We start from the raw sequence: 72089 nt of genomic DNA, 5'->3' as shown, positions 1-72089 counted from the left end.
AACCTATAATGTCTAACACGCCCCGGGTTGACTTCGATACAACCACGCTCCCTGAGCCAGTTGTAGTGTACAATGCCATTCGCCGTTTCTGCTAGTACCACAATCTCACCGTTGGGATAGTCAACAAGTTTTTGTGCCACATACCGCTGTTAACCACAGATCGCCAGATAGGGAAAGGGGTCGTTGTTGTTCTTCTGGATAACGACCATCCCGTTGTCCTTTTGAGGATCTTCGAAGTATGGCACGGTGCGTTGCTGTAATGTTTCTACTTGATCTTGGAGCTCCTCAAGTTCGTTCCCCAACCCTACCAGTTGCTTGTCTCTATCGTCTAGATCATCCCCGAGGAGAGCCAGGGAAATATCTTGCCCCTCAAGCTCATCCCATAGTTTCTCGACACTTTTTGATTTTGACAGATTTGATTAGCTCTGCAGTCCTAGGTTTCCTGGAGCGGTGCACAATCTCCAAGGCTCCGTCCAATGTGACAAATACATCATGTTGGTTTTTCGCCTTACCAAGGGGGCCCATGGGATGGGCCCACTTGAGCCCTACTATTTCCAACCTGATAGATAGGAACATTGAAGGTATCATCATATTTTTAATTTTTGCAATCCCTAAAAACCTCCCTAGGTCAGCGCGTTTGAAAAGAGGTTGATTTTGTTCATCGAACAGGGTCTCGATGACTCCTGTTGGTATTGCGTTAAACATTTCTAATATACCAAGGTTCACCCAGAGGTTTTCACCCCTAAGTGGTAATTATAATACTCACAAGATATATCAATATCAAACATGCCATCGAATAGCTTTGTCTTCATTGTCAGGTAACGTTAAATGGTTGTGGTAAAAATTATCAATGCCAAGAGTATCGTGCCGGAATCGACACCAGGCATGCACGGCAGTTGGATCGTCGCATTCCGGGTTACTCGCAGTCATGTCTGGGTACATCGCTATTAACGTATTTATTCTTGTGCTGAGTTGCTTACGCTGGTATCGGATCATGTAGCGCTTATGCCCGCCTTTTTTCCATGGTCGTGAGGATCGTTTTTATCAACAACACATAGCACGGTGTCATAATGATACCGGTGTGGGACATGTTTCTGCCGTAGTTCCGAGTTGTCTTGACTAAGAACATTAAGTTGTTCATTCCTGGCATCAAGATCGTCCTCCAGGATGGCGATGGCCACGTCCTTTTCTTCGATGACTATATCTCGCTTCTCAAGCTTTTCGAGCTAGCCATTTTGTCAAAGCTACAGCCTTGTTTTTTTTGATTTGACAACATTCTCCAGGGCGCCATCTAATGTGACGAAGATATCTTGTGGTTTTTTGCTTTTCCCAAACATAGGGTAGCACCCCTACCATTGTTTGGGGCCGGAGAAGATAGTTCTGTGGGGTTCCCTAACAACGCCTAGCATTTTTCTTAAAATCCCTTTTTTATTATATTTTTGGTATAGTGGAAAGGAATTCAACAAAAACCCACGCGCCGCCGTGATTGTTGACCAAAGACCCCGTACAGACTGGGCAGTACGTGGTCTTGTATATGAGGGGTAGAGGATCAAACGATAGCTTACCATTTAGATATCGCAGTACCTTGCGATATCTCTTAGCAAGCCGTACCTTTTCTTGCGAGACAGGTGTCGATTGGTGTTTTCAAAAGTTTTATATATCTCGGTACAATGTCGTGGGAAAACAAAGTGTATAAACGTAGGTAATTTTCGTCCTGTTGGACCTTTTTTGTATCTACCTTTGCAGAGGGTCGTAAAATGCCCAGAAATTTCTTACCTCCAAGGACATAAGCGAAGGTAAAACTGAGAACCTGTCTCCACCATTTTTGGTTCCCAATTTGTACCAAACCCTTACCCCTATCGCCAGCAAGGCAAGCGTACCCCCGCCGTAAGGGTAGACATTGCCCATCGACTTGTGAGAACCTGATCCAGGTTCCTGATCATCTGATGAAGAAATTTTACCCACGTTCTTCTGTAAGTTTTCCTTGTTCTTGCGATTCCATTCCACAAGTCTCTTGCCAGCAGCAATCCGACCTTCGTTCTTCTTGACTATGATTTGGTTAGACTCTTCCATTTATCTTATAGCTATGAAGGGCTATAAGATAAATTTTAATGTAGGCCTTGATCCTCAAGGATCTTTCTCGTTGGTCTCCGCCCCATCCTTTTTTTTGGATATATGCCGCGCCGTGTGTCCCACAACGAAGATAGGCGTTAAACACCTCCCAATTGTGCAGTACACAAGAATCCCGAGATCTGCCATGGCATCTCGGATAATGGGGTCTTCCGCGATATCTTTTCGGAGATCGTCAACGCTATCAATGTCCATGAAATTTCTAAACATGTTTGCATACAGGTTGACCACGTGAGTAGTTAACGCTTTGGCCGTCTTCTCCTCCTTCTCTTGAAGCTCTCGTTGAACATAGTCGGCATGTACCTTTTCGATAGCCGCATCGGGGGCCTTGTCAATAAAGCCTTCTGTGTATTTTTTAGGTTAGACCTTGCCCTTACGGAGGGCTTCCTTCAGGACCTGGAATTTATCCGTGGGTTTTTCAACATGTTCAAAAGATTCCGCTGAGTCGAATACTTGTGCAAGCGCTGACATCTTTATTAGTAACTTTTTGTAACGAAAAAACAAAACGCGATGAGGGCATAAGGTAAAATTACAGCGATATACCAACACACTTCCATTTAGTTATTCTCAGGCGTCTACCCGATGGTAGTGTCCACGGGTTAGCGTCGTAATTTGGTCCTGCTGCACGTGCCTTTTGTCATCTGCCCTGTTAAGCGCCAATTTGTTCACCTTTTGGGTGTATATTTGATGGTTCTTGTGTTGAATTAAAACCTGACTTTTGTATACATCGACGCCTTCCTCCAGGCATCGTCTATAATCGTCAAAAGTGATGGGCTTCTTGGTAACACATCTCTTTACGCCTTTCGCTTTCCTGTCACCACCCTCCTTCGTAAGGCTTTTATAGGCATATAGCTTTGCTCTCAGTGTTATTCCGTCATAATTTTCCCACTTAATTCGTCCTTCATTATACCAACGACTTTTTTGTTCTTCCCCATAGGAAGAAGCCTGTTATCCTCCGCACAGTAGGCGCTCGTATTAAACGTTTCTCAACGTCCTGCGCGATATCGCAGTAAAAGTCTTTCGTGCGAATATGGTATACAAAGGAGTCCTTATCCATGTAACAGAGCTGCAGCTTGCTACTATATTTTGGCTGCATATAGTCATAGTGGAACTTGTACATGATTAACTTTGAAATAAATTTGGGCTTCATCACCAGCTTCATATATACATCCTCGTTGGTGACAAGTTTGAAATTCCGATGGTTCCGGATATTTTTCATGATTTTGCCAAATACCGAGAGGTTCATGAGCTTGTAAAAATCCTTCTTGAAGTAATTTCTGGCAGCAGTTCTCAACCTCGTGTTGTGATCTATATATCCTTTAAGACATGGTTTCTGGCTAAATTGAATGACCCTATACACCTTCTTCAGTTCAAGCCCGTGCTTTATAGCTTCGTGGAGGGCTTTGATAAGCAATACGTACCCACGCTTGTTTTTTAAATATGGTATCAGTTTTTCGACCATTTTAATCACCATGCGTTCGGGCATAAACGGTAACTCGTTATGTGTGTCGTGTAATCTCTCGGGGGTAGTCGATATAAACCTCGAGCAGGTATCTATACTTATTCTTTTTGACAAGTTTCGCAATTCGCTTTTCGGTAAATTCCTCAACGTTGGAGATCCATTTGAAGCCATCCGTTGGTAGATCTTGACACATGGCCCATCCGTACAGGTTGTTCGCCTCGAGATACTGCACGTATGAGGATTCCTCATTTGAGCTATACGGTTCTCCCACGTAGGAGTTGTTGGCCTTGGTATAGCGATGTACCGCCTGGGTTATACCTCCTCGGATGCCTTTTTTAAACATGAGAAGAATGTTGAGATCTGCAAGGAGCTCTAGCTTAATTCCGGTATACTTAAGTGCTGCCTTCCATGCTAGGCCGGGTGCGGAGTAAAAGAGCGCGGGATCAAGCTTGTAGTATGTCAAGCATACGTCTCTAAACGTTTCGAAAACGTTGGCTAACAGCAGAGCGTAAGTGGTGAGGTAAATAATGTGGTAGTCACCTATGGTGACGAGGTCACCCTTTGGGATAATGTAATTTCATACTTTTTTCGCGTGTTCGTAATCCTCATCACTAATCCCCTTCATGTTTAGCCTGATGTAAAATGATTCCTTGGGATGTAGTACCAGCTCCTCAAATCGTTGCAATCCATGCATATACTCGTACGGGTATACGCCCTTCCTGCGCATGAGTTGAAACATATCATCCTTGTTGAAAAGCCAGTGGAGATTTTTACACTCTTTATTGGTAAGATTGCTTGCCAATTTCTCCAGCCTTTATGCCATAAATCTGCAACTATCGATGAACCTAATCTCTATCCTCTTATAACCCTCACCATCGCCATACCCCATACCTGCAAGCGGTACCTTGATTTTAACATTGAAGTTGATATACTTTTCCGAGTATGCCCTGTCCTGTGTGTTATAAGTTTCGCCCAATTCCCGGATGAAGAGATGTGCGTCGTACCCGCTTAGACTGTGGAAGATGATAGGTATATGACTAGGTATCTTGTATTTGAGGTTACAGTTGTTATGCGCCGCGTCTCTATATAGCCTCGTATAGTGGCAACTGTCCCGAACCTTGCAGTTGCTCGCGTCGTTAAAGGGCTTCAAACATATATGACAACCTCTGTCAGTTCTAACATTGGTCGTTGCGGGAATTTCCCATATAGCCGCTTCACCTCATCCTCCAGGTGGTTCACGAACCGCGTGACACAATCCTTTCCACGATAAACTGTTAACGGATCTGGTACATTTCCATATGCGAATGTACTATATGTACACCAGCCAGATGGCACATGTTTGTTCAGCTTTTTTGTCTTCGTCCCCATGATATATTCTACCGGGATGAGTAATCTTTCTGGTCTGCATATATTGCAAAAGGTACCTTGAATTGCATCTGGCCATCCCTGTAGTTCAACCATTTTTCACCTTCTTTGGGAATTGTGATTTTTACCGCCTCGTGATCCCTACAGTAGCCATAATGCTTGTCCCTCGATCCAACTGTGTCGAAGGCCTGCAGGCAGTTTAGGCAGAAATGCATTGATTTTGTTTTCCTCGATGTCTCCTTACCTAGGAGTCGCGATAGACTCTTCACGGCTGTGTAGTGGGTCTTTTTATCATCCGTGATAAGCAGTAGGTGTTCGGATCGTCGCAGGATGTTTATCCTCTTACCCATTACATACAAAACGTTCACCGCAATGTCCGTGTTTTTCTTCGTAAACTTGGAAATATCTTTGGTTGTTGTCGGGAACTCCATATCCTGCCAATTGTAGAGATCCACGTAGGGCCTCAGCTTAGATATCCTTTGCATGCCTTTTCCGATCTCTGCATGGTGTAGGGATACTATGACACTCCACCTGAAACATGCTTTATCCTCATTTTTTGGGTTGATGATGGCCTTTTTCGAGGCTATCCATTTAGGTAGTTCTATATACGATGAACCCCTTGTTAGCCGCTGTTTATGAAAAAGTCCCGAAAGGACAGAAACATACATGGAGGAGGTTTAATTGAGTATGTTGGGGAAGGGGTCATTTGTAACCAGTTACACAATATTGGAATTGTAGAGAATGAAATTATCTGTTCTGAAATTACTATTAGAAATAAAAAATGGATTATAATTAGTATTTATCAGGCCACCTTCATATTCGAACTTAACACAATTATTCTATGAATTGGAAAAAATTCTAAACAATGCTCTTTCTAAATGTGACAATATTATTGTTCTGGGTGATATTAATATAGATTTTTATAATCCAAGTGATAGTGGCTATGGGCAGATGCAGTCACTTTGTGATATTTTCAATCTCAAAAACCTCATTAAAGATAAAACATGCTTTGCAGGAACAGAAGGCTCTTCAATTGATGTCTTATTGACAAACAGATATAGGTCTTTTCAAAATAGTTCAGCGTTTGAAACAGGATTAAGTGACCATCATCTAATGATAACTACATTTTTAAAAATGCATCTAGCCCGTTTACAGCCAAAGAAAATATTCTATAGAAACTATAAAAATTTCGATGAAAAGACGTTTTTGGCTGATGTAAAAGCTGCTGACTTTTGTTGTGACACTGCCGATCCTGATTTGAACTATGAAAATCTTCAAGTAATTTTTAGAAATATAGTAGATAAACATGCTCCTTTGATACAGAAAACATTGCGTGGAAACGATGCTCCCTTCATGAATAAAGAATTAAGAAAGGCTATATACTCTAGGTCAAGGTTTAAAAATAAATATAACAATGATAAAACTGAGGAAAACAATGCCAATTATAAAAGACAAAGAAAAAAATGCGTAAAATTACGAAACATAGCTGTTAAGGAATATTTTAAAAAAAATAACCCAGGCCGGAGCAGTCGAAAATAAAAATTTTTGGAAAGTTATGAAACCTTTTGTAACCAATAAAAATTGCTTAAGTAATGCAAATATTACGATAATCCAAAACGATAATTTGATTACAGATGAAAATGAAGTGGCAACAACATTGAATAGCCACTTCATAAATATTGTTGAATATAGCAGTGGTATTAAACCTACCTCTATTGATTTTAAATCATTTACAGATAAGAAAAAGTTGATTGAGAAAATTTTAAAAACCTATAAAAATCATCCAAGTATCCTAAAGATAAAAGAAAATATTGAAAATGTGTCTGAAAATTTTCAATTTAAGGAAATAGGTGATGAAGAAATCAAAAAAGTATTTAAAGAAATAAACACTAAAGCGTCTGCAGGCGAAGATAAGATACCGCCAAAACTTGCAAAACTAGCTAGTGAGCACTTAATATTGCCCCTCAAAAATGCCTTAAATAGTAGCATCCGTGCCAGTTTTTTCCCAATTAAAGCTAAGCGTGCGGTTGTTACACCAATTGACAAGGGAAGCAAGGAAAAGTACAGTCCCAATAATTTTAGACCTATTAGTGTATTAAATATTTTCTCTAAGTTTTAAATAATAATCAAAGATTAAATAATGTCTTTCATGGAAAAAAAACTTTCTGTGTACTTATCTGCTTACAGGAAAAACTATAGCACCAATCACGTATTGATACGCCTATTAGAGGATTGGAAAAAAAACTGGATCTGAATTATGTGGTTGGTTCAATATTAATGGACTTATCAAAAGCTTTTGACTGTGTCCCCCACGATCTACTTATAGCCAAACTTCATGCTTACGGTTTTGATGTAAAATCACTTGAGTATATTCTATCGTATCTTACAAACAGAGAACAATCCACACGAGTAAATGCGGAGTATAGTATATTTGAATTAATTTTTTCAGGTGTGCCTCAGGGTTCTGTGTTGGGCCCAATTATTTTTAATATATTTATGAATGATTTATTTTATTTTCTTGTAAATAGTGACCTACATAATTACGCAGACGACAATACGATATCAGCTTATTCAAACACTATTAAAAATCTCATTAAGACTTAGGGAATCCGAAATTGCCCTTTCTTGGTTAAATAATAACAAAATGATAGCAAATCCAAACAAATTTCATTCGATCCTTCTATCAAGAGCCAAAATTGATAACTCGAAGCTTGAAATAAACATTGGCGATGAGTCATACAATCAGTAAGGTCCGTAAAACTTTTAGGAGTAACAATTGATGATAAATTAAATTTCAACTTGCACATTAGTAATCTTTGTCGAAAAGCCTCAGCCCAGCTGAATGCATTATTTAGATTTAAAAATGTACTATCTTTGCAAACAAGATCTATTTTAGCACAAAGCTTCGTGTATGCAAATTTTAATTATTGTCCCTTAGTTTGGCATTTCTCTTCTTCGAAATCTATTTTGAAAATTGAAAAACTCCACAACAGGGCTTTAAGTTTTATTCATGATGACCAAAGACCAGTTGATTGCCTCCCAAATAAACATTATATGGAATTACTAAGGCACAGATATTTATGCATAGAAATATTTAAAAATTCGGAGAAACATCAGTCCTTCTTTCATGAAAGATATTTTCCTTTTTGAGGAAACTGATAGGCCAGTAAGAAGTCAAAACATGAACAACCTAAAAACCATCAGTGTAAATACAAGCACCTTTGGTCCAAACAGTTTGCGATGTTTAGCCCCAAAAGTATGGAATAAACTTCCTTTTCATACGAAGAGTTGCGAAGATCTAGTTAAATTTAAGCAAATGATTAAAAAATGGAATGGCTCTCACTGTTCATGCACAGAGTGTCGGCAATTGATTCCATAACTTGCGTAATCAATACGAAAATGGGAGAGGGGGAATGTTTATATTTTATTTATTATTTATTCATTATTTATTTATTTATTTATTATAGTTTTCATCTAAATTGTAAATATATAAAAATATTTGGTCGGTTTTGATTAGTTTTTTGCAAAATATTATTTTTTAAAGAACTATTGTATATAATAACCGACGGTAAATAAATTAAATCAATCAATCAATCTATGGAAATCTACATCTTGGTGTAGAATTCTATCAATGGTAAATCCACTCCGGGGCAATGCCGGATGTTCTACGTGTGTTTTGATTGATGCAAACATTTTACAGTACATCATCCACGTCGCTACCTTGGAAAATTTCCGTTATATTGCTATTGAAGGGTTTATCTACCCTGATATACTCATCATCGGCCTCCTCCGGGTTTGGCAGGATTTTCTACTTCCACATGATCCACAGGGATGGCTGTACCTTTGCCGAGTCCATATCTCTTACCTGCTCCTCAACCAAAATTTTCACGCTAGGTCTCACCATCTCTATATACCCGTCGACTTCGGCCTTTTCTATACCAGGGATGCGAAAACTTCGAAATGTCTTGTGCAGCGCGTGCTCATGTTCCCAAGGCGTATGGCTGCTGATCATATATATTTTGAATATCTTCGAGGTAGTCTTCCTGTGCCTCCTGTTCGACCTCGTCGTGAAGCGTAGGTCTCGCGATGATGTTAGTCGCACCATAGAGATTCACAACTTTACGTTTGAAGTAGGCGTAGGTTCTCATGACTCCCTCTTTTATAGGTCTGGGAACAGCGTCCACTATCCAGTTGTACCATCCTCGCATCTTAGTTTTCACGATCGAACGATTTTTTGACATCTCCTGTTTTTCAAATACATCCATGGCCTCCGGTATGTATAAAAAATACATAAAACATCAGAAGACATAAAAAACAACCAAAAACTTCTAGAGTGCCTTAAAACATTTGCTTATGATTGGGACAGATTCCACCAGCTTAAACTTTAGTATGCGGGAGTTAAAACCAGGGACAGAGAAACAGATTTGAGTAAAAAACTTGCTAGTATTGATATCAAAGAATGTTTGTTCAAGTTCATGCAAAACGGACTCTCTGACTCATCTCCAACTTTCACAAACATACTTAAGGAAATCGTTCTTATCTTTGACAACGAGCTGCCTTTCACTCTGACTCCGGGAAAATTAAGAAAAATGGTTAAATTAATGCCTTAATTTAAATAAAAAACAACCAACATTTCGGATTTTTAAACTTGCACGAGTTTGTATTTACCCCTGGAATCCTTGAGTTAATATTTCTAGTTAGTGACAAAAAGGAACATATGACCGAAACAACGAACAGCCACGCAGACGAGATAATCACATATAGGGCAGGACTTGGTGGAAGGAAATCAATTGTGTCTGAGTTGCCGGAAATAATAAATGAAGTGACAGAATTCATCAAACAAAATGGTTACGCCGCACAAAGTCGAAGAAGAACTTAGGTTGGGTATTCCTCAGGTGTCACAAACTAAGACATACAAAGTCACCTTTATAAGACCTCTGCGACATTAAAGGAACACAGAATGTCATTAACCACCATTAGACGTCTATTTTAAGCTCCAAATAAACATTTAACAGCTTCTGACAGGTATACATCGTTAATAAACGCACGTGTCTGCACTAAACAGAACACATATAGAGAATTTCATCCCGATGCTCATTTTCAAGGAATAAGATGCGACGTGAACTGGCACACTATTTCCATCAAAGATTGCAATACTCTCTGTAGATGATATGGCAAAAATTAAAGTTGGTGCCCCTGCTGTCAACAGATATCACCACGTAAAGTGATTCTTTGCTGTAAATGATAGTCCAAATTTATGTGACCATGACTTTCCTGTCCCTGGTTACCTATTAAATGTATCTGGTCATACGTTTTTGAAAAATCGTTCGAATGCTCCCTCCAATATGGATAAAACTACGGCATATGGGTATGATGCAGATTCTTCCAAGCCAAAGTTTGAAAACAAGCTTGTGAAGACACATCGCGGTAATATTTACGACATTATCAGTAGACAATGTGATCATGATGAGATAACAAGACAGCAAGCTGTGATGATGAAACTGGTCTAATGACCCTTCAAGTTAAAATTGTAAAGGTTACACCCTCTAAAGATCGAAACGCAGTGCAAGATCTCCCTTTTTGCAAGGATAGCCTGCAGATTCAAGGTAATTGAACCAAACAACCCTCTCTACACAATACAACACGTACAACTAACGGTCGCTACACAAAAACCGACAACATAAAAACAGAAGACAAACATTACGACAACATTACAACAAAGAATTTACTATAAAAAATAAATAAATAAATATCTATATAATAATACGCCAGTTCCGTGTGTCTGTAACAGGCAAAGTGGATATGTTCATTTTCCTTTAATCTTACCGAAATTTTCTTTGATGTTGCCGAAAAATGCATGTCTAATATGTTAAATTTTCTGACGTTACGACGCGACGAAAATAACACTACTTTAACATCAATATCCTATATTAAATTAATGAAGCCATTACAGTGCACCTAAAACTTTGAGGCCAAATAACTTGGAAACGAGGTGGTGACGTCAATGATTTTTCACCGCGTGGGTAACTAGGGACCACCTAGGACCAATTTGGGTAATTTTCCCAAACCTGGGTCCCCGAATCCGTTTCGGAAAGGACGGGTTGATGACGTCATTAAAAAACCTTTAAACCCTAATATCTCTGCAACCGTTTGTCAAAAGTACATGATCCTATACATTTTCTTGCTCAGCGTTTCAAGATCTATACGATGAAGGCAACAGGCATACACATTTCTGAAAAAAAACATTTTGTGTTCTGACATGTCTCTGCTGACGTCATCAAAATTTAAATGACGGTTGTTTTTCTCTGTTATCCTGCCTAAGTGGATTTTTCCACGGGCCTTATCGACTAGTCTATATAATAATACGCTAAGTGTGTCTGTGTGTCTGTGACAGGCAAAGTGGATGCCTTCATTTTCCTTTGATGTTGCCGAAAAATGCATGTCTAATATGTTAAATTTTCTGACGTTACGACCCGACGAAAATAACACTACTTTAACGTCAATATCCTATATTTAATTAATGAAGCCATTACAGTGCACCTAAAACTTTGAGGCCAAATAACTTGGAAACGAGGTGGTGACGTCAATGATTTTTCACCGCGTGGGTAACTAGGGACCACCTAGGACCAATTTGGGTAATTTTCCCAAACCTGGGTCCCCGAATCCGTTTCGGAATGGACGGGTTGATGACGTCATTAAAAAACCAAAAGTACATGATCCTATACATTTTCTTGCTCAGCGTTTCAAGATCTATACGATGAAGGCAACAGGCATACACATTTTTGAAAAAAAACATTTTGTGTTCTGACATGTCTCTGCTGACGTCATCAAAATTTAAATGACGGTTGTTTTTCTCTGTTATCCTGCCTAAGTGGATTTTTCCACGGGCCTTATCGACTAGTATCTTATATTAAATTAATGAAGCCATTGCAATGCACTTAATATTTTGAGGCCAATTAACTTGGAAACAAGGTGGTGACGTCAGTCATTTTTCACCGCGTGGGTGGGACCCCCTGAGATCAATTTGGGTAAGTTTCCCAAACCTGGGTCCCCGAATCCATTTCGGAAAATAGACGGGCTAATGACGTCGTCAAAAAACATTTAAACCCTTATATCTCTGCAACCATTTGTCAAAGATACATGATCCAATACATTTTCTTGATCGGTGTTTCAAGACCTATACGATAATGGCAACAGGAAAACAAATTTTTAAAAAAATTTTTGGTGTGTTTTGGCGGGTGTCTGCTGACGTCAGCAAAATTTTTAAAACCTTATATCTTGGGCGTTCGTCGAAAACATGTATACATTATTTTGATCAGCGTTTTAACCTCTACATTACAGGCAACAAATAAAGTAAATTTCGCCAATGTTTCTTCGTATCTGTACCGCTGCTGTCAGCAAAACTCCTTAAACAAGCTATTCTCTTCTGCCTGAGTGGATTCTTCCACGGGCCTTTAGTTATTGTAATATTTTTATAGAGATAAACTTTTATGGAAGAGGTTCATATAAAAGCAAAATGACCGATTTTTTCATTTTTGAGATTTTATTTTGATTTGGTTCAAACTCTAAGCCTTCAAACTCCTCAATTCCAACTTCACTTTTTTACTACTTCTTCACTTGGACTTTTTTCTTTTTAAATATGCTTTTTGGAACGGCTTTTTTTACTTTTTGCTCTTTTCTCAAGATCGAAAGTTAGCCATTAAATTTAATTCAGCAAATCAAATTGAGTCGTTTTCATCACGTGATGTAAACCCGCTAGCCCCCCACATTTTGGTAGCAGTAACATTAATCACCCTTTTGTGCAGTTTATACAAACCCCAAGGCGGTGAGTATTGTTATACAAATGCGTCTGGTGTATTAAAACCGGAGAAAGTATTACACGGGAATGTGTTTTTTCGTACTATAGCTATAGGTTTGTCCGAAAAGAAAATTGAATATTTTAAATACCTGCCTACCTTGAAACTGAATAAAAAAACAAGGCAAAAATAGCTCATGTATTCCACCAGAAAAAATTGATGACTCAAAAAAGATGAAGATGATTCTAATGACGGATTTTATTCCGTACTTTGAGAAAGTTCATCGAGACAAGAGTGAGATATCGGGGGGTAGATCCCCAACAGACGAAGAAATTGATGCTAGACTGTACGAAATAGTCGAAACCAATTAAACTTAAATCATAAAAATAAATAATCCATTTATGTATTCGTCGATTTGCTTGCAGCTGTGGACTAACTCTCATCGTCAAATTTAATTAACAGTGAAAATTTGGTGATACAATATCTTCCTAAACAGCACACAATAAAAACGTATGTAGAATTTGCAGCTGGATGCTTTAGGGATCGAATTGTGATCATAGGACGGCAGGACATTTTGTTTGGAAAAGGTTGGGATCAGGTGAGTTATAAAGTAATATCAGAAAATCGCTTAATGTACGCGTTGACCCGACAACCAGCGTATAACTCCAATTATTTCAATACCATCGGTAATTCTGCTAATTGTAAAACATTTGCGTATTTGGGTAATCATGATGTATTTGCATATCACGTTAAAGACATATTTAGGAAAGATGTATTAAAAATTCTTGACGTAGAAGAGAATAAATATGGGATGGAAAACTACTTTATATGGGTGTTTCAAAGCAAGTTAAAAATTAAAGTGTTAAATCCTTGTAGTATATTAATTTTGTAGAGAGAAATATAATCATTTTTCGTGTTATGGTTTGCATTAATTTCGTTAGGTATTGCTCCATAAGTATTGCCTACGATGGAGGGCAAATGTCCAAATTTAATAACACGGGTCCAGACCCCTAAGTATGTAAAGTAAAAGCATCACGATTGAAGCGGAGCTGATTTATAAGAAACCAACACATCGGAAATTAGCGTAAATTTTTTCACCCTGTTTGTTTTTAATTTTGATCACTGTCAATATGGTGTCTGCATTAATATCAAGAGTTTTTATGTAAGTTTTTTTCAATTATATTTTATTCCTTAGACAACCCATCAAATGGCTACCCAAATACCCAAATGGCTACCCAAATGGCAACCCATCAAATGGCTGCCTAATACGGAGAGTGCGTCTGTTTGTGTGTCTGTAACAGGCAAAGTTGATATCGTCATTTTCCTTTGATGTTGCCGAAAAAAATATGTCTTCTTTGTCGTGAAAAGCCGCGAGTTTTGTGTGGTTTGTTAAATGAAGTTCTAGCACAAAGTAACGGAAATTGTGTTTGCAAAAAAGATGGCTGTCCTTTTTAAGCATTTGTCTTCTCTTGCCTTCAAAATAAATCTTTACAAAAGCATTTAAAAAGGGGCATGGTATATAAATGAAGTATAGAAAGGTTTCAGTAAGGTTTGTTTATGTTTTTTAAAGTTTTGATGATATTATTGATGCGAAACATGTTTGTTAGCTAGCATCAACCACACCAACAACAACTAGCTATAGGTAGCTAGGAATTTATAAATATGTAGCCATGTTCTTTATACCTAGCTAAGTCTCCAGTTTATATTTAAGTGACCAGCTATTAGCTGCTGTAGCTACCTTATGTTAGCTTCAGTTTTATGTTGCTTTTTACATGTAAGCTAATCTTAGTGGTCTTTGCTAAGAATGTGACTGTAGCTAACTTATTTTAATTGACATTTTAAGCCTTTTTTTTTAAGCATTTTAACAAGCCACAACAACTTTTAAAAAAGTATTACATAATATTTAAGAAGAGTTTAAGGACTATTTTAAGCAAATAATGTATTTTTCACAATTTGTGTATGCAAATAATGTATTTTTTACATTTTGTGTAACTAAACTTAGCTATATATACATCGGTTACATGCAATATGACGAAACGATTTTTATGTAGTAATTCTGGTACCTTAAGTGTAGTGATTTTTGTTGTTCTAGATGTTCTGACTAAAATGTTTTTGTTTATGGCATTTTGTCTCAATTAAGAAAAGTTTCAACTTTTTTGAGGGAGTACAACGCCGAAAAAACTTGTGTTTTTTTTATATTTTGTATAAATTCTTACCGGGCAGGACTCTGTACAACATACCGAAATGACTGATCCCTCTCTATTTATAAATTTGATGCGTTCCAAATTACAGTTTTTTGAAATTTTGGGTAATATTTAATGAGTACAAGATGCAAATATTGATTTTTGTTGATTCAGAAGTATTTCCTACAACCATTCTTTTTTTACACTTTTGTGGAGAAAAAGTGTATGCAATATCATCAGAATAACTGATTTTGTTGCAAACTGTTTTTCTTTTTCACATTTTGGATTGAAATGTTGTTATAAGGGGCATATATCGATAGACATATATATACCAAAATAATTAAATTCTGCAAACTTTGATTTTGTCGTTCACCTCTCATCTTTTATATTTTGATTAAACTTTTGAGGAAAACCATAGGAATTATTTAGAATTTGTATTTTGTGTTGCAAATTTAGTGCAAAAATTTAACTGTTGTGAGGGAGGACCATATGCAATTATATATACTAAAAATAATAATTTGATATTCTACAAGTTGTATTTTTGTATGCACTTAAATGACTGCTTTTTCTGAGTTGAATTTGATGGGTTTCATATCAATTTTGTGGAAGATTTTATGGCTGAAGACAATATAGAACATGCCAATTGAACTGATTTTTGTTCATATTTTGATTTGCTCCTCATAAACCTTTGTGTTCTACATTTATTGTAAACTTTTGTGAGGAAGGACCATATATATATATACAATGTTTCAAAATAATGATTTTTGTTGATTTGAAATTTACTCCTTGCTCATTGCTTTTTCGACATTTCAGGTTAAAATGTAAAGTCAGTACGGACCATTAGACAAAAAATTGTTTTGTTAACCGGTTAATTTTTACATTTTGTGCATATTTTTGCGGGAGAGAATGGTACAGTGCCGATCGCGAGTAAAGCTACACATTTTCGAGAGTAAGAGTACAAAAATAAAACAGTGAGAGTGCGAGTAATTCACTCCCGAGTACAACGCGAGTACAACTAAAATGATATTACTCGCATTTTTGTTAATCATACTCTCAATGATTAATTATATTTTTACTCGCAAGTGTACTCACATAAGTACAGTTTTTAAAGTCAAAGTAATACGCGCGTGAACACATTTAATTTTTTTGCGAGAGATATTAAATTGTAAACGTTAAAAAAATCAAGTTAAAAAAATTAAACTTTTTTTGCGAGAGATAATAAATTGTAAACTTTAAAAAAATTAGGTTAAAAAAATTAAACTTTTTTTGCGAGAGATATTAAATTGTAAACTTTAAAAAAAATTAAGTTAAAAAAATTAAACTTTTCTTGCGAGAGATATTATATTGTAAACTTTAAAAAAATTAAGTTAAAAAAATTAAACTTTAATTTTAAATAGTGAAAAAGACTGTGTTGTTTAGAAAGTAAAACAAATTTATTGTGGCATAAAAAAACTGAGAGTAAGAGATTACATGTTTTTTTTTAATTTTTTTTTTGCCTATTAATAAAAAGTCTGTGCCCAGAACTACGTTTCAATATCATCAAAAACATTGAGGATAAAAAGAGAAAAAACAAACAACAACAAAAGTATAGTAAAAAATGTATTAGTTGTTAAAATGAAAGTATATATACAAATAACTTTTACCGTTCAGTTTGAATGTTCAGTTTTATTACATAAAGTAGTTTTTTAAAAACCAGATGCCTTTCCGTTTCTTTCAATGACTTTCGGAATTACCTTGCGTAAGTGTGAAATATACTTTCGGCATTTTTCTGGCGTCACAGCCGACCATATTTCCGAAATTGCATTTACCAATTCTTCTTTCGTGTGCGGTTTATAATCATTTCGAATTTTTTCCTTCATTTCATGCCAAAAGTTTTCTATAGGGTTCATGTCTGGTGATTCAGGCGGGGTTTTCCACCAGTTTATTTGATTTTCCTGCATCACTTGCGACGCTTTCAAACTGGTGTGTTTGGGGTCGTTATCTTGCATAAACCTATGCCCATCTGGAAATACATCGGAAATAAACGGTTTCAACGTATTTTTTAAAATTTCTTCAGAGTAGAACTCTTTGTCCATTATGCCGTGAAAAATTAAAATTGGAGATGCGCCACGTTTTGATATGCATCCCCAAACGTTAAGTTTAAAAGGATGTTTTGGTTTTCCTTTTAATTTTGCTGGCTCCCACCAGCGATGAAAAGATACCTTTCCGTTCCAGTCCATTTGAATGCAACTCTCGTCTGTCCATAAAACATTGCCGAAATCACCGACCGAATTCTGGCCGATAGCCAATGAAGTGAGACAAGGGGCGACATCTTTCAAAAACTTTAGCTATCTGTTGCTGGCTAAATTATTTGACCACAAGGAGCTTGTAGGAAGAAATTGTCGAGGAGTTAAAAAACCTGCGATTGATGGCTACAAACAAGATATTGTTAAAGCTTTTTGTTGGAAGTTTTATCCAACCAACATGGCTGCACCGGGTGCATGGAGGGACTGTCAACGTGCAATTGATGAATTTATACGACGTAGCAACAGAACAAAGAAAAATTATAAATCATGCATGTTGCAGTCATAAAACTCTTTCAGTTAATAACTTTTTTGTAAATATTTTTTTAGATGTAAATATTTTTTATTTTTAGATTTTTTTAAAAAAATATATCATTAAACATTAAACTGTTTTTTTTTATAAAAAAAATCCCTCACGTTATTTTGTTGCTTCGATCTTTAAACATCCCAACAAAAACAAAAAGATAACAAGCTTAGTGACGTCCTGTTTCTACGGCGATATTTTAAAATTATACAGATTGTTGTCTGAGTTATAAAGCAATGTTTGTTGAAAAATATTCAGAAAGCAAAGTCTGCATGTGGCAATTGATCACCATAACTATAATTAGATATCATTCTGACTCTGTGTTTGCGAAAGAACATGCTGGAAGTGATTTCACATAACGAAAGTAGCGAAAGCATTTAAAGAAGAGACACAAAAGTTGAACTTAAAAATTTATTTTTTAATTATAAACTAAATTAAAAAAAAATTAAATGGTGAATTAAAATTAATGTCTTATGTTTTTCTTTAATATAACTCGCGAGTAACATGATATATTTTTTTAAAGATTTACTCGCGGGTAGTTTAATTATTGCGTACTCGCGTTATTAAAAAGATTACTCTCGTTTATTTTACTCGCACTCGCATTGTACTCTCACTCTGAACTATTTTACTCGCATTTATTTGCACTCGTACTCTCAAAGATGTGTAGCTTTACTCGCGATCGGCACTTGTTATTTCTGACATTATTATTATTGTTGTCGTAACTGTCTGGGTTGTGACTGTCAATGTTGTAACTTTCTACTAACTAGATTTTACACCTTGCACGCCGTTGTTTTTCATATTTTGTCTGAAGTTTTGTTGGGAGGATTTCATGCGATTTGACAATTGATATTTTGTGTTAGATTTTAAGAACTTTTTTGTTAAATTATGACTTATATACTTTCTTTTTATGCATTTTCAGATTATTTTTTTTAGTAAAAGGCATATTCAATATACTGAAATATTTGCTGATGTCATCAAAATTCAAATGACAGAACTTTTCAATTGTTTTTCTGCCTAAGTGGATTTTTCCACGGGCCTAATCGACTAGTAAAACTATAAATAAGAGCAGACAAACACCCATGCGCCAGGAATTGTGAACCTGGCAGTAGCTTTCCACATGTGTTACAGGATCTCAACACTCAGCCTTACACGGGTAGCTGTTGCTTTGGACCATCCGATCGTGTCGGACCAGGCGTTCGAGTCAGACCAGGCGTTCGTGTCGGACCAGCCGTGGGTCAGGACCAGCCTGAAGTCAGTGGGGTAATCTTCATGGATGTATTGTCACGGATACAAGAAAGATAAAAAGAAAACCCTTATATAGCCTAACATCAGGTATAGCAGGAGTGTTAACCCTGTAGACTAAGTGAGCCAACTTAGCCTCCCTACAGAACTGGGGTTATAAGTTACACCCAAAGACAAGGCAATTGCCAAGCCCCCTTGCTAAGCTTCTTATATTTACTTTCTAGGAAAGTGGCGAGTGAGCCAACTCGTGATTAACGGTAAGCTGTATCTGAAACACACAGCAGGGGTAATTTAAAACCGCTAGGAAAAAGAGATCCCTCCCCCATGTTTACAAATTTACAAGAGCAAGAAAAGTCACCTACTTTCTTCATGTTATGTTCCATTGTATTATTTTGTAGTGATATTGTTGTGTTGGATGCCTGTATTGTTTATTGATCTAAAAAAAAACTAAATAAAACTGAACAACATTCACAAAAAAGGCTGTTTATCACCTTATTTGAAGCAAATCATTGATATTGCGAAGAAAAAATATGGAGGTATTTTTTTTAAGTGAGCCATGAGTAGGCCATATGGGTCGGACCATGGCCTGTGAGCCATGTTTTTACCAAACCTTTAATATAGGTAGACTCTCTACACAAAACCCAATCCCGACGTTTATATGCATAGAATATCACATATATGTTTCCCATATAGTGCGCGAAAAACATATTTTGATTTCTGGCGCCATAATGTTATTATCTAGGGGAGTGTAGCATATGGCAGCACATGGGGTCGCGAGCCTAAAATAATTCGGTACTGTTGTAAAAGTTAACTTTTCGTTTTTACTTCGACGACAGCAATTTTTTAGAATGGAACTGAAAATTGAGGGTTTTTATGTTTTTATGTTGTTGTTTTTATGTTTGTGTGTTTTGTTATTATTTTGTTTATTTTTTTGTTTTTTTGCGGAGCGTAGTGAAGGGGAGCGCCAGCGAGCCGAGCGCAGCGAAGCTATTTTCCTCGTTCCCATAAATATATTAGAGCGTATCGAATTTCCGCGTTTTCTCCTAGTACATCAAATTTCAAAACGTCCGATTTTTGACCCACTTACCCAAATATTTTTTATGGTCATTTCTTCCGTGAAAATCTGGTTCGTCGAGACCATGCCGTTTCCAGTTGAGATCAGGTCGGCATACGGCTTTAGCCACGGTCACTCTTACTAATATCACGTGACATTGTCTCACATACATAGCGCTTGAAATGAAAATTGCGTTGATGGCCATATTGGCTTGTTGGACGTAATGGACGGAAGGGCATTTTCAAGAAAACGAAGAAAGGGTATGTTAGCTAGTATATCACTATTTTTTACATGTAATGAGCCCCTTTCTAGCCTCACTCACACCTAAAGCTAGCTAGTATAAAACTGCCGACTTAGCTGGGATAATATTAAAACTTAGATAGCATATATAGCTATAGCTAGCTAACTACTTTAAGAATAGTTAGCTAGATCGAGCTTACACCAGTGCGGCTCAAGTTACAGAAACGGAAATTATTTCAATAAATATGTATCGGGGAAACTTTTTCAACATGTATATACATTTGTTATTACTGAGGCGTTTTAAATTCTGACAAGCGGTTCTCATGCAATCATCAACGCCTACTGAAAATCTTCAAATATATATATATATAATTCATTTTTTGGGTTCAATCAAAACAAATTTCAGAAAAATGAAAAAATTTCCTGTTTGGAAATCTCATAATTTTTTAAACCAGAAAATAATTTCACGATAAAGAAATATTTTCCGTTTTTGTAACTTGAGCCGAACACCATTCTTGTTCCGTTTAACCTTTTTTAGCATTTTCGATACATCAGGTTCTAAAGAAAATATGTCCCTGGTGCAAGTAATATTGCGTCCGGAACACACTACGGTATATACTGCTAATGCGGAAACCCCAGGAAATGTTTCATCAAGGCGAAGATGAAACAGTTTGATCGATTACCATGGAGCACGTGGGAACTTTGTTTTTTATACGATTCGTTATACAATTCAACCGAAAGGGGCATCTAAAATTTTTCGCTTGCGAACCTAGGGGACTCAGTCCCACGCTCCGCAACACTTTCTATACTAGTTGCTTGTTTCTGTTTGTTTGAATATTGTATGGTATTATTAGTATTAGTATTTTAGCTTCGAGTCGAGCAGTAACATTTGCTGTTTTCTTACTTTTATTATTATTTTCTTTTTTTTTCTTTTTTTCTAATCCTTTTGATAATAATGTCCGATGACATAAGATGACTTGATAATTCAAGTAAATATTCTTACATGTAGGCAGACACAAATACTGAACGCCGAAAGAGGACCGTCGTAGAGAAACTTAAAAAAAAGGAATACAGACAGCAGAATAGCCAACAAAGGCATATAGTAAACATACTGAAGCATCATCTTGCAGGGAGATACTAAACCAAATTAAGTCTATGACACACTTAGTTAAAGAAGCAAATATTTTAGAAGATTTGGAAAATCAACTTCAGTCCACGTTAGATTTTGTCAATAAAAACGTTCCAAATGACAATAATATGATTATTGAGCAAAACACAAAACCAAATTCAAACCTCCTCCCGACACATCCATTTCCACAAAACTTCCCAAACCGAAAAAGTTAAAGTCTGATTTGACCGGAAGAGTTAGTGTTGCGGCAGAAAAGAGAAAATTTGCGTGGACTATACGCATCTTTGAAAAGGTTCCTGGTAAAGACAAATGTTGTATAAGAAGAACTTGCTCCCATTGATGACGCGATTTATGACATACCAATGAATAATGTGAAAACACAGCAAGATGCGCCGAAAAAACAGCATTCCTCTTGTAGTATAACACTAGAGGAACCATGCAAAAGAAAGCTAAGCATGCTATAGGAGAAAATGTGGTGTGTGACGAAGATACGGTTTATCACAAAAGAAGTTAAGGCTTATGGTCCAATCAAAAGGAGAAGAAATTTGAAATTTTCGCCTGAAGAATAAAACAACATTTTAAAATTGCGCATGCTCACATATGAATCCATCAATTTGGCAATGAATATGTTGCATAAGGAATTGAATTTCATGGGTTTACTGATAATGCTGTTGGAAAATGGTTTAAATTTGACATTGTAAAACCCAGCAAAGCCTACACTCGGTGTATGTCGCAAACACAGATATTGGTAAAAGAGTACACAATCAACACCACAACATTTTTGACAGTCTTGTTGGATGGAAAATTGGAGAGTAATGACAATAACATTCTAGCATATATTTTGTATTGATATTTTGTTCTTTAGATCCTAACATTCGTTAGTATAAATACAGAGAAATATAAATAAACATTCTGGTTTACATCTATGAATGACTTTTGTCCATGTTAGGATCTTGGCTTTAAACTAAGGTGATTGGAGTTTTTTTTATTGGATTGGTCATGACAGTTCTTACATGCCCCATTCCTGACTGTGGGTTCACGACCGACGACGAAGATGTCATTCGCGCAGGTGCGATACTGAACGTGCACTCTCACATACATGCTGTCAGCACCTCACGCCACCATGCTGCCCCGGCTCCGCGTACTCCAAGACTCGAACATCCAAGGCTTCAGATGAAAGCCACAACAGAACAATGGAATGCTTTCATTCGTCGATGGGAGACGTTTCGTACAGGCTCATCGATCCCAACTGGCCAGTTGTTAGAATGCACCAACGAGCAAATGGGGGAGATAGTACTTCGAGCCAGTCCAACTTTTACATCACACACAAAAATTCGCTGCACGGGTTCAGGAGAAGACGATACCTGCGAGTTCAAAACAACTTTCAATTGGTCATGCCCAACTGCAGCACAGCGTACCAAGGTCACGTTTACTACACTGACGAAGTGAACGGAACGGAATCGCTGACATTGACATACGCCGTGATTCTCTCAGCACCAACAACATCCAACTGAAGCCAGTCACGGATGTGATTGCATACGTGGAAAACAAAGAGATCGCATGCAACGCCAACCCGTCCACATCTACATCAGCTATGTCGTTCTATCGGCGCAACAGCTACCTGACCAATCACAGGGATGTGGCTGAAACCCTACGCAAGGACTGTTCTTCATTACCGAGTGACGCAGAAAAATCCAGGACCACCCGTTGCCCTGACTACGACAGGATAATCCCTCCTATTCTCCAAGAAATCCAGAGGGTGGAACCGGAAACCTGACATACGGTGCGAGATCTGCTGAAAGAAGAACCGGGACAACCAAAAACGCGGTGAACGTGGTGAATCAAACCTTATTAGTCACGGCAGCGATGATACTCTCGGGCAGATCTCATCAATCAGCAGCTATGCTCCGCTTTCATCCAAGAAGCACACCACCCCTCGACCGCCTGCTCAGAAACCGCTGGAGCATCAGATATTCAACAAGGGTGAATGGAGGCGCGCCCAGGTCACAGCTCACCCGAAGATCAACCTACACATGGCCTTGGCAAAACAACCTTCCGAATTCGTCAGTCTGGAAGCGATCGCTGATACAGGGGCACAGTAAATTATATGGTCCTTAGATCAGTCCCTAAAGTCTGGCTTCAAAATGTCAGACTTATCTCAAGCTTCTCTATCACTAAACGCTGCTGACAAATCACCACTCCGCACCGACGGAGTCTTCTTCGCAGAGATCCATGAAAAATGCACCAGCATGTCAATCCATGGTATATGTCAGTCGCGACGTCAGATCCATGTACCTCTCCTACGACTCGATGCTCCAGCTGGGCATCATCAACCATGATTTTCCAGTCGTCGGGAAGTTTCAGGCGGAATGAACACACACTCTTTGGGAGAGTAAATGATAATGAGGTGACAAAACAGCAAGCCGTAATGATAATACTTGTCTAAAGACAGGTGGTTATGGCTATGTGAGAATGTAACGTCATCAAATGGCTCAAAATGCGGTGCAACAAAAGATGACGGTGGCATCTGTGACTGCCCGAGGAGAACGCTTCCACCAGATCGCCCGACTGATCTCCCGCTAACTTGCAGCCCAGAGAATAATAGTAAAATGCGCACCTGGGTTCTCAAACGCTATTCGTCTTCCACATTCAACACTTGTCCACACCAATAGCTCCCACGTATGGACGGCCCTCCTGTGGAAAGACAGAACAACGTCTATAGCATGTCACAAGGCCATACCAATACCTGTTCATTGGTAAGAAAAGGTGTACGCGGACCACCATCGAGACGAAGCCCTTGGTAAGAGAACATGACGGATCACCACAAAGAACAGTCAACCTATCCACACTCAACAAACCTTGCAAGAGGGAAACGCACAACGCGAAATCACGTTTCCATCTCGCTCGTCGCATGCCACGCAACACCTGGAAAACCGTCACTGACGCACGGAATGGGTACCATTCCAAAGTAGTTCAGTACCATCAACAAATTCCCTACACCCACCACTACAATGGACATCTGAAGTTGGTTTGGTCTCGTTACTCAGGTGTCCAACTAGGCCCAGTTAAAACACTGCCCTTGCTCATCCAATGCTCCGGACTGATGCCCTGACAGATGGCGAATTACCTTAGCTGGGTCTAGAATCTTGTCGTCGGCAGACCAGCATTACGCTCCGATAAAAGGTGGGGCCCTACACATAACATGGGGTCTAGAGCAGACCAAGTTCTTCACCCTTAGATGTAGCAACTTCACCATCGCCACTGACGACAAGCACCTGACCAGGATCTTTGGAGACAAAACGGTTGACGAAATTCAAAACACAAGATTGTTTCGTATAAAGCAGAGGGCCTTACGTTGGTGCTTCGACATCATCCAACTGCCTGGAAAATCCAACCATGCCGTCGATGCTGCATCACGCTATCCTGCCCCATCATCCGACCTGTTGACAGCCAACACAGAATCACTGATGGCTGTCGCTATCCACCCAGACACTTCCGCTCTCATGTCAATCACGTGGGATAAACTTCCCGCACAAACCAATAAGGACACTGACATGCGGACCATCCTTGAGGCGATTCATCTTGGTTTACCTGACGACACCTGTCACCTAGCTTCAATCGAACAATTTTAGCAGTACCGTCACAGCCTTCAGGAATCAGACGGTGTGATTGTGCACAGCGACCGCGCTGTAATACCACCTTCCCTCCGTCTGGTACACTCAGTTTCAATGATGGGAGCTTGCGCATGGTTCATTGTGTGAATAATGCATTTTTTTGCTATATTCTTTTCTTTTAGGAATATAACCAAGAGACACAAATTAGTAGTAATTGTGAAAAAGATAGCCCTGATGTAAGAGTTGCACTTTTCAAATATTTCTGCTTTTATGTTTTTAAAAAAACTCTATGTTAACACAACTTAATCAAAATAATTTAATTCCCAATTAAAAGAAAAACTGTATGATTGCAAACTAATGGCTATTTTCTCTAAAAAAATGCAACAAAAACAAGACCAACAGAAACCGGGGAACAACCAAGATGTTTGAAGAGTGTGGAGAACCTGAAAATGTAATTACTAAATATCTCTTCAATAAGTCAAGATGCATTTTCCGATACAGATAAATAATTGGCTACAATATTTATCTGTATGTCAATTAAACAGCTATTTTTGTTCCTCAGTATCACTAAGCATAAAAGTGGTATTCCATTGCATTTTACTCTATTGAGATACTGTAGGACTTTTTTTGTTTTTTTACATGAATGAATTATCAAATACTAAGAGACCAACAGAAACCGGGGAACAACCAAGATGTTCGAAGAGTGTGGAGAACCTGAAAATGTAATTACTAAATATCTCTTCAATAAGTCAAGATGCATTTTCCGATACAGATAAATAATTGGCTACAATATTTATCTGTATGTCAATTAAACAGCTATTTTTGTTCCTCAGTATCACTAAGCATAAAAGTGGTATTCCATTGCATTTTACTCTAATGAGATACTGTAGGACTTTTCTTTGTTTTTTTACATGAATGAATTATCAAATACTAAGCAATAATTATCTCTTTACATCAAAGGCATATAACACATGGAACGTAAGATATTTCTATACATAGATTTAAACAATCTTCTGTTACAGGACCCACTTGCAATAGTTTTAAGTAAATTATTTCTTTCCCACTTAGGAAACTTCAAGTATGTCAATTAAACAGCTATTTTTGTTCCTCAGTATCACTAAGCATAAAAGTGGTATTCCATTGCATTTTACTCTAATGAGATACTGTAGGACTTTTCTTTGTTTTTTTACATGAATGAATTATCAAATACTAAGCAATAATTATCTCTTTACATCAAAGGCATATAACACATGGAACGTAAGATATCTTACGTTCCATGTGTTATATGCCTTTGATGTAAAGAGATAATTATTGCTTAGTATTTGATAATTCATTCATGTAAAAAAACAAAGAAAAGTCCTACAGTATCTCATTAGAGTAAAATGCAATGGAATACCACTTTTATGCTTAGTGATACTGAGGAACAAAAATAGCTGTTTAATTGACATACAGATAAATATTGTAGCCAATTATTTATCTGTATCGGAAAATGCATCTTGACTTATTGAAGAGATATTTAGTAATTACATTTTCAGGTTCTCCACACTCTTCGAACATCTTGTCAATTAAACAGCTATTTTTGTTCCTCAGTATCACTAAGCATAAAAGTGGTATTCCATTGCATTTTACTCTAATGAGATACTGTAGGACTTTTCTTTGTTTTTTTACATGAATGAATTATCAAATACTAAGCAATAATTATCTCTTTACATCAAAGGCATATAACACATGGAACGTAAGATATTTCTATACATAGATTTAAACAATCTTCTGTTACAGGACCCACTTGCAATAGTTTTAAGTAAATTATTTCTTTCCCACTTAGGAAACTTCAACGAAACAACAACACACGTCTAGTAAGAAGCGTAAATTGGAAGAAATTAATTTGAATGTAAAAACTTTAAATTTTATTACTATTAGTTGATATCTAAATATCAACTCTTGGTTGTTTCTGGTGAAGGGGTTTAAAGTAAAGGGCATAGAGGTATAGATATTTATTTTATCCCTGGGAGGTAATATTAATATAATCAGAAACTTCTTTAACTGATTCGGACATTAGAAGGTCAATATTAAAATCACCAAGGAGAAAGATTGGCTTATTTTCAGAAGACGCTTTCTCAAGAAGGGGCATTAAAAATTGGTTGTTGAACTCATCAACAGACATTGAGGGGTGTCTATAAATGCATACATAGTGGCTTTGTTAATGATTTAAGATTTTATAATTTAGTAAACACATACACTCTTGTTGGAAAGGATAATAGAACATTAATTACAACAGTTGAATTCGCCTTGACTAGTGTTACAGACAGGGTGCCTGTAAGCCGCATGGCCTTTAAAAAGTGCTGGTGTTTTTGGAAACTATATTCTAAAAAATTTCACAAAATTGCTAAAGGATGCCCTGTGTAGTAAGAAATACGGTTCCCCATCCCCTATTTAAAAAATTGGGTTTCTTTCCCCCAATTTAAAAAATACGATCCCTCCCATTTAAAAAATTTGCCCCCCCTCCCCCATTTAAACAATTCGGTCTAAATATTTAAAAATTTGGTGCCCCCATTTAAAAAATTCGGTGCTCCCCCAATTAAACAATTCGGTCTAACCATTTAAAAAAAATCGGTCTGCCTTTTTTCAAAAATACATACGGTTTCAATATTTAAAAAATGGCACACATTCTAACAGGCTTGAATAAATTGGGGAATAGAGCATTGAGAAGAAAGAGTGAGCAATACGCAGTAATGTCAGGTTAGAGGTAAAAATCTTCAAGGAAATTTTTTTTTTGAAGTACTGTAATTGAACAGGCAGACGTACAATATCAGGTATTTTAGGAGTACCACAACAGCCAATCAGGAGGTCACTCTGGTGAATCAACAAAGACAATCAACAAAATAAGGGAAAAGTATTATTGGTTTGGTATGATAGAGGATGTAAAAAAGAGGGTTAGTTATGCAGAAAAAGTTTATCGCTTTATTTTATGATAATAGACGACTTTTATCGTGACATTTTTTTACCTGTCGATTTGCGTAAGAGGTCTGGGGATTATAAACAACACGCGTCTTTTTCTGATTTTTTCCGCGCATGTGCAAGAATCCCGTAAAAACGTAAACATTGAAAGTCATCTATATGCTTGTGTTTGGCATTAAAAACACTGAGCTGTATAGCTACGCTTATGAAAAATCGAACATTTATTCTTACTAAAGCCGTCCAACCTCCTTCCCAGGATTATTTTCGACGCCTACAATATTCTGAAGAAGCAGCTAGGCGCAGCAGAGCTAGGACAAACAATCATCCATGTGTAAATTATTAACTGAAGACACTCGCGAATGTCTTTGACAATCACAGGGCGTTTTAGTTGATTCAAACAAGTCCATTAGCTTTGTAGCAAATTCATTATGTGAAAGTTCACCCCGAAGTTCTTGCCACCTTTCATGAACCAGTGTATCTAACTTTATGGTTTTACGAAGAATATATTTGACTGATGCATACTTTTCAACGTATTTCCTTTTTCGTCCTCGACCATTCTTTGGTTTAGATTCCTTTGGGCGATCGCTAATAAGTACTGGGGAAGCAAGGTCAAGCACATGTTCATCATCGGCCATTTTGTTTCCGAAGTGGCTATTCATACGTGACAGAACTTGACTTTTCCAGCATATGTTTTTTTCTATTTTTTTTTCTATTCTATATATTTGTTAGAACTAAATTTTTTAAACGCATATTTATTAAGTTTCAACCTTATTCTATATTAGCAAACTTTTTTCTTTAGTTGTGAACAGATACATATATCAATTGAAAGATATTGCGTTAGAACATTAATTTGTGCGCAGCGGAAAAAGAAGAACAGTGTATAAAAAGTCAATCCTTCAAATTTCGCGAAAATAAGGGGTAAATATAATATCAACTTATATCAACCTCGTCCCCAAGGCATCTTGTATCTTTTCTGACATCAGGACGGCGGATACGAACGTCTCGCCGTCCTGGTTAACGAGGTTGATGTGACACCTAACATTTTTCGCATCATTTAGGCTGGTACCCAATATTGATTTCTCTTGTCGCTCATTCTACTTCGCTATGGTATATGGAGTGAGATTTAATAGTCGCTTGTCCACTCGGATCGCCTGGAGCGACCAAATTCGCCCTAAAATTTACAGCTAAAAAGAAAAACGGCTAACAAATACTATGTCCTATCCAACCTCGTTCCCAGCGCCTGTTGTCTCTTTTTATCTCGGGACGGCGAGATCGCCGTCCGATATTAAAAAGATACAATATGCCCTGGGGACGAGGTTGTGTCATATCCAAACTCGACCTTAAGACTTGCAACCTCGTGCTCAGGGTCTTGTGGCCCCTGAGCCGTTATTACGAAGTGGACAACAATGGCTTTTCTTCGCCGCTTAACTTTATCAACAAGGCAAAATGCCCTTGGAACGAGGTTGAAAGACTTGTTAATACGACGGAAACACGGATACAAAAAAATAATGAAGTCGGTTACGTATGAATAGCCACTACGCTTTAATATGCTGAGAACGCATGATGTAACGCAAACTACAAAGATGGCAGCTCAGCTATCTCCATGTGGAGAAAAACTAGCCAGATATTTATGTGTTCTGTTTATTTTATGTATGTATATATATATTTGTTCTGAGGAAGTTATATTCTGCAAAGCTTTTTTTGAAATCTAGCTAGTTGGATAGCTAGAAGGAACAGCATTCACATAACTCTTAAACTAACACTTCTTTGCAAAGTTAACAGCATTAGTAAGTGTTACAAGGTTCACCAAGGAGATGTTTATTCTCGGATCCGGGTTAACAATATCAAATTTTGAAAAAGAAAACAAGGAATTTTTGAGAAAAATGAGTGGCATATTTGGATTTATCAGCAAAAATTATATAACATAGGAAATTTAGAATACTAAAAGATTATTAGAACAGGATTTATTGTAATTTAAAGTTTTTAAATTTTATAAGAGTTTGACAATAATATCTAACTGCAGTGAAAATTTTTCACTGCAGTTAATTTGTGTGGTCATTTCTTCATAAAACATCAAAAGTTTGGCTACTAATAGAGGCAGTTGTACTTACTGTATAAACTTGAAAATTTGCATGTTTTCATAAATTTTGGTGCTGAATTTAAATATTTTTGTCATTTTCGTTGAAAACGATCAGAAAATTTCAAGCATGTTAACCCGGATCCGAGAATACTATAGTAACATATTTGCTGCAAAAAGCAATTCAATATGAGGCGTATGGTAGAATGCTGTTGATAGGGGGTCGCTTTAGAAGCATAAGACGGACGTCACAAATATGTGGTGTTACGTCATTTTAGTCCTAAAAATAGGTCAGTCAGCGCAGTCGGCGAACAAAAATTCGAAAAGGAGTAACTTTGGAGGCGACACTGTCTTTTTCTGGTGATAATTATTGAGTGGCTGCATGGTTTTGTTGCTACATGGCTTCGTGACTGCCCACAAACCCTAACCAATGCGTTGATGTTGATGATCCTGCAGACGAGGCTGCCGCATACGCCGTAAAAAGTGCGACCGTTTTCGGCGAGTTCGTCGATTTGAAAAAAATTCAAGTATTCGCCCGAAAAAACCTGCATAGACCAGAACAATGCACGAAAAAAGCGCCTTCTTCCCTGTCGTCCGCATCGACAGGAAGGAATTGCATTTCTGGAATGCTCCAGGCGAGTTTGGGAAAGTGCGGGCGGTTTCGGGGGACAACCACCAATTTAATTCGAAAAGTCGCTGGAACTCGCCCTTATATATGCAGGCGTTTGCGGCTTATCAGCACCCTCTTTCCTGCAGCCATGCAACCGCGCAACCACGGCACAAGTTTGGTCAAGGGTTTCGAAATTTATTGCACATGTTTAATGTATAGATGATTATGGTAAGATTTGATATCAAAGAATGTAATTTTGTATATATCTGCGCAGCCGCCATGCAGCCAGGTAATTTTAGTCTTTGATTTTTGAAAAGTAAATTCTAAAGTTTAGCTAGCCTTGGAAAAAACTATCAAGCTATAAATAAGCATCATTACACCTATTCTATATTTAATGACAACTTTCACACCTTGTTTAATTTAAACTTTCCATGCACCATTTTAAACTAGTTCTCAGGACCCTTGATAGTCACAGTTGGGATTTAAAATGAAGCGGTGGTGCCGTAGATTAGTGGTTATAGCTCTCATACTCTGTGCAGGAGACCGGGGTTCGATTCCTCTTGACGGCGATTCAACATGGGCGAGTGAATGTTACCATAGCCCCAGGTTAACCCAAGCCATGTGAGGGGAATTGGGGAGATGGCACACTGTGTGGGCCGTTGGATGTTGCCGGGAGTTGTCTAGTAGAGCGCGGGCCCTAATTGGGTCTGCGTAGCTCAAAATGAGCATTAAATACTCTAGGACTCTCCATCTAAGCCATGGCCCCTCCTGGAAATAATAGACATGGTATATCCTTCGATATTTGTGAGGCTAGCCATGTAAAATATGCACATCTATCTAATATATATATACTGGCTGTAGGGAGACAATGAGTGTTGAAGATTTTTTGTCACTCTAGTTCTTCCGACTCTGAATATCAAAAATTGCGATCTGGAAATAGTGTCAGTCGGGTGTCTCTAACACCAAATATTTGTGACGTCCGCCTAAGCTTAAAACTTACGATGGCCCCTATGGCTCACTTCTCTGCATGTGGCCCCAAACTTTCTCTTTACAACTAAATTTAAAAATCAGGTCAGCAATTTTACACCCATGTTCTGTGTATTTTTTATCAACTTTTTGCACGCCCCCACACACGCGCAGATTTGTTTAGGCGTGCAATTAATCGCACATGCAAATCTTTACTTTCTTATGTCTGTGATAGCCATGAAGTCGGAAAATAATTTAAGAAGCCTTTGCAACCTTTATCGTTAACTTAATCTTTTTCATGTACGAAGAAAACCGTGTAGTTAAAAATACACAAAAATACAGTTCTTTTAATTTAAAGAGATCTAACGAAGTAAAAATAGAGAAATTAATAAATTAATAACAAGAAAGCTTTAGATCTTTTACATGTAAAGTTTTCTTGGAAAAAATGTGATTTATAAGAATATCAGGTTGGGATTTTAGGTTAAAAACAATAGTTCTTTAGCTTAGAACAATAGAAAAATAAGAATGTTAGAATTTATTCTTATATTTTCACTGTTATCTCATATATTTCGAAAAAGACAAAAATCCCAAAAATGTGAGTTATCAAAATCCAGCTTAATCAATATTCCAGACCAGAATTGGGTCTTGGGATTTTTCGAGTTCAATGAATCTCACCCCTCGAAATAATATTGGAATTTACCAAGCTGAATCAAAAAAGGGTGATGTACAATTATTTTTTTGACATTTAATAAAATTGAATTTGACAAAATGTATTGTGTATCACCAAACACCTGTTTTGGAACTGACAGTTGGTGATTACTATAAAAAATTCAGTCATGCAAGGACAGCAATCGCTCAACTACACCCAAGTGGAGTTGATTTGAATATGTGATTTCTGTGTGATATATATGATTTTATAAATGCCTGTGCCATAGGTGCGAGTGCTGACTGCTTGAAACCATACTTGCATTAAATGCACACTATGTCATGGATATCAAAACATATTACATGTATATGAAGTTTATGAACTAGACCCATGGTGTGTGTGGGTATGTAAGTGCGATTGTACATCATTTATGGCCAGGTCAGGTTGTAAATCCAAGAATAAGACCAACATTACCATGGCATGTATTCTAAATTTTATATCAGGTATACATTATTGCACCATATTTCTTTATAGATCAATAATACAAATATGTGGCCATTAATCTTAGCTGGTGTCCGAACTTATTCACCATACATTGTCTTTCCAGTTGCACTTGTTGTTGGTACGGTTGGGTATTTTACTGAAGGACACTTTTCTGATCGAAGAAGAGGAAAGATGCAAGCTCCTAGTACACTAGATGCAAGACAGAAACGCAAACTAATGGAGAAATCTTCAAGTGATGTAGATGATCTGAAAGTTCAAATTCCTTTATCAGTTTTAGACCGTAACTTGAAAAATCCAGATATTTATAAAAGTTGATTTTGTGTTCAACGTTGAATGCAACTCCATAAAAATTGGCAAAAGATCAGAAAATCTAATATCAGATTAATGTCATGTCTGTTTGCAACACAGTCATCTTTTTGTGCTTTGCAAAATTGTTTAGAAATTATAAACTTGTATATTGAATAATTCTCTGTTTTTAGAATATGAAAGTATTTTATTCTTTGTATATGTGATTATGCTGAGTGTTGACAAGTATATTCATATATAAATTTATGTTACTACAAAAAAGTGTAAAAATTTTTACGCCAAACACGAAATACGAGTCTTTTTGGATAAAATATTTTCGAACATTATTTACCCTAATATTTGGTGAATTTTGAATATTGTGATCATGAATTTTATGAAACAAGGAAAAATTAAGCAAATTATCCTAAGCTGTATTTTGAAAAACAATTTTTAAGAAATTTTTATTAATTTTAGGTCATTTCTAAAATTTAAATTTTTAAAAAAAATGAACGTCAATGTTTTTGGACGATATTTCTTTTGTTCGGAATTTCAAATCTGCATTGTATATATAGTTCACTATTTTTTAAACAATTTTATTGTATACCAATTTCACAATTTCAGAATTTTGTAAAGTATGAAACCTCTGGCTTCATTGGTTGGGCTGATCTTGTCATTTTTGTTTGGAACATTAACTTTATATTTTGTGTCAACATTTCTACCAAGTTCGAATGGGAAGTAAGTATTGTGTCATGTTGTTTAATAATTTATTCAGTTTGAATTAGTGGCAGAGTTTTAAAATTCATTTTTATTAATCAACATACACAAAGATGAAAACTCAAGTCTTGCGTATAATAAAGTGAATGCTAAAAATACAGAAAAAGCCAGCTGGGGCATATGCCTAAGTGCCCCCATTCCCAATTCTAAATGGTAATGTTGCACGTAATGTTAAAGTTATAACATAAAATTACTCGTCTTAGGTATGTGTTGTCGTTTCCAAGCAATCTAGAGAACGTGAAAAGTTTGGTTGAGTTTTTTAAAGATTACAAGAAGGAACACCAGTCAGCTGTCGTGCTGATGTTTTGTACTGCTTATCTTTATAAACAAACGTTTGCAATACTTGGGTCTGTTTTCAAGGTAAGCTAACACATATCAATTTTACATATCGTGTCATATAGAGAGGGGGCGAGTTGTTGAAAATGATATGCTTGATTATGGAAAGAAAGGGGAAGGAGTTATTGAGTATGATGGATGTTTGTGGTTTTAAGAGTTTTATTTTAATTATTTTGTTTTTATTTCATGGAATTCTATTCAGATCTTTTATGGGAAAAAGGTCATCCAGAAATATAGTCCCACACAAAAGGTTATTGCTGACTTGTTGTTATCAAACGCTCAAAAACGTAAAACTTTTTAAGAAATTGATGACCTAATATGTAAACCGTCCCATTAAAGAGATTTCACCGAAGAAATTTCCAAATATTTTTTAAATTTATCTGCTCTCAAGTTTTCTGATTTCAATGGTGCTAACATTACTCTGTCCTGGATTAATGGGCATGTATATACAACATAATATTTGATAATTTAGAATCTGTTAGCTGGTGCGTTGTTTGGACTTGAAAAATCAGTTGTAATTACGTGTTTGCTTACTGCCTGTGGTGCGTCGTTGTGTTTCATGTTATCCAAATGTTTTGAAGAAGTATTATGATATATTATTTTCCAGACCGAATTAAAACATTAGAGGAGAAGGTAATTTGTGATTCTTCAAAATTTTTAAGTTTTATTTGTATACAAGCAAGAACGTTCTAGTCTTCACATGGCTCTGTAGCAGAACATTGATGAGACAACATTTGATCGCACGTGTTATTATTTTAAAGAACATTATAAGGTAACCAACCAAGAATGTAAAGGATTTTAAAAAATTCAATGTTCATAAAAAAGCATGGAAGTTGCCATATTGTTCTTAATTTTAGAATCTCATGCCTGTATGAAATTTCAAGATTTTTTGTTTTAGGTTCATAGCAGTGAAGACGGTTTATTCTTCTTCTTGCTTTCTTTGCGATTGTTTCCAATGTCTCCCAATTGGTTTCTCAACATGGCCTCACCTATTTTGGGAATTCCGATGACATATTTTTTCCCATCAGTATGCATAGGTGAATATGTTTCCTTTATGAGTGAAATTGTTACCTTATTCGTACACACTTTGTCATGGATTACATTTGAAGATGCAGGGAAAAATAAATTTGGCGTGTATTTAATTAGGCGGAGCTTAACTTTTCATTTTACATGCATATGATCTTTTGAATTTTCTACCTAAAAACTAGAAGTCAAACTAAAGTTTTAATATGTATTCGCCGGTATTAAAGTTTATAAACACAAGTATAATAATGATAAATGTTTTGGATTTAATTTAAGATTAATAAATTAAATTTGAGGTGCATTCAATTTAGCGGTGACAAAAAATAAGATTATTGGCTTTAACTCAATTTTAGACCTACATGGTCAATGTCGCCAAATTTTCTCCGGGTTGAAATTTTCACGAAGAAGGTATTTAATTTTATGAATTGTTTTGTTAATGGTCGTGAGGAACAACCTTATTCCAGTGTGTGAATTATCGGCGAAGAAATTAACGCGTGTTTATTTTCATAGTCTGTGGAATATACCACTATAAAAGACATGTTGCTGAAATGTACTTTACTTTTCTTACCTTTTTAAGTTCACTGAACATGATAACGTATTTTTAACGCCAGTAAAACTCTAGGGCTATAAAATCTTAGACAGTTAACTCTCACGGCGCCAATTTGTTAATAATGATGTAAAAAAATTCATCACTTATGTAGATAAATTGGATTTATGTGACTTTAGTGTCAGAAAATTGTAATAACATTTTACGGAAAACCGTTCCTGTGAACTCTGAATGAACCGTGAATTTATTTCCAATTTTTTTAATGCTCAGTGTTTTATTTTTGTTGACTTTACAATTGAAAACTGATCTTAAGCTTGGTTTCCAATAAAATCCATAATTGTTGTGTAGCAGTTGTTGTGAAACTGTTGCAGATATAGAAAAAATTTTGTAGTGCAAAATCTCCTGTTTCGATTTTGTTGTACAACATGTTTTTGCAATAGAATTGTAACATTGACTCGTGCAACAAAAGTTAGGTTATTTGAAACCAAGCTTTACGCAAAACGCATTTCTTGCACAGGTAAAAAAAATCTAATTGGGTGATAGGAACACACAAATAACTTACATTAATCGGTGTGTTTTGTTTTTTAGGTTTGATGCCATACAATTTCATTTGTTGTCAAACGGGTTGCATTTTGTCTGAAGTAACATCTCTTAATGACATTCAAATGTCATGCTCAAAATGAGCCTTGTTGCTGCCTGCGCTGCATTACCTGGTGTTGTTGCCAAAATGTACAAGGAAAAAGCGAAGCGACAATAGACATAAATAAGATGTTGAAAATAGATAATGTTAAAAATAAATATTATTAGGAAATAAAAACTTTATAAAAAAAAGATTATGTACAGATTTACATACAATTTTGTTTTATCTGCGTTAATTAATTTTTGTTTGCCGAATCAATTAAAGTGATGAAGATTTGATTGTTTCATGTTTTGGAAAAGGTATTCTCCACATAATGTTCTGTTAGGACAAGGTTGGTTAGGATATTTTATTGTTTTGTTAGTTTATTAACTTTTTAGAGACATTTGGAACTTCTTATTTTTACATTTTTACGTAAAAAAGTTTTAAGAATTTATAGAAGCATTTATTATATGTATATTATAAAATTGTTTACTTTGATAAAATAAGTTATTTGTAATATGAGTTTTGAACTTTTTGACAGTACATTTATCCCCAAAATTATTCCATACTTTTTAGAAGTAGATGGAATGTCTTTTTGGCTTTAGCTTTACACTTTTTAAAATGTCTTCTTGACTTCCATTTTTCAAAATGAGATTTTCTGCGCACATAAAAATTTGCGACAGCTTAAATTCGCGAAAAGTTAGTATTTACGCGCAAAAAGGTAGTATTTACGCGCGAGAGGCTCTGCATTAACATCAGATGTGCGCGAAAATTCTCAAAAGTTCATCATGAGATTAACCTAGAATATTTTGGGTTGATCACATTTGCTTTGCCGAGGTCTCGCTGCTGAAAGATTTCTCATAAAAAGTAAAATACATTTTATGAGAAATTTATGAAAAGTTTGCCATAAATCATGTGTTTTTTTTAAAGAATAAGACATAAAAACAGGCTTTATGTTTTTCTGCCGAACTGTACCAGCTCGTCATACGTGGGCGTAAAAATACATCAGCTTGCCCTAAATAAACTTATCAGGTTCCGCCAGGACAGCCGGTTTCATGTGATCAGCCGGTTAGCTTATGCTATTCGGTTGACTGTAACAAAAAATATGAAATAAATTCTTCATTACATGTTACGTCGTGTGGAAACTGGTGTACAAAACTTTACGGATTTTGATGAAAACAAAGCCTTAATTACGGGTTTTCTTTATAAGCCAGTGAAAATTCAAAATCGGGCAGACGTGCTTAGCAGAGTATGCTCACGTTATGCTTATTGGAGATTTGGAAATCGTTACCTTATTGGATAAGATGAAATGGTCACGTTTTTAATTTAAGAAAAAAAACATCAACAAAACTAAACGTACAAAGACAAGTCCAAACAGTATGGTGGTATTATTGCGTGTGAACATGTTGAAAAGTTTCTGGAACTAAAATACTCATAAGAAGGATTCACCACAACTGGACATTACGCCTAAAAAATCCACTAGAGGCCGGGATATGCGTTATGCTTATTAAAAAAAGGGAACAACAAGAGACTGGAAACGAGATTGCAATGCTCTTTTCAGTGTTGATAAATTTCGCTACCTCGAGAATCCGCGGTTGCAATAAGCATTGGCATTTAGGATTGTTCTGTTCTTTAACAATATTCCAGGTTTTTCTTTGATAGGGACCCCCTGTTATATTGTCTGTTTACCTCTTGATTGGCATTTAATTTCTCTTACATCGTGTCATAAACGTCCTTTTTTGGATAAAAAAAAACAAATACGAGAAGATGATTAGACTCGCGGGGAGGAATTGCGCAGTTATTTTCAAGTTAAGAAAAAAGTAGAGGGATAATAAACCAAAAATAATTCTTGTTATGTTTATTTACATGTAATGAAATTATATCGTCGTTCTTTAATTTTTTAAATGACACAACCATAGTGTTCTAGAAATTATATTTTACATACACCTTTCTCCCCCCTATTCATGAAAAACACACGCAGGAGGAGAGAAATTATTTATGCAGAATGTTAGCTTCCTACTTTCATTTGGAGATGTTGTTCGAAATGTAAGTAAGTAATGCTGTGATATATAAATGTAAGTATAAAATATTTTTTTTGTAATCAATCGGCCATCTACAACCTAGTTTATGAGATTTGGCTAAAAACTAAGAAGGTTCTGTTTATTTCTTTACAGACATTTTTTAGAAGAACTAGGAAATTTGGCTTCAGACTCAGACGGGATATGACGTTGAAGTTTTTAATTTTTATTTTACAGCACAATTTTTTGTTACTTGAAATCAAGTATACACAAGTTTAACAAAATCACAACAATTTATTCTGTGAAAAATTCTGCCTTATTCCCCATGTTTAACAACGAAAAGCTGGTTCTTTGCTCACAGACAGAACATGAGTAATTATCACTAGCTACAGAAATATTTTTAAATCTTGCACATGTTTTGCACAATTCTGCAAAATTGGCAACCGAAAATATTTGACGAAAACAGTTAAAGTCACTAGATTTGTTTAAACAGTTATTTTCCAATAAATTTGTTTATTTTAACCACAGTATATTATTTTAATTTTTACAGCGGTTGAAACTTTGTACTTTACAGATTAAAATTATTCCAATGCAAAATTGAGGCGTAGCAATTTTTAAGGTTAAGTTGGTGTTCGAACTGCATTGTTTGATGTTTCTTGAAGTCGAGTGATATTAGAAATGAGTTTTTATGATCCTATTTTTAGCATCTGGGCACTTGCCCACCTATATATCTGATTACTGTACGAATAAGGCTACGGTATATGAGTGACCCAGCAGTGTGACCCCTAGCTAAGAAAAACTACATCGACACAGATACAGCCAGCTTTGACAATTTTTAATTTGATGTATAAAAATGTAGGTAGCCCAGCCCTGGTTAGGTAAATAAAGTTTCTAGCAAACACAAAATAAGAACTTTTGGAATTGTATTTTAATATTATAGCTAGCTAGTAGGTATTTGTTTAATGAGCTACATCATTTTGCTGTACTAGTAGCTATATAAATCTTGAATGACATGCTAGCAATTCCTCTTTGATCAGCACTGTGATATTTTTAAGACAATAGTAATAGTAAAAACTTGTGATGTAACTAGCTACCAAAAATAAGGTTTCTTTCTCTTTTGACTGCCAACTTTTCATATGATGAGTGTACCCACAACTTGAAGCAATTAATAACCAAGTTTAGGTCTTGAACTTTCATAATATACACTCTTATCTCAATACTGAGTATCCTTCCTTTAAATAATTGTAAAATCAATATATCGCACCAGTTTAAAAAGTTAAAATACAAAGGAAAAAGTGAATAATTCTCTGCGTGCTGCATGTTTTCCCTAGCAAATGCCTTGCGCTCTGCGGGGGATATAAAAATTTGTCCCTACAAGCGCTTCGCTAGTGCCCAGACCTGCGCGTAATTCGAGCCGGAATTTACAGGCATAAATAAAAAATCCATTGAATTCGGACCTGCTATGGTTTTCAATTATTTTGTCAAATGAAGAAATTATCTACAATTAAATCCATGATAAAATGTCGGTGAATTAGCTAGGATGGTCAGGTTGCTATAAAATAAGCTTGCTCGTGGGATTAAAAGGACCAGGACTATTCAATAATTTCTGAGATCTAAAAGTGTCCGACCAAGACGGAAATCTATCGGACGTTTTGTCTGACTAGTCAAACTCAATATTTATTTTTCAGGCGTGTGATTTAACGATTTAGGCGTGTGCCAAGGCGTGCGCGTGCGATCGCACGCCTCTCCTGAAAAAGACTGGACTCTAATAAATATTTTCAATTACATGGTATAATATTTTCTACTCCTTCATGAGTAATTTTTAGATGCGAGTGTGATTGAGTAATATTGTAATATTTTTCAGATAAAAAATGTATTACGGAACACGAAGAATTCCGAGCGGTGGTTTTATTGAAGAGTACGCTGTGGACATCTTTGGTGGCACTCCATGACAGAGAGATTTTGAACGACCACCTAGTTACCAGCCCCCACTCACCTCCTTAACATCCTTTTCTTTCCTCCGTTCAGATATTTCTCTGACTTTTGGTTTTTCCTTATACGGAAGATTTTTTTGGGATCTTTGGGCAGCGAAAAAAAAAATTTATCCTGTTTTTTTCGACTGTTGTTAGTGCAATTCACAACAGCGCACCACGACATTATTCTGCCTCTCAACCTTACTGAATGTGCGACCTCAGTCTAATCTCTCTGTGGCGGGACATCTAGTAAAGAGGAAACTAATTTTTAATTATTGATTGGTTGGCTTTAGAGTAGCTGGAAACAACTATGCAACCCTAAGGCTAAAGTCATATTGAACTTCAAGTTTTATTAGCGGAATGCTTCTTACTTAGGTTCGTACAGAATTAGCACAGTGTGTGTTTACCTTAAGGTCTAGACACATCTCTCGCCTTCGATTTTTTAATTCCATATGAATAATTCATAAAAAGCGGTCTTTCACAATTCAGGGGGTAAAATTACCAAAATTTTTAAACATATAATAAAATATCAGCCTGGCCCACGTTTTATATATTTTGGTCACTTCGGCGCGCTCCAAGTAAATACGTCACACGCGACATATTATTTCAGCCTCGCTTTAGTGCCTATCCACCATCCATATAAACAATCGAAGCGAGAGACCGCATGCTTTTTTGTAAACAAGAATGAGATGTTGTTCAGTTGGTGTTAGGAAAGAAAACAAATAATTATTTAATTCTTTTATAGAAATTAGTTACAAATAAGAATTTTTTGTCAAAATTTTAGTTGATTTTTAATCGGACAGTACCTTTACGCAAACCAAAATAATTACGATTCAAATTTTTCGTCGAGCGATAGCAAATATTTACCACAGTTTTCCTTACTGCTGTTGCGATACCAACAAAATTCCAGAGGAACTTTTTCGAAGGTAAATTTATGAGAACATTAATAAAACCAAATGCAAAATGTAAACGCTTTTTTTAATAAAAATAAATATTTCTCGTCAAGAAAAACAACAACAATAGAAATGCATTTTCTCAAACGATCAAGCAGTCTTCATAAAAAACTTGGGTGTTTTGAAACATATTTGATGCATTGTCACTTTCCCGTTGATAACTATTTTTTCGCAAAATGTTTGCAAAAAACATGAAATCATATCGATGAAGGAGAACATCCTTTCTTTATTCAATTGTGTGATGGACATTACATTGAGAATTCGCATAATAAAAGAATGAGAAACAATTCACAATTAAGAATAATTTTATCACCGAAACTGGATCTCAAAAATGTTTGCCAATACAAACGAGTATAAAAACGTGTTTTGCTTTCGTTTGATGTTCATCGGTTCACAAACAAAAGCAAAAACGTGAAACCGTGGAATCTTCTTCCAACAAAAATGTCATCACATACTGTTATCCCCAACAACTTTATGAACACAAAATATAAAAAAACATCAGCTTATACGCAACAGTTTACAGTGCAGTACACTTCTGCAAAAAAACGTTTTTTCAGTATATTGCATGTGGTCCATTTCCACAAAACTTTACACAAAATTAAAATAAACAGCAATTTGCAACACGAACTATATAAATGGACAGCTATATACCACCCTCGCTGCAAAACTCTAACTCAAAATGTTGAAAACCTAAATTTTCTCCCAAAATGTCAACAGAACTCTGTTATATTGGCATTTTACATGCAGGCTCACGTTCAACAGGAAATGCAACAAAGCAATAAAAATAAGCACATTTAACACACACACAAACTTGGTATTGCATGCAGTCCCCCCCTTCCATGAAAGCTACACGAAATGTGAGAAAAAATATACTAGCTATGAAAATATATATGAGCATAAAAATGTCATCGCATTATCAAAAAAAGTTTAGTGAGTCTTTGGAAGATTTGGTGGCTTGTTACATCTTCTAAATTTCATGCTCAAAACAGATACCTAATTAAGATTGCCTTAAATAGATAAATAAGAAAAACAACAACATAACTCTTAGGTTAGCTAAGACAGCCAGTTGATAAATAAAGTTAAACTGGGGAGACTTAGCTAGGTATATAGCTAGCTAGCCTACTTAACTAAGCTTTCTTCGAGTATATCTAATTCAGTTTCTCTCAAACGAAAGCTTAGACGGAAAAAAAAGTCAGAGCAAATCCATAAAATTTAAATCCACCTCACTGCAAACCCCGAATTACAATCAACCAATTAGCACAAAGCCGGCGTGGTCAAATGTTACCCTCCTAAATACAAGAATTATTTATATTTGTTCAGGTGAGTGAAACCATTCTCGCTTAAAACAAAAGATTTCCCGATATTGACCACGTGAGCAAAGAAAAATAAAATTAACCAAACAAAAAGCGCGGTCAGAATTCGGACCGCAGAAAAATCTTTTGAAACCCAGCGTAATTTTTCCCACCTTAACTATTCCGATTTGTGGTAATAAAAATTATGCTGGGTCTCCTGGCTAATAGCTAGCTAGCTAGCAATTTATGCTTATAGTAAAACATATTTAAAAAAGAAAGTAAAAAAGAAAAAGTAGATATGACTATATAAATTAGGATTATAAGTTATCTGATACAACAGAATATGAATGTAAAGATTATAAGATGAGCTCAACAAACCAGAGTTTTCCGTTGGACCAGCAATATGGTTTGGTACGTAACAGCTTAGTGTAGCATTTTGAATTTTCTATTAGTTGCGCAGCAGGGCAACATTAATTATGTAAAAGTTCTTTATGTAAACAAACAAAAGCGGGAAAATATAAAACTTTAAGAATTTTTAAGAGACTTGAAATTCTTGCCTTTAACTTAACTTTTCTACTTTTAACCATTTTAATATGCTATTCAACTCCACTCTACTTCTTCGCTTTGATTTTCCTTGCTTTTACTATCTGGACTTTTTTCATGACGAAGAGATCGTTAATTTGGTTAACGTTCGAAAGTCAACCGTTAAAATTGCTTCAGCAAACCAAATTAAGTTTTTTTATTGTTCAATACTTACGCAGACGGTTAAGTTGAGATTGTGGGAATGGGGCAAGGTGGTTTCTCCTAATTTCAGCTAATTTCAGCTGGTTTCAGGTTGTTTCAGGTGATTTCAGGTTTTTTCAGGTGATTTTAGGTTGTTTCAGGTTGTTTCAGGTTGTTTCAGGTGGTTTCAGGTAGTTTCAGAGTGTTTCAGGTGGTTTCAGGTGGTTTAGGTTGTTACTGGTTTTAGCAAATACGGGGTTTTCTAGAGTTTTGGTACATAGGGGTGTTAATAATTTGAAAAAAGTGGTAAATGTTCCCAAATTTATTTTTGTTTCTCTTCTATTTTAATTAGTTTACCAAGAGAGTACATTAGTAATTTCTTATTTATCAAGTTTTCATGCAATTTGATTGGTTAACTAAAAAATAAAGGTGTTGTAGTTTAGGGTTACCTCCTGCGAAAAATAAAGTTAATTGCATATGAAAGAGCTTGAAAGGTTATCTAGGATTTTGAATATTTTTTTAAAAATTCTTGATTGGTTCTTTAGAATTTGGACTAAGAAGATTCACTAATATAGCATGATGTCATGAGTATGCTCTGCGAGGGTGTTATATTTACCATTTTTGACAAGCCATATAGAGCTAAAAATGTTTTCTGGCCGTTCACTTTGACGCATTTTACATAAATTTCAATACGTAGTTACCATAATAATGCTTAACGCTAACTCATGACGTCATAATTTCGCATAATTAGCGCAACTTCTAAGACAAATATCTCGAGAACGGATAAGAATTTTTCAAAAAAATAAAAAGATTTCTAGAGAACTTTCGAAGATCTTTCACATTTGCTCAACTTGATTTTTCGCAGGAGGTAACCTTAAAGATTTCAATATTGAGAATTCAAGATAATGCTTTTCGCCAATTTTCCTTGGTTTTCCAGGCCTTGTCTAAAATTCTTTCGGTTATGTAATAATATAGCACGTTGTAAACGTTCGGTACAAATTGTACCCAGACTTCTATTTTTTATTTTTTGTACTTGGACCACTTTTATATATTTTATCATGTGTGCATATTTTTGTTAGTTATAAATAGACGCCAAAGAGACAATACATGTTTCGTTCGTTTGTCAGTAATCACATTCGTTCTACTACAGTTACTGTTTTAATTTAAGTTTTGAATTTGTTCTAATTACAGCAATAACCTTAATTATTCTCATTTAGACTTCATAAAAAGTAGTTCAAAAAATATTTGCTAATATGCCTATTATGAATGCCGTCGGTGTGGAAGAAGGAGGGGTGAGTTCATATTTATCTTCTTTTGGGTTCATTAGACCGCTTTAATTTTTCGCGCTAGTTTTAATTTCGTACATTTAATTTTCGCGTAATCGTTTTGTATATATGATTGTTTGACGCTCGAAAGGTTCAATAACCTCGCATTTGCGCCACTTAATTTTACGGCCATTAATTTAATGATTATAAAGTATTATGAGACTCTCGTTATACACGCAGCTTCTACACAAAGAAATATTCCGCGCATCAAATTTTCGAGCAGCAGGAAGCGCATGAAATTAGTATTTTTGTGCAACCAACGGTTCTGCGCGGGAAATTTCATCAATTAAAGTATTTACAGTTTACCTATAAGACATAGTTTCGCTCACAACATGCTAAACATACTAATGATCTCTTTGAACTACATTTACTAGAGCCACATACTGAAAGTTCTAAAAATAAAATTGTATTATCCTGTCTTGAGAAATCAATAAACGAATAAGATATTTTAGTGAAACATTTTAAATTCAGAAAACTTTTTCATTTAGATTGTGGGGATTCAGCGTGATGGGGTTAATGTCAATCTTGACGGCGGCACACTGGTAATCGGTATGCTTTTGGCTCTTCTAGTGTTTTATATATCTCTTCCCGTTGTAATTAATGCGTTGTTGATGGCTGGGTTGGCTATATTAGTATACCAATTAGTTCAGTTGAATAAAGTGAAAAAGATCTTAGAAATAGACGCGACTTCTAAATTCGTGCAGAGAATGAAAAAAAGTTCATTGAAGGTTAATATCCAATCAGGTCTGGAATTTTATAAATTAAACTCTAAGAAGAAAGTTTACCAAAATTTCAGACATTTTGAAGTCGGTGAGAAAAATGATAGCATTAAAAGATTAATTGTGCTAATAGTAGGCATAACTGGCTCTGGCAAAACATCATTGGTTAACACAATAGCCAATCACGTGTTTGGAGTGTGCTACTCGCATGACTTTAGATTCGTTTTGGCTAACGAAAATAATGAGGGCGATAACACATCACATGGACAGAGCAAAACAGCTACCACTACTGCCTACACACTCCACCATCAAGAGGGTTTTCGTACTCCATATACGTTGACGATAGTGGATACACCAGGTTATGGAGATACGCGCGGTGTTGAAAGAGATGAAGCAATTACTGAACAAATACTCAGTCTTTTGAAATCCAAAGATGTTTTCGCAAATGAGGAGTTAGCTAGTATATGCTATGCAATTAAATCTTCTGATTCAAGAGCGACTATAGAAAACAGATATTGCACTGATATGACATTACAGCTTTTCGGTGAGAATGCAAAAAACAATTTAAATTTGTTTCTGACATTTTCTGATGGACAAGCATCGCCGGCACTTGATGTAATTAAAACAGATAAAGTCTTACGGAATTTATCGCAACGTTTTCTTATTAATAACGCTGCTGTATTTTCAGAAAAAGTTGGAAGTAATATCTCCAATGAAATTAACAGCAACAATTGAAAATCTAACAATGCGTGAAAAGTTTGGCGCTTTGTTGCAACAGATTTCATTGAAAATAACGAAAAGTTTAAACACGTACATGGAAATTGGTGAAATCATTAGGTATACTAAAGACATAAATGTTGACATTCAAACCACTAAAAGTGACATTATCACTGTGATATCATCGCAGAAAGAAAAAGAAAAAACACAAGCGAAAGCATCGAATTGCACTAAATGCAAGACAACTTGTCACTTTCCATGTGATGAAGTTTGTAGAGCAGACACCGGTCACTGCTCCATGATAGATAAAAGCGGTTGTTCTGTTTGCTACAGTTGCAAAAGTGCATCACACGAAGTCGGTAAATTTAAATATGCCATGCATAAAAAGAAGAAAGAGATTGTACTCCAGGAGGTCTATCAACAATATAAAACACGCTTAGAAGAAAAAAATTCCAAACAAAAAGTTTTAGAAGGATTAATTAATGATTATAATGCGGCAAACTTAGAATTAATACACTTGCTTTTCACTGCGGAGGAATGTTCGCGTCAAATTGATTCAATAAGTCTTCGAAATTCCAACAAAAGCAAACTGCAGTATATCAACAACTTAATTGAGTCGGAAGAAAAGAGTGTTGATAGTGACGAAAAAAGAACAAAGTTGCGTTGCCTTCAAACAATGAAGAAAGCTGTGACAGAGTTGGAGAGTTTTAAAGAAAAAGATGGATTTCCAGTAGACAAGGCGGAAGAAGAACGACAGTTATTACAGCAGAGATTAGAAAAAATCACAGCTGAGAACTTGTCTGAATTCAATTTTGATGACGAGTATAAAGATATCCTACAGAAGTGCAAACGAAAGCGCGAAGAGCAGACAAAGTCATTTATAGAACGCTGGATTGCCGCAATAAAGAGATTCTGGGATAAAAACATATACGGAGTTTTCCTTAGTTTTTGGGACAATATTTTTGGAAAAAATTAACTGCTTGATGCAGTAGACCAATAGTTTTGATGAAAGGTTGTTGCAGAGTTTATAAACCTATCAGCTGATGAAACCTTTTATGTTTTGCTTGTTATGTTACGCTTGTACTGCACTGTCCACAAAAGAAAGACTGAAAATTTGATTTAAGGTTTTGTTTTTTAAATTATACACTTTTAATCGAGGAAGCATTTTTGTCTATACCCTGATATGCGGATACCGGTTAATAACGAACACTTTTCAAGGATGACTATTACGGTCAAAGCTTAAGATCTCTACATAGCAAACACGACACAGACATAGCTAACACGACAACGACATAGCAAATACGGCACCGTCATAGCGAACACGATACTAACACTGGACGTAGCGGATATATTTTTATGAACCAAACGACAATTTTACCTTTTCATTTTTTCTTTAAAAAAAAGGTTTTGAACAAGAAAAAAATTACGTCATAATTACGTCATTTTTTAACCCTATTATACCTGAGCTTTTTTGGCGTTTGTAACCCCGCGAGAATACCGAGGTGTACCAGTCCAGTGAAGTAATACCGAGGTGTACCAGCCTAGTGAAGTAATACGGAAGGTATCCACGAAAATGTAAAAAGCTATCATTTTAACGATTTTTGTTAATTTTTTTACGTATTTGATATTCTTAGGACATTCTTAGGACATTCTTAAGAAATTTTTTAACCCTATTATACCTGAGCTTTTTTGGCGCTTGTAACCCTGGGGGGGCACAAAGTGCCCGCGGGCCATAAATCCTGAACCACTTGTGCTAAAGTGATGAAACTTGGCTCAGTTGGAGAATGTCTTAGTACAAACTCAATCCAGGTAAAAAAAATAATTTGATGACGTCATAGGGATTATAAATGACGTCACACATGTGAAAAATGGTCATTTTCCCAATTTTCCAGTACGTTTTAATTTCTCGCGTGTTACTAATGATATGGCCTTGATTCTTGGTAGATTTGTGGAATGAATACCAAAAAATGTGTTTCACATGAAAAAAGTAATTTTAATGACGTCATTTGGATAAAAAATGACGTCATTTCGCCAAAAAAATTTCTTATTTTAACGATAAAGATAAAAAGACCCCGTTCTACCAGAAAAATTGATGACGATGTCATTAAACTTGACATATATGTAGAACAGGACATTTAAAGATAATCGAGGTAAGGAAAACAATATAATGACGTCATTGGGATCCGAAATTACGTCAATTTGCTGGATCGATATTTCCTTCAATTCTGGTCTGCTTTTTGTCCCTAGTAACCATATATCACCTTAGCAACACCTTGGTTACCAACATACATGTAATAAATAATTATGTACCCAATACAACATCTTATAACATTCTTACATGAATGTCAACGGTTTTCAAAATTCCAAAAAATTTACCCCCCCGTCCAAAAAATGCAATACCCCCAGCAAAGTACAAAATTTTTCCAAAAATTTTTTTTTTTCATCAGAAGCTATAATAAAAGTTTAGGACTTAATCACATGTGTATCTAAAGTTATGCCTAGTCAAAAAGGCAGCGGGCACTTTGTGCCCCCCCCCCCCCAGGTATAATAGGGTTAAACACATCTTTTGTAAGTTTACGTTTTATTTAAATTGAATTAATCTGAAAGCAATTTTATGCTCTCCTCCGTTGTTTGGAGTCAGTAAAAAGTGACAAATTTTGGCACGGTGAACCACTCTTTCACTGACCAATTATTTTTACTCGTCCTTTTTTCGTGTCCTCTAAAAATAGAAAGTACACAGTGTATATTTTGAGTTGAGATTGTGACATATAAAGTAATTTTGTTTGCATTCACGATTGTTTAATATCTATAATTTTTTATGTAAAAAGTTCTTACTTAAAAAAGTGGGCAAAAAATGGCAATTTTAGTAAATTTTGACCAGTATGAGAATAAATAAATTCAAGTCACTAATGTCATACATGTTTTTTGTACGCGTATGTAATATTATGTAATATTCTTCTTTTAATATTTTATCAAATCTGTTTTTTCTTTACACTGTTTAAAAAATTTGTAACTATTTTGAAGCTGTACTTTTAATATAAGTTGCTGAGCAGTTCTTTAGCTGCTCGGTTTCTTTTTGTAGCTGATGACATAAAAACTGTTACTGCGCGTTGTTGTTCGGTTCACATAAAAAGACAGAATTTTGTAAGATTCAACAGTTTCTTTCCAATAATAAAGTACAAATCCTCAAAATCCGTAGTAAACTGTTCTCGCTGTTCACAACGCTAAGCAACTGTTTTACACAGAAATACAACTCTTTTTATACACAAAAGTGACACAAAAACATAACAATTACTGCACAGCTACGATACGCACGACTAACACACACAAATTAGCGCACCACAAGGGACAACTCAAACACACAAACTATAATTGTCTCTAAACGAAATCCCATAGGGGCCATTTCATTACTATAATACTCTTGTAAACTCTATAATACTCTTGTAAACGTAAACAAAAGAAATTACCAGGCAAATATTGGTTATCATTTCACTACATCTCAGGAACATGCTGTAGCTGATTTCGCCATTTGTGTTCGTGTCTAAATCCTAACCTGCGGCCTCGTGTTTTCGTTTTAACGCTAAGTTGCGTAAATTTGTACGTATTCGGTAAATGACTACTTTAAAAATGTTATCTCCCTATCCTTGCAATTAAAATTGTTGATAGGATTGTCTTTTCTTTCGCGAGTCATAGACCATGTACTTAAACAGTCAGTGGCCATTTCTATGACTTTGACAGAGTTATTGTAGCACTGACCAAAACTGAAATGTAAAAACATTTGTACAATAATAAATTCTCATCATGAATCCCAATTTTCGCGAAACTTGAATACCTTTGCGAAAAAGATCGAATAGGTCGCTAACGAAACATCTGTAAAAAGAACTTAGATAGAAAGATTGTGGGTGGCATTCAAGTGACAGAAATCTTGTCGGTACGGTGAGTGTATCAAAAGAGGCTGTAAGTAAAGCTCTCTCCCTTACATATTTTAGTCAACATGCTGTGATATTTTGAAGAATAGATACTGCTTTAGTCGTGTTATACGCAGAAACACATTTCTTGTTTTAAAACGGCACTGCGAGTTAGCGTTAATATTTTTTTATTTTTATTTATTTCAATTATTTATACTCGAGTTACAATAATATAGCATCTGAGCTAATAAAAATCGACTAGTTACATAAAATACATATACAGAAAAAAAAGATGTAGATATAAAATAAAATAAAATAAAACTGAATATTTTGTATTAGATATACCCCAACCCGAAAATGTAAGTTTTACAGAGACGACACGGACAAGAAAAATGTTCCCTTTCTTTAAGACGATGAATGAAAGTACTGAGAGTGGTGCAATTCTTAATGGTAGAAGGCAATACTGACCACAATTGAGGACCTCTGTAAGAGACTCTTTCAAGACCATATCGTCTTAGGCTGGTCACAATGGGACGCTCGAGGCCTACGAAGAGAATATGGTATGGTCCGATAGATAAAATACAAACACCCAGCCGCGAATTAGTATTTAAACACAAACTCGAGAACGCGATCGCAAGTTAAAATCGAAAGACAAACCAAAACATTCTTAACGGACTTTTTGGTCCAGTGTAGCACCCCGAAAAAGGTAGGGGCGCAAAGTGCTCAGGCCATAAATCCGAAACGTCTTCAGATGGTGATACATTCCAGGTAAATAATTAATTTGATAACGAATTTGATGAAGAATGTTATACTCCCCCAGCGAAGTATAAAATTTAAAAAAAAATGTTTTTATTAGGAAAAGTCACAGAATGTCGGCAATCAATCACGTACCGAACAATAGTTCCGATAAGTCAGGCCGCAACCACTTTATGGTGCTAATATATTTAGGCACCTATATTTTTCAGTCCTTCTTTTTAATGCACTTACAAGACCTGATTTAAATAGGGTTAAAATTTGACGGAACTTTTGTCATTAAAAAGGCAATCATCAATGATATGCCAGAAAATGTACAGTGAAGTTTACGTTTTAGTGTTACAAGTGTACAACCTATGGGCCTGCTTAGCATATCAAATAAGTTAAATAAGATGGATATTTCAATTAGCCCATCAAGATAAGATTTGAAGAGAACTTAGCTGGCTTATTATCAAATTCTTGATGAAAACAAACTCAAACATGGAGTTGCAACATTGGCTTGTTTTCCAAATCGTAAAAGGACCAAACACCTCACAAGTGGTGATCAATTTAAAGGTTACCTCCCGCTAAAAATCAAGTTGAGCTCATATGAAAGATCTTTGAAAGTTGTCTAGAAATCTTTTTATTTTTTTGAAAAATCTTTATCCGTTCTAGAGATATTTGTCTTAAAAGTAGCGCTAATTATGCGAAATTGTGGTGTCATGAGTATGCATTGAGCATAATTATGGTAACTAAATAAAAAAAATTATGTAAAATGTTCAAAACCCGTCAAAGTGAACGGCCAGAAAACATTTTTAACTCTATATGGCTTTTCAAAAGAATAATGAATGATAAAGTGTCTATTTTTGAAAAATGCCATTGAAAATTAGCAAATCATACGTAAATATTTATTAAAAGGTTGTCTATATTGTTGCAATAAAGTGGGTATAATTTATTGTACCTCGACTTTTTAAGTGGTCTGATTATTACACAATCTTTTTCAGAATCTATGAAGATTTAGGCCAGGATGTTAAAGTGTGTGATATGGAGAATAAAAGCATTTCTCTAAATAACATTTAAGACATTTCGTGGGGAAGACAATGACACATGAGAGGGCACAGGAAAGTTTATCTGTGTGTGCTACATCTGACATAAAACACTGTGTCTCCCAGGACCTAAATCCTGAAACTTTCAATGTATATAGGTAACTTACATATATTTTATGCTCATTCCAACATTTTTTGTGTAAAACCACCGCATAACAGTTTCAGATCCAGAATTTTTTTTTTAATTATGGCTTATTATGCTTTATGTTTAATAAGCCAGGGCATGACACATGACTAAATAGTTGCTACGACTCATCACCTATATTTTTCAGTCCTTCTTTTTAATGCACTTACAAGGCCTGATTTAAATACGGTTAAAATTTGAAGGAACTTTTGTCATTAAAAAGGCAATCATCAATGATATGCCAGAAAATGTACAGTGAAGTTTACGTTTTAGTGTTACAAGTGTACAATCCATGGGCCTGCTTAGCATATCAAATAAGTTCATTATGTTTACATAGCTACATATCTATATTTTTAGCCAACAAAGTAATTCTTAAATATGATGGATAATTCAATAAGCCCATCAAGATAAGATTTAAAGAGAACATAGCTGGCTTGATATTAAAATCTTGATGAAAACAAACTCAAACATAGAGTTGTAACATTGGCTTATTTCCCCAAGACGTAGAAGGACAAGTGGTGATCAATTTAACTTTCTAGATAAACTTAGTTTTACCATATAAAACTAAAAATGGTATCTTTTCCAGTATATGTCTCAAATTACCCTTCCTAACGTTGATGCAAGATTTTAGCTGGCCTATTCATTATAATAAATCGTCCGCCATTTTTTGTTCGGTCTTCTTGTTTACAAAAAAACTTCACTTAAAGTTCATTACTAACACCTCCTTGTTATTAAACATTGCCGAACACTAAGAAAAAATACAGGTAAATGCTGACCGCGTGCGTATCACAGGCAGTGTCGACCAATGGGACCGAGAATGGTACAAATTCATCAGCCGAAGTACAATTTCGCCGACTAATGTATGCCAGTCTTGCGAGGATAATAATAATCGGCGAAGATATGAAGTAGCGGTCTGCGGATGTATTTAGATGGCTACAGAGAAGAGGCGTACGTCATTGAAAAAAAGTTTAATCGACACACGTTGACTTGAATGGAATTTATACATCATAGACGCCATGATTTTGAGACGTAGCTCCACACTTCAAATTGTATTGTTTTCCCTTTAAGTTATGTTTCACCTGCTTTCGTTTTATTACCCCCAGTTTCCCTGTTTCCCTCATTTTTATGCATTTTCTTCTCGTTTCTGCGCCGTTTTTCTCTCGTCTCAATGCAATTTTCCCTCGTTTCTATGCCATTTTCCCTAGTTTCCATGCTGTTTTCTTATATCTCATGTTGTTTTACTATATAGCACCTAAGGCCAACCGATACCGCAGAATTATCCCCAACCATATCAGGCGGGGAATGGCTAAAACTCGTAAAGTCATAATTTTACGAAAAATTTCTTTGTGTTTCTAATGTAATTTATGATGGTAATTATTTCTCTTAACACCAGAAAACTCCTTTTGTATTTCGTCACTGAAAATGACTGAAAAAATGTCAGAAGTATATCGTTCTATTTATTTTAGAACTAAAGTTACATCCCTCACTTTAAGAGATATTGCCATCATAAGCGTTTTCATTCTCTTCTTCACCCGTACCATCGTTTTCCTTTTTTTATGTATATAAATGAAAAAATCTTTGAATTAATTAATAAGAAGAAAACATATAAATAATAAATTTTTTATGAATATTAATATATGACATCAGCACGAACCCAAGCATATGCAAAACATAAATCCATTGCATAAAGCTTGCGACACTGATGAAGAAAATGTGCAGGATCATTTACTTGGACGTGCGGTTACAGAGATATTGAAGTTTATAAGTTTTCATGACGTCATTAACCCATCGATCCCGAATTGGATAAATTAACCTAACTTCTGTAAACTTACCAATTTTGGGTTCAGGTAGTCTCTAGTGACGTCATCCAAACTTGTCAGCACGTGCATATGGAAACATTTTTCTCACAGGAAGACTTAAAATTACATTGCACCTTAAGAAATGAATGAATTCTAAGAGCGCTCATTAAATTTGTGTATAAATAAAAAATATCGCTCACCACTTTGCAAGAGTTTGCAGAGATACGCAAATCTTGTAATAACAAAATAGTAGCATTGATCTTCATCTTACCACCCCAGCATTCTTCTTTCAAATTCAAGGTCCACCCAATACTTTCCAAGTTACAATCTAAAACTAATGTTCTCACACCTTCGTTAAAAATTAAAAAAAAATCAGTGAAAGAGATTGTTATACTTTGTGTCAATTGATAAATGTTCTGAATAGACCAAAATTAACAAATCTGCAATTAAACATGTAGTTTATGATAATGTGTAGCATGCTTAGTTGGAGCAATTTAGCTCCATGATTCTCTAAGTCACTGTACTGTACTTCTCCTCTGTCTCTTTTAGCTTGTCACAAAGCTGCTTCATCATTCATCTTTAGATGCTGCATATCAATGTTACTTAATTAAAGAGCTTTATCTTCTTCATTCATTGCGTTGTCGTTTCATTATAAGTCACTTTCCAACACAGTTATTCTTTTTTAGAAAGCATTAAAGTTTCAAAATGATTTTAACCTACCTTCCTCTTAAGCTCATTGTTTAGCTGTTGTTGAAACTTGATGCAATTTTCTTTTCATGTCTTTACTATCGTTCAACTTTTTCTCCGAATTTTTGAACTTTTCCCCACACGCACTTCTCGCTTTTTTATCTCTCGTTTTCTTCTTACCTCTTTACACTTTTCTTTCCACAGCTGTATCTCACTCTGAATCTCGTTTAATCTCTACCTTTTCTCCTTTTCTCCTTTTCTCCTTTTCTCCCTTTCCAAACTCTTTTACAATGTTTCGCATTGTTTTCAAATTAATTCACCGCATTTAATATTTAGCTCTTATGTTTTACTTTTTGAACTGTAGTACTGTGCATTCTTTTTTACAACTTTCGAAGTTACTTTGCAGTTCTTTATATTTATCATTGATCCCGAGCACAAACTTTTTATACCACCACGATTAAGTACCAGGTCGTTTCTTTGGATTATATAAGAAGCGACCATATATAACAAATGCGATATTTTTTGTCAACCACAAGATAGCAAAAATACCGCAAACACCTTTCAACTTCACTGCTTATTGATGTGATTGTAGTGTTGACTCATTTCAGTTAATTCCCATTTCCATGAAATCTGCTTTTCCAACTCCTAATTTCCTTTTGGCATTTTCCTCCACTATTTGTGCTTTTAACTCACTCTGTAAAGAAACGACTTCACTTTTAGTTTTATCCAAATCACAATGAAATTTTTTTTCTCTAACCAACACGCTTTGTTCTTTTTCACAACTACTTTGCACCCTAACGTCTCCCAAAGTCTCATCAGGTAAACCTTAATTTTTTTACGACTTTTTTAAACTTAAAGGCGCGTAATCACCCTTATCGAAAAAAATTAACATATACATTTCTTATATTTATTTCAAAGTTCAGACGGAGTTATGACTTTCCTGAAAATTTGAGGGTGTAAAACCTACTAGAAATGGAAATAATGGTACTTCAATATCTTGAATTTATTGTTGTTTTTTCCCAGCCGCCATATTTAACGATCTTGTTGATCTCTTATTCTCGTCTAATAAGCGGGCCGTCGCAAAATGTTCGTGTGAAACCATAGGTAAACAAACGGCCTTATCTTTAAATGAGCACTGAGATGGAGTTCGATAAAATCGCCACTATGGTAGGCTCCGTTCACGCTGTTCTTTTTGGCTTGTTTTTATTTGTAAAAACATAGCATCAAAAAATGGAAAGAAATTTTGGTTTTGTTTAAAAAAGTGACCGCACATAAAAACATCCGTATCACTTTCTCCACTTAGATTTAATTTTCTTCTATTCTATTCGCCATTGTTTTTGGAGACCAGACAAAATAAAACAGAAAGAAGAAATCACAGCATTGCCTCGTGGTTATTAATTATGATAATTAATGCTTATCACGCTCTTTCTTTTTTATTAGCATGACCGGGATTATTGCATATTATAAGCCAAAAAACCCAACGGGGGAGAATGCTCATTGTGATAGTTGAAGATAGTTGAAGCACTATGGAGATAATTATATTTAGAGCATGAAAGGGGAAATTCTGAAAATTTAGGTATTCTAATTGTCTAGATCTGATACTGTCTCCATTAGGAAACGACTAACTGTTTGAACAAAGGAAAATTATGAAAAAGTAAGACAGCTAGCGAGGCGAAGCTGTCTTTAGAAACAACAACAAGAAGAGGTCGGTGTTGCAAAGAAGTTTGATTTGAGTAAGTTAAAACGTTTAAATAATAAAGAATAACACAGAAACTTTGATTGATTTATCTGATTTATCATGTTCAGACCTTTGTTGATACATTTATAAAAGCATTACGATGGAAACGCAGCTACAGATGCTCTCCCTCATTCATTATTTTTGCTGTAATGGCATGATGAATCCAGCAACCATGTGATCGATTTTGCCGTGCGTTTATTATCGCATGATTCGTGCAATGAAATGCAATGGCGGTTCTGTAGGCGAAGAGAACTTGGGGTGAGTTTGTTATTTCTATGAAACATTTGAACATGTTCTGGTTGTCAGTTTTCAATAAAATTTTCAGGATAATGTTTTCTTATGTATATCTTTCAATTTTTACAATAAAATCGGCACCTCTAAAAAAAGTTGCCTACAGGGTGATTACGCGCCTTTAAATTTTAATCAGACAATATTCCTTTCTTTCACAACCAATTCTCTTTTATGTTGTTTGTGTCTCGTCCTTTGACATTTGCTTTTCTGATTATATTGATCTATTTCACTTTCTCCATAATTCCTGCTAGGAGTTTTTCTTCTTTTTCTTTTATTTACTTTCTTTCTCGCAATTCTTTTGGTTTCCACTGTAATTATCTTTCTCAAACGGATTTGCTTCCTTCGTTTTTGGCACATACTTCTTCTTTTTCAGCGTTCAAAGGTTCGCTTTTCTATCTTCATAAGATCAACTTTTCCTTCTTTTTTTTCTTAGAAAATAATTTTCATCTTGCCCCTGAATACTTACCTACGTGTAAATACAAAAATTTAAGCTAAATGTCCTTCAAATTTTATTCTCCATTTCTCCCACATCTAGTTGTTCAAACTCTTACCCAATATTTTCAAGTGGAAGATTCTTATTAATTTTATCAAGATAGAATATAAAACGCTTCATGAGAATATAAGAACGAAAATATCTGAACTCGTGTCAAACTGGAAAGATTTCATGACATATACGAAGAAGAGATATCGGAAACAAGATACCGCTACGAGGTGTTACTGAAGAGTGTTGAGCGGGAAGTGCAGCGCCTGAAGGTTAATAGCAGGGAAGGGGATGATGCTGAAGATAAATGTGATAGACGGAGATATGATAAGAAAGGATTTGCTGACGAATCAAAGTCATACTAAGTCACGAAACTTGACTGCTATTGCGAGGAGATGAAGCGAGAAAGTACGCAGCTGTTCAAAAATCACACGGAAGGATACTTTACACTTCGTCAAGTTTATGTTGATAAAATTAATAAGAATCTTTTACTTGAAAATATTGAGAAGAGTTTGAACAACTAAATGTGGGAGAAATAAAGAGAAAAATTTAAAGGACATTTGGATTGGATAGTCGTATTCACACGTCGGTGAGTATTGAGAGGTGACATGAAAGTTTATATTATTTCCTCAGAGAAAAAGAAGGAAAAGTTGATGTCATAAATAAACATTTCTCGGGAAGCAATATCATTGGATATCATCAAACGCAAACCATAGCATGCACCAACACATTTTTTAATTAGTTAGTTTCTCATCGACGAACATAACATTGTGAAAGATTTTCGTCATCATGAAGAGTTCATATTGAAATCGCTAATAGAGCAATAATGAAAAAACAAATCTTAAAAGATGGTGTCCGCTCCATACAGCGACTTAAACTTAAAAAAAGGGAATAAAAAAAAGAAATAAAAATAAACAAAATGAACTTCAAAAATACATTGCCCTTTTTGTCCAAAAATTTTTTTCATTCATGGGGAAGAGATAATATCAATTTGTTAATTTCATTAAAAGAGCGCGAAGAAAATAGACAACAGTAAACAATAGACAGATGCATTTAAAGAAAAAAGCGCGTTGTTTTATCGAATTTATCATTTAAATAAGTTTAAAAAATTTTCCGGCAGAAATTTTTGATTCAAAATATTAGCCGTGGAATTACGGCTTAAGGCGCACCATCAAGATTTCGAAGAGTATTAAAATATCGCCGCATTTATATGAACGGGAATGAAAATAAACAGAAAAGAATGGAATAGTCTGACCCACCAATTTAAGATTTCGTGAAATGATAAGCATATTAGTTGGGGAAAGTTACCCTTCTAATTTTTTTTTCTTTGGGTAAAATTTTTTAGATAAAAACTTCAACGTGAATAACTTTTTTCTTGCCAAAATATTTTTTCTCAATCTTATAAAATTCAGAGCTTACTTTTTTTCTACTACCACACCTTTGTTCAAGACGTCCGCATTTCTCTTCTTTCAGCTTTCCTTTCGGAAGAGACGCCCTAAGAACAACCAAATGAATTTTAAAATTAACAACAACTGGGAAAGAAACAAGAAAAAAGGAACAGAACTTAAGTAAATAATAAACTTTATTGTCCGAACAAATACTAATCTCGTCCCCAGGGCTCTTTTTTGTTTCTAATATAAGCCAGCTCGCGTTAGCCACATATCACAAAACGAAAAAGAACCTCTACAAGCAATAATTGAAAAAAAAACAGCTATTGTTTTAAATAGTGAAGTCTCCGTTTCGTGTTTTTACAAGTTTGTTCTTACAAAAATGGCTTATACGTTAGAGAGAATCTCGAGCAGAATCAGAAAAGGCTTGCATTTATTTGGAGGTTTATTAAGGACAAAATAAGAATAACTTGGGTTTTAAATATTAACAACGAGTCTTCTTTTATTGCCATATACAGTAGACGTCCGTTAATTCGAACACGCAAGGGACTAAATTAATTGTTTGAATTAACGAATGTTCGGATTATCGGAAGTTCAGAAAAAACAAGAATTTCAATAAGCGTTTAAAGGTTTTATGCTAATACAACTTTTTTACAACTTTACTACAATTTTTTATAAAAATCTTTTAACGTTGTTTGCTTGGCGATGGGCAAGGCCTCCAAACTCCTTGTAAACTTCATTTTATTGGAAATGCAAATTTAATTGATAAATTGAAAGAAATTTTGCCACCATTGATGCAATAAAAATGAATAAAAATGAAAACGTTTTTTTATTTTCCCATAAGATTTTATTTATCGATACACAAAAGTTCGAATTAACGAGCATAATGTATCCTCGGGACTAAAAAATCGTTCGAATTAGCGAAATGTTCGAATTGGCGGAGTTCGAATTAAGCAGCTCAAAATATAAGACTTTATTAAACCAAACCCAAGGGACTTGGCAATTTGTTCGAAATAACGGAAAGTTCGAATTAAGGGGCATTCGAATTAACGGACGTCTACTGTAATTCAGTAGTTTTATACTGTTTAAATTGGAAACTTGTATAGCATATTTTACTCATTGCTACTTTTGTAGTGAATTTTTAAATTAGATCTTTTTCATTTAGTTTAATCTTTTAACTTATTCAAACGGGAAAAAAATATGAAAAAACAAAATAATGATAGTTTTCGATGCGATACGTAAACATAGCCTTTGGTTCATACAATACCTCTGTCAGTCAGGTAAGCAATAGATGTTTCCTCGTTCACTCAGTCGGTTAAAAAATGCAGACGTATCTTTCCCGTGTAGAAGATTTCTATATACTGGTAAAGTTTATCCATGCCTTACCAACAATGTTATCAGATGGCTTTCGTTTCAGTGTTTACGTTTTCCATTTTATTTAATGTAGTTGGTATTCTATTTAAGTTTTATCAATTGTAAATAAATGAAGAACTGAGAAGAATAAGGAATTTTAGCTGTTGTGTAACTGTTGCTTATTGGTTGTTGACTATCCACTTAGGAAGCATAAATTCACTTGTGTACTGGCTAGGCTGATGCGCCAATCGAAATCAAACTTTAAATGCATTTGCCTTGTTGTACAAAACTAAGGAAAGTTTGGAAAGTATTGTTGTTTGATAATCCCTGTTGCTTGTTCTTTTCCTTTTTATTTGCATTCACTCACTTTTCATGTCGGCTATTGTTTACAAGTTGGCTCGTTTTTTTGAAGGATTTAAGCTTATAAGATGTTGCTAAAAAAGTACATGATTTGAGAAGCAAAACTTCTCAGTTTTCAAAATAGAACATTTTTATACAAAAGCTCGCAAAATAGTTTACAGGAACATTATTCATGACTTACCAGTATCGTATAATGTTAAACGACATTTTTCCAGCCCTTATTTTTCTTCCTCCCCCTACAAATATAATCTTCATTTTATATTTTTGTTTACAATTTACAACCGTTCTCTCGAATCATCAGTTCAAAATAATATTGTTGTCACAAACTTTCTTCGATATATTTGACGTCACAAATATTTGACGTCATCTATGCTATTTGTTAAGAAAGGCATTCAATTGGCTGTAGCTATGGATTTGTAAGCCATATTTGACTGTGTTTTGAAAATGAGGTTGGGCACTTTGTATCCTTGAAAATACAAGTGATCCATTAAGATCGGCGGATTATACACGCGCATTTACTGTTTTTATGCTAAGAAACAAAATGTCTTTAATGTAGTGAAAATGCCCCAAAATCATCTGCGAAGAAGTTTTTTGGAACTAGCTGGCCCGCTTTTTTATAAAATATGAGCGGCGACGAGCTAGTCACGTATCAGAAAGAGACAGAGAAGCCACAAGAAGGAGAATGATGAGTGGGATAACTAAAATATTTGCTTTTGTGCAACTAGTTTTATTCAATTTATTTTAGGAAGTTTAGAAAAGGACGACCGATATATTCTTAGGTGCGTCGGCACAAGCGTTCAGAAATACTATGATAAACCCGACCATTTCCAGCGCATAGGCTCAATTTTTGTGCGTTTGTATCGGCAAATAGTTGGTAAATTGAGCCAAAATGACTTAGATTCATTTTCGCCTTTCATTTCACGCCAGTTAAACCGAACATAGTAATTAATTAGACAGATGTAATATTCTTCGGACGAATTACAACACCGCGTAGGTTAAAGCCTTGCTGTTAACTTTTCATTCTATTTGTTAAGAATTACTTTATAGCACAACAACGTATTCAACCTGGCAAATGCTCTCTAAATAACTAGCTAACATGAAGACTTTCTTGTTGGGAGGCACAGTGAAGTCAATTCCTCGTAACATTTTTTTAAGAAAAGAGTAATTTCTGCCACTTTTACATATCTTTTAAAAGCTTAACATAAAGACATCTGCGTGTTAGACATCTGCGTGCTAATCGAAGTTAACCGAGAAATCCCTGTCTGTGCGTCTGTTTTGGACAACTGGCCCAATCTATATAAAAGCAAATTTTTTTCAAGATTTAAACCTCTGGTTTAAGTATTCTGTAAGGAGTCTTTAAACATAAATTAACATTTAACATCACATTATGACTACATAATGTAAAAGTAGCCCGGAGACCCAGCGTCGAAACGCCGGCTGCAGTCACAAGTAACTGTGTTACCAGGCGTTCTACACTTGGTGGAGCGAATAATACAGGTATACAGTATGTCCGTGTTTCGGTTGTAATATATTTTTCAACTGCAACTTCTTTGTTACCCCATCATAGCGAAAACAATCAGTCAATTTTATTTTATTTTGGGCAATAAGTTTCCGTGAAAGTTTAAAACTTAATCGTGACATCGGGCTAAGCACTTGTACACAGGTATGTATATACAACTTGTCACACATCCGTAGAGAGTAATACTTAAATGTAGCCTCGGTTTAAATAAAAACACAGAAGACTGTCCGTTGTTAACACATGCGTATAGGCCTAATACCTTTTTACAAAATATTTTTATCGCAACTTCGGTTTACATAAAAACACGGGAAATAGCCTGTCATTACCCGGTCCGACGTTGTCAGAACAGATTGTAGCTTGTGTTTTCAGTTTTCGAGCAGGAAATTTATTTGAGGTTTGTAGGTCTCTTTTTTACATTTTTTTTCTTCTAAATACTTTGTACATTTAGCAGCATTTTTTCACATGGTGTAAATAATATATCATCACGTTTTCTAGCCATGTATAAATCTTAAACACACTAGTTTTAAGATTTAAGCTATACACATGGATTTTTAGGCAACATTCTGTTAAAGCCTGCTAGCTAGCTGTAGCGAGCCTTATTTATTTCTATACTTCTAAAAATTTTATTCAGTTTGGTACTTTATTATTTATATTAATGTTAAGATTGGACTTTCTTGCCAGCTTTTTAGCCACCTCTGGCTAAAATTAAAAGTAGTCAAATGCAATTTGGCTACAACAAAATTCTAAATTAATAATTCCTGTGCTAAACACATTGAGTAGCTATTCCACAGAATAAAAGTGGTGTATGGCGGCCCACGACTGCCATATTGAAAAAAGGGAATCAGAATTTATAGCAATTTAAAATTTAATTAAATTTCAATTTACTTATTGCGAAGCGAAATTGTGGAGCACGTTTGCTACGCGAAGTATACCAAGAGAATTATTGAAATTCTCAAAATTTCGATAGAAAAAAAATCATATAAAATCAGCGTAAGGAAATATGACTGATATTTTTTCACGAAAGGGTAGGTTATTTTTTTGTCTACAAGAACAAATAAGTTTGGACCGAACAGCTGTAATAAAAGTTAGCTAAAAATGCCAATGAGTTGGCTTTGTACCCCCTACCCCCCGTCTTTCGTACCCCCCCCCCCCCCCCGTTATTTCCCGATTTTCCGTTTGCCGAAAGCGAAAGACTTACATAGTTTATACCAAGTCCTGATAATAATTGGCTTAGCTGGCATGCTTTTTCTCTTAATATTTCGAGTTGGAAAGCTTGTAAGTACCTTTTCTTTGAAGGCACACTATATTAATTTGAACGTTTATAATGCGCACAAACGTGTTATATTTATCGCTTAATTAAAAAGAAGATTTTAAAGTACCAAATTATAAGCTTGAATTGGCATGTTTGTGGTATCCTTTTCATGCAGCAGAAGAAAAGTGAGTTGCGAAGGTATGGATGATTTGAAAGTTATTTTTACGTTTTTTCCTTGGTTTGATGTAGCTAGCTAACTAAATTACTTTTTGGTGCCTGAGGCCACCATGGAAAATATATTTTGCTGTCATTCTTCAATCGAATCATTAGCTAGCTACCTCTAGCTAGCTACAGTCAAAAGAAGAAAATTCAATCCACAAGTATTAAAAAAACTCTTTCTGTTTGAATTTTATTATAATATTTTTAAATATTTCCTAAAACTCAAGTTGCTTCTTTTTTTTGTTGTATCGTGGAAATAAATTTAAGTTGCCAATCGAAAACTAACAGGGGAAATAAAACACACCTCTTCATTCTTTAAGGTATTTGCTCATTTGTGGTTAAAAACTTTTGTACTGTTGTTGCTACTAGCATCTTTTTACTGATATATGTTCTAAATCTGAACTAGTTTATCAAACGGTGCCTTTACCTGGAAGTTTTACTTTGTTTACCTACTTTTGCATGTTGTTAAATTATTCAACACTCGAACCTCGCAATAAATTTTTCAAGAAGTGAGCTATGTACGACGTGTAAACTCATGAATGACCAGGTGAACTTTTGTTCGATAATGGTGGCGACCGTTAATGTAATTATTGTTTTTGGGAGATTAAGTTTGGACATATAGCTATAAAAATATTTAAAAAGATAAAAAAATTTAGGGCTTCATCATTTTCTTTACACATCTAACCCTACGTTTTTGTATTGTGTTTTATGAGCTTACAATAATGTGGTATAGCTAAGTTATGATACATAAAAACTACTCTTGAATGACCCTTTAAGGATGTGAAACCACATAATAGACCTTAACCAAATTTCGTGTTTTTCGTAACTTTTGTATTCAGTATGTTAGATTAGTATGCGTGTGAGTTTTTCAGTCTCAGGAAATCTTTTTGTGGTGCATTATTATTACTGTCAAATGCTGAATTTCTTGAGTTTTTTTTATATTGTTTGGGAAGAGTTCATTTACTTATTAATAAATTTATAAGAAGAATGGCACTTGCCACCCATACTACTCAGTAAATAAACTAATGGACAAATTTTCCTCCTCCAAAAGGAATTGTGAAAACGAAAGAAAATTTTGTCAGAGGAACATTGGTTTGTAAACCTTAAAATACTTTTCAGCCAAAACCAATCGATTTATTAATTTGTTTTTTATTAAGTTACAGTTAAACGTCCTTGTAATGTCAGCCCGCTGTTTCTTGTGATCATGTTTCTTATTATAAAAACATGTTTTTTTGTTTACAATAAGTCAGACAAACTGATATTTATTAGAATTAAACTAGGCCTTGTGTGTGCACTCCTATGTATAAAAACGATTGTTGTAACTTATAAAATTTCAGTGTGATTATGCCTGTAACATGGATGATGTTTTGAAATATTCTTTGTCGTTTTCTTATGGGTTCTAATGGGTTCTCATGGTTTTTGTTTTGTTTTTTTAGGTCATCTAGCTACACCTCGGAAGGCTGGAAGTTTAATGACAAGACAAGAATGTAATTTAACTACGTGCGAGACGTGATTAAACAAACAAATTAAACCCTATAGGATGTTGTCATTATTATTTTGTAAATTTTTAGATTTAAAAGATTGGATTCAAAATCACGTTTTTACTTACAAAAAATGGAAGTTAATTTCAAATGTTTTGTATTGTTAGAATGCTTTCAGAAATTTAAAACCCATGCAATTAAAATTTCCAGAAGATCTATTTTGTTTTATTATTTTCTGCACCAGTTTTCGTCTGATTTGTTCTTGCGTTGTTTTAGTGCCTACACAACTTCCGAATTAAGTCATACTTTGTTCTCACTTATGAAACTTTACGGTAGTTTAAAAAAAAGTGCAAGAAAATTCAGATTCTGGTTTGTTCTTATTTTCTAAAAAAATTCTCAGGTTGTTAGTTGTAAAAACAGTTTTGTTCCTATTCATCGGAAAATATTTGGGTCCTGTCCTTATACAGTTGTTCTTACAAAAAAAGCGCGTAGTCCTGTCACATTTCCTAGAAATTCTTAAAAATGTACCAGAGCAGGTGATTTAAATTGCTCAATTAGTTCTTGCAATTTTCCCGAATGTGGATGGCTGCTCGAAATTAAATTCTAGTGTAGCAAAATTGTATTTCGGCAAAATAAAAATTACGCTAGAGAATCAGTACGCCGTTTTCGCAAAACTGAGCGTCAAATGATCCTATGTTTTGTCCCATCCTGACTACAGCAGGGATTGGGAGGGTGCTAACAGCTTCAAGGACCATATCCCCGCGACCATTGCCGCCTCTGGTTCTTGATGAACACATTTTGCTTGCAACTTGCGAGAATGCTTCGCAACCTTTTTTTTAATTTCTAGTAAAAAATGAATTCAATTTAAATACAATTGAATTTTATTAAAACTTGATTCGATTTAAATCAAGCATTGCACCCTTCAGGGCTGCCATCGAAATATTAATTCGAATATGGATTGTGTTCGAAACGTGCAAACATGCTTTCAGGCAATGTCTTTTATATTGTTTACATACGTGTGTGCTAGCAGATTGTCGATACGATAAGAACTTGGAATTTCAACAAAAAATTAAAAGAGGATTTAAAAAAGTATGTAAGACAGAACGTGCAAAAAGAAAAAATTCCGGACTTTGTAAAAAAGGACTATTCCTTTTACCACTGGAGCATACGAACTTTAGATCGTAGAATAAAGCTTTGGTCAAAGGTGTCCAACATTTCATCCAACATAAAAAATTTTCGGTGTTGTATCAAATGTTGGACACGTTTGACCAAAAGCGAAATTTGAAAAAGAAGAAAAATATGTGTTGGAGGAAGCAAAAATGTGTTGGATGAAAGTTTGATCGCGATGAAACTTTTCATCCAACATTTACAGCTTAATCCAACACATTTTTCGTGTTGGATGCGTTTGACCACTTTTTCATCCAACATTACGCGTAAATGATGTCATTCTATTGCAATCGAATGCACTTCGAATGTTAAAACGTTCGAATTTCAAATATTGTGAAAAATAAACAGACTGTATTTATTACGTCAATATCACAGTACAGAGATGAGCAACTCAGACGAAGCCTTGATGAGCAATAGTTGAGACAGCGATTCTGTTAAAGGAAAAGCGTTTGAGAAATACAAGAAAGAGACAAATGTTTCTTCTGCTGCTAAAAATGCTCCTGTTGAAGAAACACTTGTCAATGATAAAGACAAAAAGAAAACGCAAGCGAAGAAAGTTCAGCCAAAAAAAAGGAAAGCTGACGATTCAGAAAATGACAAAAAAGATTGGGATGATGACGAAACGATATTGTTTTTTGAACTTTTGAAGGATAACCCATAGTTATGGGATGTGTTTCACAGCGATTACAGAAAACGGGATGTTAAAAATCTTGCTTACACAAGCATTGCAGATGTATTTGATACCAACGAAAAATCTGTAAAAGCAAAGATCAATGGGCTGAGAGCTCAATTAGGTCGGGAGAAAGAAAAAGAAATCAAAACGAAGAGTGGGCAACGAACAGCAGAACCTTACAGAAGTACGTGGATACACTACGATCGTTTGGCTTTTTTTTATTTCAGCCATTAGAGGTTCAAAAAGCAAGGATACTCTGCAAAAAAAAAGTTTCACTTCACTCTGATATAGAAGAAGATCCTGTCCCTGTCCCAAAAAAGAAATCCATCGCTAAGAGAAAATTAGATCTTTAAGCCAAATGTACTGAAAAGCCATAACATCATCAAAGAAGCCCGAAGAAGAAGCAAAACCATTGAAGGCTTCTCGCTTTTCTGTTTATGTAGAAGAAAAGCTGAATGGTTTAGAAAAACGTAACATAATTAATGCTGAAAAACGGATAAGTGACATTTTATTTGAGGCGGAAATTTCCAGCTTACTCTAATGTTCCACCAGCTTCGCAGAAACAAACCCCACAGAACCTTCCTACCCCACAATTCTACGTTATACCATGTCCAAATGGACCTTACACAAGAATGCTTCAAAGTTAAATACAGAAGACAGAAATACTTAATTCTTGCTTGTATATTTATCATTGTATTAGGAACATATTTTAAACTTACATTAAGAGGAAAGCAGGAAATATACAAATTATACTTGCTAGTAAACGATAATAATCAATAGATGAAGATTCAATCCCTGCAAAATAGTATTACTAGGCTTCTTCCTAAGCGTTAACGATCGTAAAACTAGTGAATAATTTATAACTTCATGATTCTAACACTCTCCGTGTAATTTACAGGGGTTGAGGCTTCACTTTTATTCATACAACGTATTTCAACAATGTTGCCATTGCCAAGGAACGGCACCATCACTCATCAAATAGTCTTTAATGTTTGCTCTTGTTAGTTTGGCTGAATTAGTAGCATTGTGACCAGTATTTGGTACTTCTAAGGAAAAAAATGAATTCTCATTGCGATCTTCTCGCCATTCTTCTTCCACTAAATTTCCATCTTGATCGTATGAGTCGGTTAGAGATCGGGGCCTGTAGACATTTTTTGAAGAACTACTCTTGCATAACATATTGCGTAATACTAGTGTGGTAAGAATTATGTTTTCGACTTTTTCGGGAGATAAATAAATTGGAGTAAAATATACCCTCCACATATTTGCCAATAGACCAAATAAGTTTTCAGAAATACGCCGAGCACGGCTGTGACGATAGTTATAAATCCGTTTATCGATTGTCAAATTACTTTGTGGGTAGGGCTTCATCATGTATCCATCCAAGAAAAACGTAGGGCATAAGGTCCTCATTCCCAGGTAATGTATCTCTCCCTGAAAGTATAATTGTACCATCTTCGATGCTTTTTTGCAATGCGGATTTGTTCCATACTACCCCGTCATTATTTCGACCGTTGCAATCAACAACGGCCCAGAGGCATTCATAGCTTGGCCCAGAGGCATTCATAGCTTGGACCAGCAATTGCCATCAATATTAGAGTGTTTTTTTATAGTTAAAATAAAACGAGCGTTTGCTGACTTTCTAATCGCAACATGCGTGCAACATTCATTCTCTCTGCCGTCAATAGCCCCCAATGAATGCGGAAAATCCCATCTACTTTTAAAACGATCGGCAATTTTAAGCCACTCATCGGTCAAAGAAGGTAAAGGTATAAATATCGGCACCATTCTTTCCACGATAGTATCACAACAACCAGCCACAATGTAAGAAACAGCTGCTTTTACGAAATTAAAAGGAAAGAGAACGAAACGTTTCTCCTGTCGCCAAAAATCGTAGGGTTAATGCATGATAAGTAAATGGAGTTCCAAAGCTGGACCTTTCCCTTGACGATCTATGGTTGCATCGACACATCAAGCAAAAAGATTCTATGGTTAAAGGTTTGTGTAACCAATTCAAAACCTAAAGTAATCGGCCGATGGTATCTAAAATACCTTTACGAACACCGTATAGTTCCAGCCTATATACGTTTTGACAAAGGTACTGAAACTGTAGTGATGTCCACAATGCATGCTTTTTTAGGACAGGATCATGGGGATTAAGAGGATCCAACATATTTATGGGCCATCGACTTTCAATAAGGTTTATGATATTGTTTATATGTGATCAAAGCAAAACATTTTCCAGTTATTTGAATATTTTTTCTGAACCCTAGATTGAACGATGGTAAGAAAAACTCCATGACCGTTTGGAGAAGTATTTTAAGACTGACTTGGCATGGATCGAAGATCAAGGGCATTCCGGCCGAATGAAGAAAAGTATAGGTATATACGTGTTTCTTTGAATTCTAACAAACATAACAAAAACAAATATCATGTACAAATTCAAGAATATACATAAACTTAAGGGAAGAAAAAGTTCTATATAATTTATTCCTGGTTTGAAATCATGTCATGTGGAGAAAATATATTTCAATTTATATGTATAGGCAAATCCTAGCATATGTAATGATTCCATTAACACAGAGGGAGCTGGACGAATTTAAGGTTATTGTGTAGAATTCACATAGAATATGGCATCAAAAAAATACATTCATGCCGGGTGAAATTCCCAATCGCATTTATGATTTTCCAGAAGCTTGTGGATTAAAAAAATGCGGTAAGGACTTATATACTCAGAAATTAGTTGTAAAACAGGTCAAAAATCATAGTGATAATACCTTCATAACAAAATATAGAAATAACAAAATGACAAATAAAAAAATGAAAAAAATATTCCAGGTGAAAAATTAGGCTTAAATTAAAAAAGTACACTACTATCTTATTTCAGGTTTTTCCATAAAAAAAGAAGTTGCTACAGTCTCTGGAGTGCTGAATGTATCAAATAATTCTAAGATGATGAATTTCAAGCAATATGCGAATCTATAATAAAAGAACCAGAAAAAATTCATGCGGCAGATCATGTTTAGTCATATGGAGAGAATCACAATGCTCGCCAATATTTGTATCCAGACATTCCTCTTCATTTCGTTTTCAATAACGACAGGAAAGTTTGGACACCCAGGCAAAACTTTCACCCTAAAATTGTCTCCAGAATGTATAGTGTAAGTCCTCGCGCAGGTGAGCTTTTTTATTTACGTTTGCTATTATTGCATACGCGTGGTGTAACATCTTATGAAGATTTAAGAACCGTGGATGGCAATGTTGCTGAAACATTTCGTGAAACCTGTATATTACGTGGACTCCTGCAAGATGACACTGAATAGAACAATACTTTGCAGGAAGCTGTCAACTTTCAGATGCCTCGACAATTGAGACAACTGTTTGCAGTAATACTTATCCACTGTCAACCTTCTGATCCTTATACTTTCTGGACAAGGTACAAGGGTTCTATGTGTGATGATTATCTTCGCCAAATAAATGAGGATCAAGCTGAGTACAGGGTGCTTCAAGATATTCATTCTGTACTTAGACAATTTGGTTAATCTCTAACTGATTTTAATTTACATGAAATACCTCCAGCTGAGGCTGAAAGAGCTTCTCAACTGAGAGCTCAACTTACTGAAGAACAGACAGCACTGGCTCATGCAGTTATAGAAGCTGTTGCAAATGTTGCTAACAATACGACCCAAAATAACCGTTTGCTTTATTTGGAAGGTGCTGGTTGCTGATTAACTCACAACATAAAAACGAGACCAGGAGAACAAGAATTTGCTGCATGGCTTCTGCAACTTGGGAAAGGTGTTTTACCTGTTCGGGAACACCTACCATTCCAAGATGCAATTGAAGTGCCATTTAATTGTGTGTTACAGCAAAATGGGGACATTTGCAAATTAAAATATTTTTGACCCCTTAGGTTGCACAATTGCACAACCAGTATATATGTATTTGTAAAATCTGTGTAAAATACCTCTTGCTGGGACATTAGCAAGTTTAAGTATTGTTGGCGACTTAAGTTGCAACATTGCACAACCAGTATATATATATTTGTAGAATATGTGTAAGATGAATCTTACGGGGACATTTGCAAATTTAAATATTTTTGTCGACCTAAGTTGGAAAAGTCAACAACCAGTATATATATTTGTAAAATGTGTGCCAAATCATCTAGCGGGGACATTGGCACGATATAACCGAATGGGCAATTTTTCAGGCTCTAGAATGTTTAATATCCATGTATACTTTAAAATTTGTGTGGAGAATGACTCTCACGGGAGCATTGCGTACTGTGAAGACATTGCGCGGTGATATTGCGTGTATATTTTGTGTTTCGGCCGAAGTTATCGTATTATGTATGTGTTATAAATTGCATCTAACGGGAACATTTGGAAGTTTGCTTATTTTTGGTGGCTTAAGTTGGGAAAGTCCACAACAAGTATATATATTTGTAAAATGTGTGTAAAATGAATCTTTCGGGGACATAAGGATGCTTAGATAGTTTTGTCCACTTAATTTGGAAAATTTCACAATCAATATATATATAATTGTAGAATGTGTGTAAGACGAACCTTACGGGGACATTTGCAAATTTAAACATTTTTGACCACTTAGGTTGCACAATTGCATAACCAGTATATATGTATTTGTAAAATGTGTGTAAGATACATCTTGCGGGGACATTAGCAAGTTTAAGTATTGCTGGCGACTTAAGTTGCAAAATTGCACAACCAGTATATATATATTTGTAAAATATGTGTAAGACGAACCTTACGGGGACATTTGCAAATATAAATATTTTTGACCACTTAGGTTGCAAAAATCCACAGCCAATATATATGTACTTGTAAAATGTGTGTAAGATACATCTTACGGGAACATTAGCAAGTTTAAGTATTGTTGTCGACTTAAGTTGCACAATTGCACAACCAGTATATATACATATTTGTAAAATATGTGTAAGAGGAATCTTACGGGGACATTTGCAAATTTAAATACTTTTGACCACTTAGGTTGCAAAATTCCACAACCACTATATATATGTACTTGTAAAATCTGTGTAAGATACATCTTGCGGGGACATTAGCAAGTTTAAGTATTGTTGGCGACTTAAGTTGCAAAATTGCACAACCAGTATATATATATTTGTAAAATATGTGTAAGATGAATCTTACGGGGATACTTGCAAATTTAAATATTTTTGTCGACCTAGGTTGCAAAATTCCACAACCAGTATATATATATTTGTAAAATATGTGTAAGATGAATCTTACGGGGACATTTGCAAGTTTAAATATTTTTGTCGACCTAAGTTGGAAAAGTCAACAACCAGTATATATATATTTGTAAAATATGTGTAAGATGAATCTTACAGGGACATTTGCAAATTTAAATATGTTTGTCGACCTAAGTTGGAAGAGTCAACGGCCAGTATATATATTTGTAAAATGTGTGCCAAATCATCTAGCGGGGACATTGGCACGATATAACCGAATGGGCAATTTTTCAGGCTCTAGAATGTTTAATATCCATGTATACTTTAAAATTTGTGTGGAGAATGACTCTCACGGGAGCATTGCGTACTGTGAAGATATTGCGCGGTGACATTGCGTGTATGTTTTGTGTTTCGGCCGAAGTTACCGTATTATGCATGTGTTATAAAATGCATCTAATGGGAACATTTGGAAGTTTGCTTATTGTTGGAGGCTTAAGTTGGGAAAGTCCACAACAAGTTTATATATTTGTAAAATGTGTGTAAAATGCATCTTTCGGGGACATAAGGATGCTTAGATAGTTTTGTCCACTTAATTTGGAAAATTTCACAATCAATATATATATAATTGTAGAATGTGTGTAAGACGAACCTTACGGGGACATTTGCAATTATAAATATTTTTGACCACTTAGGTTGCAAAAATCCACAGCCAATATATATGTACTTGTAAAATGTG

The 72089-nt window shown here is 35.3% G+C and overlaps 2 protein-coding genes across 2 annotated transcripts; both read left to right on the top strand.

Annotated features, from left to right (window-relative positions):
- The first annotated feature begins 32887 nt into the window (after positions 1–32887).
- LOC130641916 (transmembrane protein 41A-like) lies at positions 32888–36663 on the top strand. Its single transcript, XM_057448934.1, is given in 7 exon segments — positions 32888–33582; positions 33825–33981; positions 34430–34532; positions 34535–34590; positions 34856–34994; positions 36116–36187; positions 36190–36663. Coding segments are annotated over 7 exon segments (723 nt in total). The 5' UTR covers positions 32888–33481; the 3' UTR covers positions 36285–36663.
- Positions 36664–38166: 1503 nt separating this feature from the next.
- LOC130641915 (uncharacterized) lies at positions 38167–45894 on the top strand. Its single transcript, XM_057448933.1, has 3 exons — positions 38167–38221; positions 44323–44397; positions 44919–45894. Exons 2-3 carry the CDS (start codon positions 44359–44361, stop codon positions 45882–45884), a joined length of 1005 nt encoding a protein of 334 aa, XP_057304916.1. The 5' UTR covers positions 38167–38221; positions 44323–44358; the 3' UTR covers positions 45885–45894.
- The last annotated feature ends 26195 nt before the right edge of the window (positions 45895–72089 follow it).

This window comes from Hydractinia symbiolongicarpus, chromosome 4, assembly GCF_029227915.1.
Source record: "Hydractinia symbiolongicarpus strain clone_291-10 chromosome 4, HSymV2.1, whole genome shotgun sequence".
Classification (NCBI taxonomy): Eukaryota; Metazoa; Cnidaria; class Hydrozoa; order Anthoathecata; family Hydractiniidae; genus Hydractinia; species Hydractinia symbiolongicarpus.
The sequence above is the reverse complement of the archived record's forward strand: the minus strand, read 5'-3'. Positions and strand labels throughout refer to the sequence as shown.

Excerpts from the sequence above, each read along its gene's own strand:
- LOC130641915 (XM_057448933.1), top strand. The coding sequence starts at position 44,359 with ATGCCTATTATGAATGCCGTCGGTGTGGAAGAAGGAGGG. Across the intron at positions 44,398-44,918 it reads TCGGTGTGGAAGAAGGAGGG|ATTGTGGGGATTCAGCGTGA; the intron begins GTGAGTTCATAT and ends TTTTTCATTTAG.